This window comes from Ranitomeya variabilis, chromosome 3, assembly GCF_051348905.1.
Source record: "Ranitomeya variabilis isolate aRanVar5 chromosome 3, aRanVar5.hap1, whole genome shotgun sequence".
NCBI lineage: Eukaryota > Metazoa > Chordata > Amphibia > Anura > Dendrobatidae > Ranitomeya > Ranitomeya variabilis.
Genome location: NC_135234.1, coordinates 365,262,884 through 365,334,972, shown reverse-complemented (window position 1 = coordinate 365,334,972; position 72,089 = coordinate 365,262,884). Strand labels below are relative to the sequence as shown.

Genomic DNA, 72,089 nt, shown 5'->3' with positions numbered 1-72,089 from the left:
GCTCTGCAAGGGAAAGGAAGAAAAGTGAGTATAACCTTTTTTTGTTTGTGTGCACAAGAATAGGGGCAATGAATACCAGGATGATGATGGTGGCCACGGATATCAGAATGGGGATACGGTGGCCATGGATACCAGGATGGGTATATGGTGACCACGGATACCACGAAGAGGATATGGGAGCCATGGAAATCTGGATGGGGCTATGGGGGCCATGGATACCAGGATGGGGATATGGTAGCCATGGATACCAGGATGGGGATGAGAGGGCCATATCTACCAGAATGAAGATCATACATATAACAGGATGAGGATATTAGTACAGAATTAGGGGACATTACTCCTATAACAGTGTCAGCAGCAGATCATCCCCCCAAAAGAGTGCGTCATGTTGCTTCAATTTTTTTTTCCTCCTCTAAAAGCCAAGTGTATCTAATGGTCCGGTGTGTCTTACAGTCCAAAAATACAGCATGTTTCCTTGAAGATTTGCAGCAGATTAAAATCTGCATAATGTCAATTCTTGCAGCATATTTCAGCCGTACTAATGAGTGGGGAAAAATATGCAACAAAAGCATGTCAAAAAAGTGGAAAAAAAAATAATTTTACGCAGCATTCAACCAGCCAAAACTTTAGTATATGCGGCAACATTTTCTGCTGCAAATCCTGAACATGTGCACATAACCTTATAAGTCATTGATAGTGTCATAATGAATTTGGGTAAGGGAGAAGACGTTATCAGGTACTTAACATCTTCCGCCACCTCCCCATTCATTACAAGTGCTGGATAGCGTCTTCTCCCCATCTTTCAATTCATTATAAAGTGTCCTATGCACCTTAACCCCTCCTCTCAAATTCCCACAAAAATGTTAAGCCCCTCATAGTGTCACAATGAATTGTGGGATGGGGAGGACGCTATCAGGGACCTGGCACCCTCCTCCACCACCCAATTCATTTTACATCTATATCTAATATCCTCCTCCCCCTCCCCTGTTCATAAGTCCATTATACAGTGGCATGTACATGTTTCAGCATCCTTGGTCAAAATTACTGTTTGTTCTGAACAGTTTAGCAAACTCAAGATGTAACGATCTCTAAAAGAGCTAAAGATAAAGATGACTTTGTTTTAGGAAAAAAAAAAAATATATATATATATATATATATATATACAGTATATACATACTGTATATATATATGTGTGTGTGTGTCATTTTTTACATTTAAAAAATTAGAAAAAGGAAAATGGGACCATGCAAAAATTTGGGCACCTTTGGAGATGTGTGTGCTCAGATAAATTTGCCAAGGTTAGATTTATGTCTTGTTCGCCATCATCGTTAGGAAAGGCCAGGTGATGCAAATTTTCCAGCTTTATAAAAACTCAGCCTTTTCTAACCTTGTGCCAAAAAACAGCAGCCATAGGTACTTCTAAGCAGCTGCCTAGCACTCTGAAAATGAAAGTGGTGGAGGCAGGGATGGATTAAGGGTAGCCAGGGCCCCGGGCTGTTCAGACACTGTGGGCCCCCCCGGTCATGTGACGGGGGGTTATGTGACGGGGGGTCATGTGACGGGGGGGGGGGTCATATTATACCCGAACCAGATTATTCCAGAAAAATGGCCGGGCCCTACTCTACTGTAACCTATTAAATATTTGTTAAAATCTGCAATATAATTTAGGTATATTTTGACCAATAATATCACATACAAGGAACAAATACCACCGCGCCATGACCAGACCACAAATTACAAACACAGTGATCGAATAGTATCACATACAAGGAACAAATACCACCGCACCATGTCAAGACCACATATTACCACCACTTGGTGACCAAATAGCACATTCAAGGGACAAATACCACAACACCATTTCCAGACCACATATTACCACCACATAGTGACTGAATACTACAATACTGATCAGTAATAATAATAAAAAAAAACTCAATACTATCACCATAAGTGCCAGTATTCACAGGAGATCTATACTTAGTATGCAGTGTCTGTGTAGAGGTAATACAGAGATCACTGGTGACATTATATACAGTACCTCTGTATATAGTGTATAGGTAATACAGTGATCACTGGTGACATTGTACACAGGACCTCTGTATATAGTATAGTGTCAATGTATAGGTAACACTGACTCACCAATGACGTCTCTAGGTGAAGTCCTTCATCTTTCATCCAGCACAGACCGCCATCATTTCTTCCAGCCAGGACTCGTTTCTGCAGGAAATAACAGTTATCTCGAGCTCTGCTTGCAGAACACATTACTTAATTTTTCACAACTTCTACATTACACATGGAGAAAAAAAGGCGATATAGAGTCACTCTGCACAGTAACAGGACCGCCCCCCCCATTTAAAACAGTATACTCAAAAAATAAAATAAATACATCACTGCAGTAATAATATCCCTTAATTAGCCCCTATGGTAATAATATTCCCCACCCTGGCCCCGTGTGTCTCATTCCTGGCTCCTGCCATATGTTCTCCCATCCTGCACTCATGAGTATCCATTCTACCCCATGTGATCTCCCCATCCTGCCCCATCTGTCTCCATCGTATTCTCCTGCCCCATGATCCAATCCTGCCCCATGTCTTTCATTCTGCCCCGTGTCTATATTCTGCCCATGCCTCCAGTCCTGCCCCCAGTGTGTCTAGCAATCTGCCTCAGTGTGTCCAGCATATTACCCCCAGTGTGTCCAGCAATCTGCCCCAGTATGTCCAGCATATTGCCCCAGTAACCAGCAATCTGCCCCAGTGTGTCCAGCATTGCCCCCAGACAGTGTCTCCAGCAATCTGCCCCAGTGTCTGACTCCAGCATATTGCCCCCAGACAGTGTGTTCAACAATCTGCCCCAGTATGTCCAGCATATTGCCCCAGTGTGTCCAGCATATTACCTGTCATGATTCCCCAATGGCATGGGAACATCAGAAACACAAAAATAACAGACTAGCTCTCGGGTGATGGAAACTCAAGCTGACCGTGACCTAAAACTACCACACAACTAACAGTAGCCAGGAAGCATTCCTACGGCTGCCTAGATGCCACGCGCCAGCCGGAGAACTAACTACGCCTGGAAGAGGAAGGAACAGACCTGGCTTACCTCTAGAGAAATTCCCCAAAGATGATAGTAGCCCCCACGTATATTAACGGTGAGTTCAGAGGAAAAGACATACACAGTATGAAGGTAGATTTAGCAAAGCGAGGTCCACTTACTAGATAGAGGAAGGATACAAAAGAGGACTTCACGGTCAGCTGAAAAACCCTTTCAAAAACCCATCCTGAAATTACTTTAAGACTCCTGTGTCAACTCATGACACAGGAGTGGCAATTTCAGTCCACAAGAGCTTCCAGTAACAGGAAATGACAAAACTGTAAACTGGACAAGAAAAACAAAACAATAAGGACAAGAGTCCACTTAGCTGATCAGCAGACTAGTAGCAGGAACATGCAACTGAATGACTCAGGTTACAATGATGACCGGCAAGGAAGTGACTGGAGAGCAAGGCTAAATAGGGAACTCCCAAAACTGATGGAAGCAGGTGAGCTGAGGCAGAAAAGCACACACAAGTCTCCAGTACCACCAGCCACCACCAGGGGAGCATCAGAGGCAGTTACCCAAGAATTATCTTCCTGACCATAGCCCTTCCATTTAACCAGGTACTGGAGTCTCCGCCTGGAAATACGGGAGTCCAAGATCTTCTCTATAACGTACTCCAATTCACCCTCAACCAGCACAGGAGCAGGAGGCCCAGCAGAAGGAACCACCGGCACCTCGTATCTCCGCAACAACGACCGATGGAACACATTATGGATAGCGAAAGATGCCGGAAGGTCCAAACGAAAGGAAACAGGGTTAATAATCTCCAAAATCCTATAGGGACCGATGAACCGAGGCTTAAATTTAGGAGAAGAAACCCTCATTGGGACAAAACGGGAAGACAACCACACCAAGTCCCCAACACGAAGGCGAGGACCAACCTGACGCTGGCGGTTAGCAAACCGCTGAGTCCTCTCCTGGGACAAATTCAAATTGTCCACCACTTGTTCCCAAATCCGATACAACCGATCCACCACAGCATCTACTCCAGGACAATCCGAAGACTCCACCTGACCAGAAGAAAAACGGGGATGAAACCCCGAATTGCAAAAGAAAGGGGAAACCAAAGTGGCAGAACTGGCCCGATTATTAAGAGCAAACTCCGCCAACGGCAAAAAGGCAACCCAATCATCCTGATCCGCAGACACAAAACACCTCAAATACGTCTCCAAAGTTTGATTAGTTCGCTCCGTCTGGCCATTAGTCTGAGGATGGAAGGCAGACGAAAAAGACAAATCAATGCCCAACCTGGCACAGAATGCCCGCCAAAATCTAGAAACGAACTGGGTACCCCTATCAGAAACGATATTTTCAGGAATACCATGCAAGCGAACCACATTTTGAAAAAACAAAGGAACCAACTCAGACGAGGAAGGCAACTTCGGCAATGGCACCAAATGAACCATCTTAGAAAAACGGTCACACACCACCCAGATAACAGACATCCTCTGAGAGACAGGAAGATCAGAAATAAAGTCCATCGAGATGTGCGTCCAAGGCCTCTTCGGAATAGGCAAGGGCAACAACAACCCGCTAGCCCTAGAACAACAAGGCTTGGCCCGAGCACACACATCACAAGACTGCACAAAAACACGCACATCACGAGACCGAGATGGCCACCAGAAGGATCTAGCCACCAAATCCCTGGTACCAAAAATTCCAGGGTGACCCGCCAGCGTAGAAGAATGAACCTCCGAGATGACTCTACTGGTCCAATCATCAGGAACAAACAGTCTACCAGGTGGACAGCGATCAGGTCTATCCGCCTGAAACTCTTGCAAAGCACGTCGCAGATCTGGGGAAATAGCGGATAATATCACCCCATCCTTAAGGATACCTGTAGGTTCCGAATCACCAGGGGAATCAGGCTCAAAACTCCTAGAAAGGGCATCCGCCTTCACATTCTTAGAACCTGGTAGATATGAGACCACAAAATTAAACCGAGAGAAAAACAACGACCAGCGCGCCTGTCTAGGATTCAGGCGCCTGGCAGACTCAAGATAAATCAGATTCTTGTGATCAGTCAAAACCACCACCTGATGTCTAGCACCCTCAAGCCAATGACGCCACTCCTCAAATGCCCACTTCATGGCCAAAAGCTCCCGATTACCGACATCATAATTTCTTTCAGCGGCAGAAAATTTTCGAGAAAAGAACGCACAAGGTCTCATCACTGAGCAATCGGAACTTTTCTGCGACAAAACCGCCCCCGCTCCGATCTCGGAAGCATCGACCTCAACCTGAAAGGGGAGAGAGACATCGGGCTGGCGCAACACAGGGGCAGACGAAAAGCGGCGCTTAAGTTCCCGAAAGGCCTCCACAGCGGCAGAGGACCAATTGGCAACATCAGCACCCTTCTTAGTCAAATCCGTAAGAGGCTTAGCAACACCAGAAAAACCAGTTATAAATCGACGATAAAAATTAGCAAAGCCCAAGAACTTCTGAAGACCCTTTAGAGAAGTAGGCTGCGTCCAGTCACAAATAGCCCGAACCTTGACAGGGTCCATCTCAACAGAAGAAGGGGAAAAAATGTACCCCAAAAAGGAAATCTTTTGAACCCCAAAAACACACTTAGAACCCTTTACACACAGAGAATTCTCCCGCAAGACCTGAAAAACCCTCCTGACCTGCTGAACATGAGACTCCCAGTCCTCAGAAAAAATCAAAATATCGTCCAAATACACAATCATAAATTTATCCAGATATTCACGGAAAATATCATGCATAAAGGACTGAAAAACTGAAGGCGCATTAGAAAGGCCGAAAGGCATTACTAAATACTCAAAGTGGCCCTCAGGCGTATTAAATGCGGTTTTCCACTCATCCCCATGCTTAATTCGCACCAAATTATACGCCCCACGGAGATCAATCTTGGAGAACCACTTAGCCCCCCTTATGCGAGCAAACAAATCAGTAAGCAGCGGCAACGGATACTGATATTTGACAGTAATTTTATTCAGGAGTCGATAATCAATACAAGGCCTCAGCGAGCCATCCTTTTTAGAGACAAAGAAAAACCCAGCTCCTAAAGGTGATGAAGAAGGACGAATATGTCCCTTTTCCAGGGACTCCTTAACATATTCTCGCATGGCAGCATGCTCAGGTACAGATAGGTTAAACAAACGACCCTTTGGAAATTTACTGCCTGGAATCAGATCTATGGCGCAATCACACTCTCTGTGGGGAGGGAGAGAACCAATTTTAGGCTCTTCAAAAATATCCCCAAAATCCGACAAAAATGCAGGAATCTCAGAGGGAATAGATGACGAGATAGGAACCAAAGGTATGTCTCCATGAGCCCCCCGACATCCCCAGCTTAACACAGACATAGTTTTCCAGTCCAGTACTGGGTTATGAGATTGTAACCATGGTAATCCAAGCACTAAAACATCATGTAAATTATACAACACGAGGAAGCGAATCATCTCCTGATGGTCTGGAGTCATACGCATAGTCACTTGCGTCCAGAACTGTGGTCTATTACAAGCCAGAGGTGTAGAATCAATACCCTTCAGAGGTATAGGAACTTCCAGAGGCTCCAAATCAAACCCACAGCGCCTGGCGAAGGACCAATCCATGAGACTCAGAGCGGCGCCAGAGTCCACATAGGCATCCACGGTAATAACTGATAATGAACAAATCAGAGTTACAGACAGAAGAAATTTAGACTGTAAAGTGCCAATAGAAACAGACTTGTCAACCTTCCTAGTACGTTTAGAGCATGCTGATATAACATGCGCGGAATCACCACAGTAGAAGCACAAGCCATTTTTGCGCCTATAATTCTGCCGCTCGCTTCTTGACAGAATTCTGTCACATTGCATTTTCTCTGGCGTCCCTTCAGAAGATACCGCCAAATGGTGCACGGGTTTGCGCTCCCGCAAACGCCGATCAATCTGAATCGCCATTGTCATGGACTCATTCAGACCTGTGGGCGTAGGAAACCCCACCATGACATCCTTAACGGCATCAGAAAGGCCCTCTCTGAAATTTGCCGCTAGGGCACACTCATTCCACTGAGTAAGCACAGACCATTTACGAAATTTTTGGCAGTATATCTCAGCTTCATCTTGCCCTTGAGACAGGGCTATTAAAGCTTTTTCAGCTTGAATCTCCAAATTAGGTTCCTCATACAGCAACCCTAAAGCCAGAAAAAACGCATCCACATTGAGCAACGCAGGATCCCCTGGTGTCAGTGAAAATGCCCAATTTTGAGGGTCACCTCGCAGCAAAGAAATCACAATCTTAACCTGCTGAACAGGATCTCCAGAGGAGTGAGGTCTGAGAGAAAGGAATAATTTACAATTACATTTGAAATTCAGAAACCGAGATCTATCTCCGGAAAATACCTCTGGTGTAGGAATCTTAGGTTCAGAAATAGGAGTACGTATAACATAATCTTGTAAATTCTGAACCTTCGTAGCAAGATTATTTAAACCTGCAGCCAAACTCTGAGGGTCCATCCTTAAACCGGAGAGATCAGAGCCATTCAAGGATTAGAAGGAGAGAAAGGCAAGGCTGTAAATAGAGCAGAAATACAACTGAGCCAACTAAGTAGCAAACATGAGAGGAAAAAAAAAAAAATCTACAGACTTCTTTTACTCTCCTTTCTTCTGCCAATTACTTTAACAGCGGCCGGTCATACTGTCATGATTCCCCAATGGCATGGGAACATCAGAAACACAAAAATAACAGACTAGCTCTCGGGTGATGGAAACTCAAGCTGACCGTGACCTAAAACTACCACACAACTAACAGTAGCCAGGAAGCATTCCTACGGCTGCCTAGATGCCACGCGCCAGCCGGAGAACTAACTACGCCTGGAAGAGGAAGGAACAGACCTGGCTTACCTCTAGAGAAATTCCCCAAAGATGATAGTAGCCCCCACGTATATTAACGGTGAGTTCAGAGGAAAAGACATACACAGTATGAAGGTAGATTTAGCAAAGCGAGGTCCACTTACTAGATAGAGGAAGGATACAAAAGAGGACTTCACGGTCAGCTGAAAAACCCTTTCAAAAACCCATCCTGAAATTACTTTAAGACTCCTGTGTCAACTCATGACACAGGAGTGGCAATTTCAGTCCACAAGAGCTTCCAGTAACAGGAAATGACAAAACTGTAAACTGGACAAGAAAAACAAAACAATAAGGACAAGAGTCCACTTAGCTGATCAGCAGACTAGTAGCAGGAACATGCAACTGAATGACTCAGGTTACAATGATGACCGGCAAGGAAGTGACTGGAGAGCAAGGCTAAATAGGGAACTCCCAAAACTGATGGAAGCAGGTGAGCTGAGGCAGAAAAGCACACACAAGTCTCCAGTACCACCAGCCACCACCAGGGGAGCCAAAAAGCGGATCACAACAATTACCACCAGTGTGTCCTGCAATCTGCCCCAGTATGTCCAATTGTCCAGCATTGCCCCCAGTGTGTCCAGCAATCTGCCCCATTGTCTCCAGCATATTACCCCCAGTGTGTCCAGCAATCTGCCCCAGTATGTCCAGCAATCTGCCCCAGTGTCTCTAGCATTGCCCCAGTGTCTCTAGCATTGCCCCAGTGTCTCCAGCAATCTGCCCCAGTGTGTCCTCCAGCATTGCCCCAGTGTCTCCAGCAATCTGCCCCAGTGTGTCCTCCAGCATTGCCCCAGTGTGTCCAGCAATCTGCCCCAGCGTGTCCTCGAGCATTGCCCCAGTGTGTCCAGCAATCTGCCCCAGTGTCTCCAGCATTTCCCCAGTGTCTACAGCATTGCCCCAGTGTCTACAGCAATCTGCCCCAGTGTCTACAGCAATCTGCCCCAGTGTCTACAGCAATCTGCCCTAGTGTCTACAGCAATCTGCCCCAGTGTCTCCAGCAATCTGCCCCAGTGTCTCCAGCAATCTGCCCCAGTGTCTCCAGCAATCTGCCCCAGTGTCTCCAGCAATCTGCCCCAGTGTCTACAGCAATCTGCCCCAGTGTCTACAGCAATCTGCCCCAGTGTCTACAGCATTGCCCCAGTGTCTACAGCAATCTGCCCCAGTGTCTACAGCAATCTGCCCCAGTGTCTACAGCAATCTGCCCCAGTGTCTACAGCAATCTGCCCCAGTGTCTCCAGCATTGCCCCCAGTGTCTCCAGCAATCTGCCCCAGTGTTTACAGCAATCTGCCCTAGTGTCTACAGCAATCTGTCCTAGTGTCTACAGCATTGCCCCAGTGTCTCCAGCAATCTGCCCCAGTGTCTCCAGCAATCTGCCCCAGTGTCTCCAGCAATCTGCCCCAGTGTCTCCAGCATTGCCCCCAGTGTGTCCAGCAATCTGCCCCAGTGTTTACAGCAATCTGCCCCAGTGTCTCCAGCAATCTGCCCCAGTGTCTCCAGCAATCTGCCCCAGTGTCTCCAGCAATCTGCCCCAGTGTCTAAAGCAATCTGCCCCAGTGTCTCCAGCAATCTGCCCCAGTATCTCCAGCATTGCCCCAGTGTCTCAAGCATTGCCCCAATGTCTCCAGCAATCTGCCCCAGTGTCTCCAGCATTGCCCCCAGTGTCTCCAGCAATCTGCCCCAGTGTCTCCAGCAATCCGCCCCAGTGTCTCCAGCAATCTGCCCCAGTGTCTCCAGCATTGCCCCCAGTGTGTCCAGCAATCTGCCCCAGTGTCTAAAGCAATCTGCCCCAGTGTCTCCAGCAATCTGCCCCAGTGTCTCCAGCATTGCCCCAGTGTCTCCAGCATTGCCCCAGTGTCTCCAGAATTGCCCCAGTGTCTCCAGCATTGCCTCAGTGTCTCCAGCATTGCCCCAGTGTCTCCAGCAATCTGCCCCAGTGTCTCCAGCATTGCCCCCAGTGTGTCCAGCAATCTGCCCCAGTGTCTCCAGCATTGCCCCCAGTGTCTACAGCAATCTGGCCCAGTGTCTACAGCAATCTGCCCCAGTGTCTACAGCAATCTGCCCCAGTGTCTACAGCAATCTGCCCTAGTGTCTACAGCAATCTGCCCCAGTGTCTACAGCATTGCCCCAGTGTCTATAGCATTGCCCCAGTGTCTACAGCAATCTGCCCCAGTGTCTACAGCAATCTGCCCCAGTGTCTACAGCAATCTGCCCCAGTGTCTACAGCAATCTGCCCCAGTGTCTCCAGCATTGCCCCCAGTGTCTCCAGCAATCTGCCCCAGTGTTTACAGCAATCTGCCCCAGTGTCTACAGCAATCTGCTCCAGTGTCTACAGCAATCTGCCCCAGTGTCTACAGCAATCTGCCCTAGTGTCTACAGCAATCTGCCCCAGTATCTACAGCAATCTGCCCCAGTGTCTACAGCATTGCCCCAGTGTCTCCAGCAATCTGCCCCAGTGTCTCCAGCAATCTGCCCCAGTGTCTCCAGCAATCTGCCCCAGTGTCGCCAGCATTGCCCCCAGTGTGTCCAGCAATCTGCCCCAGTGTCTAAAGCAATCTGCCCCAGTGTCTCCAGCAATCTGCCCCAGTGTCTCCAGCAATCTGCCCCAGTGTCTCCAGCATTGCCCCAGTGTCTCCAGCATTGCCCCAGTGTCTCCAGCAATCTGCCCCAGTGTCTCCAGCAATCTGCCCCAGTGTCTCCAGCATTGCCCCCAGTGTGTCCAGCAATCTGCCCCAGTGTCTCCAGCAATCTGCCCCAGTGTCTCCAGCATTGCCCCAGTGTCTCCAGCATTGCCCCAGTGTCTCCAGCAATCTGCCCCAGTGTCTCCAGCATTGCCCCCAGTGTGTCCAGCAATCTGCCCCAGTGTCTCCAGCATTGCCCCCAGTGTGTCCAGCAATCTGCCCCAGTGTCTCCAGCATTGCCCCAGTGTCTCCAGCAATCTGCTCCAGTGTCTCCAGCATTGCCCTAGTGTCTCCAGCAATCTGCCCTAGTGTCTCCAGCAATCTGCCCCAGTGTCTCCAGCATTGCCCCAGTGTCTACAGCATTGCCCCCAATGTGTCCACAGTCCACCGTTAGCTTATAAAAAAACCGAAAAAAAAAACAAAAAACAGTCTCCTCACCTTACCAGCGCTCCACGCGGCGAGATCCCTCCAGCAGCACACACTCGCCGGCGACTGACAATGACGTCAGACGCCGGCGACGTGTGAGCTGCAGCCGACTTCAGCTGCCAGCCTCCAATTGGCTGGCTGGCGGCTGTTGTTAACTATTGAGGTGCGGGCACGCGCGCACGCACGTCAATAGGAAAGTGCCGCAGCGCCGGAAGGGGCCCGGTGAGCAGATGAGAAGGGGCCCGATGCGGCCCCCCTCTCTCTGCCCACCGGGTCCGGGGGGTGGGGCACATAAATGCCGGCGGGCCGGGCATTCAGTCACACTCTGGCGGATTATCAGAGGGTCAATCTGCGGTGGCCCAGGGCCCCCCCAAGCAACTGGGCCCTGGGCTACCGCCCATATTGACCCTCTGATAATCCGCCCCTGGGTGGAGGGCCACAAAGCAGGGGAAAAATATAAGAAGATGGCAAAGCTTTTTAATGTTGCCATTTCCACAGTTTGAAATGTAATTAAGAAATGGCAGTTAACAGGAACAGTGGAGGTCAAGATAAGGTCTGGAAGACCAAGCAAAATTTCAGTGAGAGCTGCTCGTAGGATTGCTAAAGAGGCAAATCAGAACCTCACATGACTGCAAAAGACCTTTAGAAAGATTTAGCAGATTCTGTAGTTGTGGTACATTGTTCTACTATTAAGAGACACCTGCACAAATATGCTGTCACAGGGTTGCTGCGACAGAGAGGAGCCAGAAGACCACGCTGTCTGATTTCTCCTAAGCCTGCACTGATTAGAAGCATTTCACTTTCATATTAAATGGTGCAGGTTTCTTCTAGCAATAGAGAGCTCTTGGAAGCTTACCTGCCCTATGGCTCTCAGCTGTTCAGTATTGGCCACTCCCTTCTCTTACATAAACTGGACTTTGGCAATGTCTTTCTCTGTTGTTTTGTGTGCATTTTTGTATGATTTGTATTTTCCTTTAACCCTGTTCTTGGACCTTGTTAGTCTCGTTGGTTTATAGCCATACACTACTACTGCCCTCTTCCCTTGGTGGGGGAAAGGGAACAGACTGATGGTGGATTCAGGAGCTCAGCAAGGTACGTGGCCCCGGCGTCTTTATCACTAGAAATAACCGGGGAACAGGGATAGCTATGGTGCCCTTAGTTAGGGACAGGAAAAGAGACCCAGGATACCCGACAACAGAGTCGTGTCATATGGCCTTCATGGAAGAATATGCCAGAAGGAAACAGTCTTATCAAAACCAGTCAGATCACAAATGTTGTTGTTTTGTTGGTTGGGTGTACTTGGTCGTCTGTCCTTGTGGGGTGCACTTATATAGTGCTGGGCAGCCAGCCCGATATAATATTATGGACATCATTAATTGGCTGTCAGCCAGACACTGTGTACATACCTGTGTGACTGGAATTCTACTCAAGCCTCATCTGTGTACATTTTTTTTACTAGGCAGCCACCCCCTCCATAATTTGGTAGCTTAGTGAGTGGCTGCTTTTATCAGTAGTTCGCACCTGTGCTGCCTCTGCCTTTATAATGGGGTCTGCTGCATCCTGCCTGTGCATTTGTGATCTGACTGGTTTTGGTAAGGTTGTTTCCTTCTGGTATACTTTTCTTAATTTTTCCTTCATAGAAGAGACATCAGAAGAAAACCTCTCCTGCGTCTTCATCATAAAATTCAGCATCAGAAGTATGCAAAAGAACATATAAACATGCCTGATGCATTTTGGAAACAAGTCCTGTGGACCGATTAGGTCAAAATAGAACTTTTTGGCCACAATGATCAAAAGTATGTGTGGAGAAAAAAGGGTACCAAATTTGGGAAAAGAATATCTCGCCAACCATTAAAGGGAATCTGTCCCATTAGTATCACAGTGCTCTGTGACTTGTAGTGGTAGCCCTGGAATCCCAAGCCAGTGCCCTGCAATAGCATGATTACATATGACGTTTCCGCTCTTCTTTGGGCATTGGATTCTTCTGTGCAGGTGCTGGCAAATCATTGTAAGTGGGCAATGGGGAGAGCACCTTATCAACACACACACTAGAGGTCACTGGAAATATCAGTGACTCGCCAGCACCTGTGTAGAAGAATAGAGAAGCCAATGCCCTTAGAAGGGAGGAAAAAGTGATATGTAATCGCGCTATTAGAGGCGCGAGATCCGAGGCTCCAACTACACGTCACAAGGCACTGACGCTGATGGGAGGGGGCTGATACAATAATGAAGACCTGAAGCAGAGTTTTCTTCCATGCTCCGCACCCCAGAGCCTGGAAGAACCCATAACAATAAAAGAATAAAAGAGGATTTGTTCACAAGAATTCTGCTAATATGAGGCATACAGTTGCCCCCTGCCGAAGGTGTTCCGAAACGCACGTTGGGGTGGGTACTGGGACCCTCTGCTTGCCTGCACTTGCCTGCGCCTCTAGGGTGATGTATTTATATGATATTCTCTATTTATACTCAGCATGATGTTAGCTTTTTTTATAAAATGTGATGGCACTGTCCGTTTTTTTGTTTAAGTATATAACCGCTTTCTATACTAACCTTTGGATACACCTATGGTGATTTGCTATTTATGTATAAATATTGTATGCTATATGTAAATTGTGGCATGTATGGTTCCCGGTGCCCCTTTTGTATTTTGTTGGGTGACTCTTCACTGTCACCATTGCTTCCTTGCCTTCCACAAATAGAGCAAGTTTTACTAAATAGACCCAAGGTTGTTCTTTTCGATTTTTTCCGTCCCCTTTCTATTGCATGTTTTTGACAACCGGTCTTCTTATTAGTCCATGGCAATTATTATTTCTGGGTAGTTATCATTATTATTTCTGAAATCCATCTAAATTTGATTATATTATTACCCATATGATGATTTATATTCATTTCTGTTTTTTCTCACATTTTCCTTTTTGTAATTGTTAAAATGTAAAAAACAACTTTTTTGCCTAAAATACAAGGAAATATGTCTTGTTTAAATTTAGGTGTTTTAGAGATCAGGGGTGCCCAAACCTTTACATGCCATTGTCTCTCACCCACTACCATCATTGTCCTCTCCCCTCATCCCTCATTGTTCTCTCCCCCACCCCCATCATTGTCATCTCCCCAACTGCCATCACTGTCCTCTCCCCCACTCCCATCATTGTCCTCTCCCCATCCCTCCCATTGTCCTTTCCCCAACAACCCTCAATGTCCTCTCCCCCACCCTCATCATTGTGCTCTTCACCACATCCCATCATTGTCCTCTCCCCACTCTCATTATTGTTCTCTCACCAGTGTATTAGGAGAAAAACACACACACGTCTCCATCAATCTCCCAGCAGCATCACTTCTTTCTTTTTGCAAGCAACTTTCCATATGACACAGGCGCGTGCTGCATGCTGACATAATCAAGCCACATGCGCCTGTGTCACTGACAAAGCGTCGGGCAGGAAGCTGGGAACAGGATCCTGCAATCTCGCCATGGGCCTCCAGGAGCCTCACACTCATAGAAACAGGCCCGGTGTGGACAGTTCTGTATGCAAAGTCCCCTGGTTCCGGTGTGGCTAGGCCTGAACCTTGTCTCCTGGTCCATGAACAGCCAGTGCCTAAGCATTGTCGCCCGGTCTATTTGCGGCCAAACCCTGAACCAATATCCTAGACCGGCATGTCTGAACTGAACCCGAATCCGTGTTAGTAACTGTTTTGTAAAGTTGACAGAACTTACTAGTCTCAAAGGAGACCTCAAACTATTTAGTGTCAACAGCTGCAGTACCGGGTTCTACCCAGGAGTGGTACCTGGCAGCTACCTGCAGCTCTGTTTCCCAACCATCAGGAGCTTAAGGGAACACCAGGTAGCCACTTAGCTATGCCCCTTCCTGGGCAGGACCGGCCCTGTGGCACAGTGGGTCCACAAACCTACATGTACCACCGTTGGGCGTAACGGTTTGGTCTATTGTGCTAATGTGGCTGCACAGTGATATACATACTGTACAAACATATCTCAGTCACCTCTATTCTATTATGTATTGAAACGCAGACTTGTGGAGCCAGTCTTGCATATTAACGTGAGTGTGAGTATTGAGGGGCTTGACCAAGCTATTTTTCATTAATATGAGCAGAGGTTGTGCAATATTGCATGTGGTTTTCTGAGGTTTGGGTACCAGGGCTGATATTTAGTCCCATTCTGACCCTGGTCTTGCCAACAGTATCATCCTGGGACCATTCATGTTTAGGAATGCTTTTTAATCTAGGGAGTGGGTTCACTCACAATTTTGCCTAAGAACGCTGCCATAAATAAAGACTGGTGTCTAAACATACTCCAAAAGTAACTTATTCAAATGATCCAGGAGCAATTTGGTGATGAAAAATGCTTTTTCCAGCATGATGGAGACCATGTCACAATGCAAAAATGATGACTAAGTGACTTGTTGAACAACAGTTTGAATTTTTGAGTCCATGGCCAGGAAACTCCCTAGATCTAAATCCCATTGAGAACCTGTGGTTAGTTCTCAAAAAGCGGATGGACAAACAAAAACACAGAAATTGTGATACCTTCGGGCACTAATTAGGCAAGAATGGGTTGTCATCAGACAGAATCTGGCCCAGAAGCTGATATCTTGCTGCCCCAATTACAGAAATCTTGAAAAATAAGGGTCTGCGCTGTAAATGGAGCGCCCCCCCCCAGACGCAGGGCCGCGGGGTACTTGGCACCGGGCTTCTCTGTCTCAGTTCTGGGGTTGTCACGGTGGCTAGACCCGGTCCGTGACCCTGCTAAGGGGCGTCCAATGAAAGTTGTAAGTGGTGGTGCGCGGTGCAGGTCGCGATGAATAACGAGGACACAGGGTTGCAGTCTCTTTACCTCTTTACTGAAGGCTTCAGGATCCTCAATCCAGAGCACTGTTAACCGGGCTGGCTGAGTCCGGCCGGTCCGAAGGCACATCCAGAGCTCCCTTTGCAGGTGGAAATCGGTGCCTACCAACTAGCGCTTGTGTGTTGTAGTCCTTTCCTTGCTGAGCACCACGGGATAGTCCTCACAACTGTTGTGTCTGTTCCTGATGTTCCCTCACAACTGATTCTGATGTTCTTCTCCGTCCCCCAGATGATATGGATAGGACGCACCCATATGACGGGAAGGCCTGGAGTTCTTCCGGGACCCTATCATCGCCTCTCTCCCACAGTTGCCCCCTATGTCTTCTTAGGTGATTTTGGTGAGACAGCCAACCTAAAATCAACTGTCCTGCCTCTGTTTGAAGTATTGCTTGGAGCCTAATACTTCCTCGGCGTTCTGGCCACCGGCTACGTGCCTCAATAGGATGTTGCCTCGATCTTACAGCACGACTCCTACTGGTGTTATCTCCTTTTTGCTTTGATCTCGTTTCTCACTCTCCACAATAAACCTAGCTTCTTGTCCTTTCTTGAGATACCGCCGCGATGTAGTGCAGGCACGGTTCCTTAACGTTCTTTCCTGTTCGCAAGGCCTCTGTCAGGATCCCACCCCTGACAGGGACCCCCCTGAATCTTCCCCTGCAACACCCTCTGCCACAGGATGTTGCTTGGTTCCAGCCCAGTCAGCTTTCTCTCTAACTTCCTATCCAACCCCCAGTTTTACCAGATTGTGAGGAGTGGCCTAATACATAGCACCCTTAGCTCCCCCTGGAGGCCAGACTATGAAGTGTATTGGTGTCTGTGATACCTGGTCAGGTGAACTCCTTCAGTGCCATCAGACGTACCATCACTCCCCATAGCGGCAGAGCGATGTTACTGCAACGACCAGGTCTCTGGGGCGCTGCACCTCCCCCCCCCCCCCGGTTAAATCCAGTACTCCTGGACTGGGAAGAAAACAACAATCCATGTCAGCAAAAAGACATACAATTTTTGAAATGCGGAAACAAGTAAATTTGAACAGAGCTTCCCTTTATGGGAGGTGAGGACACTTGAACGTTACAAACAGAACATGGTTAAATATGTTAAATAAAATCCTATAAATAACTTTTCTTACCCAGCCGGGTATTCTACTTAGTGCAAATTCTCAACAATAATTTAACTTTGCCTCTAAGGACGTATAAGCTGAATCCACTAAAGGCTTACTATAAAACTCCTATATGCAAATTGCCTCTGCTGAAAAAAAGAGGACTTAACTCTATAGCGCCACCAATTGGAAGTAGCGATCCTACAAGTCACAATCAACCCTTTAACGAGTCGTGCAATATGACTTAGGATAAAAGCCAAATCAGTATCTCAATTCGCAGACGCGGTGTTTCGGGCTGTTGGCCCTCATCAGTGCGAAGCATGAGAACTGATTTGGCTAGGTGAGAGGCTCTGGAGTGGGGTCTAAGGGGTAACGTTTCTCCTTATGGAGAGTGACATACCAGCTGGCTTGTCAAGGTAAGGAGGCTTATTCGCCGTGCAATGCTCCTCTGGGAATTTAAATATGCAAATTGCCTCTGCTGAAAATAAGAGGACTTAACTCTATAGCGCCACCTATTGGAAGTAGCGATCCTACAAGTCACAATCAACCCTTTAACGAGTCGTGCAATATGACTTAGGATAAAAGCCAAATCAGTATCTCAATTCGCAGACACGGTGTTTCGGGCTGTTGGCCCTCGTCAGTGCGAAGCATGAGAACTGATTTGGCTAGGTGAGAGGCTCTGGAGTGGGGTCTAAGGGGTAACATTTCTCCTTATGGAGAGTGACATACCAGCTGGCTTGTCAAGGTAAGGAGGCTTATTCGCCGTGCAATGCTCCTCTGGGAATTTAAATATGCAAATTGCCTCTGCTGAAAAAAAGAGAACTTAAATCTATAGCGCCACCTATTGGAAGTAGCGATCCTACAAGTCACAATCAACCCTTTAACGAGTCGTGCAATATGACTTAGGATAAAAGCCAAATCAGTATCCCAATTCGCAAAACTCCTAAAATATAAATTAACTTTTATCACTTCTCTCTTCTAAGTGCAACACTTTCTTCTTGATTTGTCTTATGCAGGACCGCCTGTCTATCTGCCCAGGCCTACTGCCTCTTTTCTTAGCACAGGAACACTGAACCATCTCTCTATGGCTCCTAGGAGGACTCACCATCTAACCCCGTACGGGTTCACTTCCCTGTCCTCAATCTCTAGCAACATTATCAAACATTTTCTTTTAACTAACTAACTAACTACATATTACTTCTACATATAAACATTATTGCTACTTCTCTTAAGGCAACATTATACTTTAAGTGCTATTGGTGAACGTTCCCTTTAAGAGGGAACCAAGTCTCTTGGAGGTAGCGCAACTTCTCAAGCTGCAAGTTCGTGTAAGGCAGGAACTCCTGTACTGTTTCCAGGAACAGTTTCTTCGCAAAGAGTTCTTTTTCTTATAAAACCAGTAGGGGGCACCTTTAATAAGGTGCAAACTATTTACAAAACAGTTTGTGAATCATTCACCGTCCATGATTCGGTAGTCTTTAAAACAGTGATGAACCAATCAAAAAGGCAAAATAGGGATCCCGGGTCAACTAAGGGATCCCTTTAAGAGATAACCGTGGTCGGGTTATAGCAGCAGAGAAACACAAAAAGACAACAGTTAACTATATACATTCTGTAAAGCATTTATGCTTACTCAGGTTCTGGTTGATCCGGAGGTGGCCTCCTTCTGGGCCTCACCTGGCAAACGGCCCGTGGTGGCATAGAAAGGCTCGGTCCTTGTCTAGGCAGCGGCAGTACTCCTCTTTGGGCCACCCTCCTCAACCGAGAGCGGCCCCGTCCCATGGATACATGGTGGGTCAGGATTTCCTGAGGTTCCGCGGGGACAGGTTCCGCTACCTTTTCCTCAGTGGGTCCGTCCTCTGATGTTCCGGCGGCAGCCTGGAGAGCGACACACCGATGAACGCTCCGAGCCATCCAGGCGACCTCCCTCCTCCACCGGGTATAGGTCACTGCGTCTCCGGGCTCCAAATCGTGGTCTTGGTCATATCTTCCACCGAAGGGCTCCACTTCCTTCCGATCAACATGGACCTGCAGCGGCTCTCCAATTTCTTGAATGACTCCCCTTCCTTCCCGAGGGTTAAAGAATACCACCACACCCCAGTGCGACGGTGGGACCGCCTCAGCACTCGTCAGGTCGATCTGGACCGCAGGTTGGGGTCTATTTCTCCACGCCGTCATCAGGCGCCGCAGGTGTTCTGCCTCCGGCAGGATCCTCAGGCCCTGTGCCTGCAGCTCACACTCTGCCAGGGCCGGGATGGAGGAAGCGGGGAACACCGGAGATAGGCGGACCTCTGTGGGCTGGCCCAGCCGAGAGAGCACACAACCGTCGGCCTCCCGGCGGTGCACTACCCGCCGGGCCTCAGCTGCAGCCACACACTCCTCAGATGGTGGCCAGTTGGGTCTGCCCAGCGGTAACTCCCTGTAACGATGGCGAATCTGGGGCTGTGACGGGTAATGCAGCCTCACGCTGGATATGGGTCGCCCCCATGCGGTGCTTCCGACATCGCCATCTTTGCCTCCTCCGTGAGGTCCTCTTCCCGCGCTCTCTTTCGTGGGTGGCCCCGTCTCCATGGTCTCCACCCTCCAAAGAGGATGAGAAGGCGGACCCCAGCCGCTGACGGACACGTCCTCAGGATACAGAAGTATTTAGATTGGGCGGCCATCGTCTTTCGCGCCCTTCAGCTGGTCTACGCCCACTTCCACGCCCTTCTTCTTCTCCTGCGCTCTCCTTAGCGCTGTAATGGCGGCGGTTTTGGCGGCAAGTGGCAATACACAGTCTTTGCAATAAATTACAGTTCAAGCACAGTAAATCACAGTTCCAAGGCACACATGACCTGATTCTTCAGGCTTAAGTAGATCCTGTTCATGACGCCAAGTTTGGAGCGCCCCCCCAGACGCAGGGCCGCGGGGTACTCAGCAATGGGCTTCTCTGTCTCAGTTCTGGGGTTGTCACGGTGGCTAGACCCGGTCCGTGACCCTGCTAAGGGGCGTCCAATGAAAGTTGTAAGTGGTGGTGCGCGGTGCAGGTCGCGATGAATAACGAGGACACAGGGCTGCAGTCTCTTTACCTCTTTACTGAAGGCTTCAGGATCCTCAATCCAGAGCACTGTTAACCGGGCTGGCTGAGTCCGGCCGGTCCGAAGGCACATCCAGAGTTCCCTTTGCAGGTGGAAATCGGTGCCTACCAACTAGCGCTTGTGTGTTGTAGTCCTTCCCTGCTGAGCACCACGGGATAGTCCTCACAACTGTTGTGTCTGTTCCTGATGTTCCCTCACAACTGATTCTGATGTTCTTCTCCGTCCCCCAGATGATATGGATAGGACGCACCCGTATGATGGGAAGGCCTGGAGTCGCCCCTCTCCCACAGTTGCCCCCTATGTCTTCTTAGGTGATTTTGGTGAGACAGCCAACCTAAAATCAACTGTCCTGCCTCTGTTTGAAGTATTGCTTGGAGCCTAATACTTCCTCCGCGTTCTGGCCACCGGCTACGCGCCTCAATAGGATGTTGCCTCGATCTTACAGCACGACTCCTACTGGTGTTATCTCCTTTTTGCTTTCATCTCGTTTCTCACTCTCCACAATAAACCTCGCTTCTTGTCCTTTCTTGAGATACCGCCGCGATGTAGTGCAGGCGCGGTTCCTTAACGTTCTTTCCTGTTCGCTAGGCCTCTGTCAGGATCCCACCCCTGACAGGGACCCCCCTGAATCTTCCCCTGCAACACCCTCTGCCACAGGATGTTGCTTGGTTCCAACCCAGTCAGCTTTCTCTCTAACTTCCTATCCAACCCCCAGTTTTACCAGATTGTGAGGAGTGGCCTAATACATAGCGCCCTTAGCTCCCCCTGGAGGCCAGACTATGAAGTGTATTGGTGTCTGTGATACCTGGTCAGGTGAACTCCTTCAGTGCCATCAGACGTACCATCACTCCCCTTAGCGGCGGAGCGATGTTACTGCAACGACCAGGTCTCTGGGGCGCTGCATAAATATTGAGTCTTTGCATAAACTTGATGCATACTCATGAATACTTCATACTTCATACTTCAGTAACTTTAGAAACATCTGACTAAAATATCTTAAACGTCTAAAAACACTGAAGGAGGAAAGGTTGTGAAAAACAAACTTTGTGTCAGTCTCAAAACTTTTGGCCCCAACTTTGTGGTATTTGCAGCTGTTTTAAGCTGAGAGTGGTAACCAGCACAAATGGTAAAACAGCTGACTTTCTCACAATCACTGCAAAAGGAAGCAGCTTCTTCATCTGACAGATGTCTTTGCTAATTATATCGTTGCAGAGAACCCCTCTCAGTAATAAAAACCTTGCTGACAAACACATTTCATAACCTGGGACCTATTTGACATGATAAATGGATGTCTTCACGTAATGAAATGATACCTCAGTTTATTTTTATCACCTGTTACACACCATACATGGAGGAAAACATTTTTCAGAGTTTTACTTCCTTTTCTTCACATTACCAGCATATTCCAGTGGCCGGCACACAGGTTGTCACATCAGTCCCAAGTGAGGCTTGCAATCCAATCTCTCCAGCTCAAATATACACACGCTAGAGGCAAGTTCATAAGAGAGACATGTACAGATATAGCATTTCTTAAAATTACAAAGATATCACGGTTCAGAAACGTATAACTCAACCCCCAGCATTATACAATCCATGGCTTTTGTTGTAGTAAAGCCAGCCCATACACATTAGACTAATATCAACCAAACATGCCAATAATGGTGGGTTCAGCCATCAGTCTAATTTGTTTGGAAGACTTGACATTTTGTTTTATTGTCATGGGGTAAATATCCAGTCCCAAAATGTAGTAGGTGTCATAATAATAATATTAGCATTCATTATGTCTCTTGCCCCTTGTGCAGGCATTGTAGTAGCTTAGGATGCTTTCACACTAGCGTCGTACGACGCACGTCGCAATGCGTCGTTTTGGAGAAAAAACGCATCCTGCAAAATTGCCTGCAGGATGCGTTTTTTCTCCATACACTTGCATTAGCGACGCATTGCGACGGATTGCCACACGTTGCATCCGTTGTGCGACGGATGCTTCGTGTTGTGGCAGACCGTCGACACAATACAACGTTTCATGTAACTTTTTTTGTGCGTCGTGTCCGCCATTTCCAACCGCGCATGCGCGGCCGGAACTCCGCCCCCGCCTCCCCGGACATTACAATGGGGCAGCGGATGCATTGTAAAACTGCATCCGCTGCCCCCGTTGTGTTTTTTTTCACAGTATGCGTCGGTACGTTGGCACGTCGCATTGCGACATGCGTCGTACAACGCTAGTGTGAAAGTAGCCTTAGGTTTCCACAGTTATGGCCACTAACAGCTAACTAGGCAGGAAAGAGGGATAGGGAGCCTCCACCTGAATAGTTTCCAGCTGTAATCCAAGCGAGTTTGCTATCATGTATCTGGTGGTTGCCGATCCTTTGCTGCATTCAGCAACGTACTAAAAGGAAAGGATATGTTCAGTTAAAATGGAAAAAAGTTTATTTGGACATGATTAAAAATAAAACAATAAAAACAACCTGACGCGTTTCTAGCGTAACGGTGCGCCCTTAGTAGGATATAGGGCAAACATGCAGACAGATATAAATAAGGAACAAGCACCAGTCAGAGCAAGGAAACATAATTGATTAAAGAAATGTAGCAGCTGTAGCACAAAACAAATGAGAACTGGACGTTGAATGGTTAATAGAATCAATAGATATAGAACAAATCGTTTTTATAATTTATTCCTTGGGGAATTTTGTATCTAAACGCAATATCCAGTAAGCTTCCCTCATCAATAAATGTTTATGCCAGTCCCCTCCTAGTCTGGGATAACTGACCTTATCTATGGTAAACAGAGTGTAAAAATCGGACAGCACTCGCATGGTCAGAGTGCTGTGTGATTTTTCTCTCTCACCCATTGACTTCTATTGTGGGATGCGATCCGATTTCCGATTACAATCGCAGCATGCTGCAATTTTTTTTTCCAGTCATATCGTGATCCGATCCGAGCTGGAAAAAATAACGCAGATGAACACACAATGATAGAATAACATTGGTCCGAATGCAATCCAATTTTTTATCGGATTGCAATCGTCCGATTTCATCACAAGTGGGAATGAGCCCTTACTGTTGTTGATGTATAAAAAATAATTTGTTTTTCTTACTTACTAAAGACGCCAGTATTGCGTTGAAATGTGTTGTAAATTAACAACCTTTTTATCATTGTTGAAGAATTGATTTACTGCAGCAGCACAGTCTAACTTATTTATTTTACTCACTTATATAGCACCATTAATTCCACATTACTTTACCTATCTGCACTGTCCCTATTGGAGCTCACAATCCAGATTCCCTATAAGACTTTGGAGTGTGGGCAGGTCCAGTTTTAGACAAAATGGGGCCCTGGGCAAAAGTATAAAGTGGGGCTCCAAATGCTAAGATATTGTACCATCACACAGAAATATTTTGGTTGTATTTACATGTGCTGTGTTCAGGTGGTTAAACGAGCGTGATCGACAATATTGAAGTCATTCGACGCTTGTTCCTGAGTTTCATTACACCGGCTGAGGAAGAATGATGGGGACATATAGTCTTCGATACACTATAATGCAAGTCCCATATAGTATAATGTACTCCACATGGTCCTTGATAGAGTATAATGCAGCCCCCTCAGAGTATACTGCAGCCCCCCTCAGAGTATACTGCAACCCCCCTCAGAGTATAATGCAGCCCCCCTCATAGAGTATAATTGCAGCCCCGTCAGAGTATAATGCAGCCCATCTCAGAGTATAATGCAGCCCCCCTCAGAGTATACTGCAGTCTCCCCTCAAGTTATATTGCAGCCCCCCACAGAGTATACTGCAGCCCTCTCTCAGAGTATACTGCAGCCCAACCTTAGAGTATAATGCAGCCCCCCTCATAGAGTATAATGCAGCCCCCATCAGAGTATACTGCAGCCCCCTCAGAGTATGCTGCAGCCCCCTTTCAGAGTATAATGCAACCCCCATCAGAGTATACTGCAGTCTCCCCTCAGAGTATACTGCAGCCCCCCTCAGAGTATACTGCAGCCCCATCTCAGAGTATACTGCAGCCCCTCTCAGAGTATACTGCAGCCCAACCTTAGAGTATAATGCAGCCTCCCTCATAGAGTATACTGCAGCTCCCCTCGGAGTATAATGCAGCCCCCTTAGAGTATACCGCAGCCCATCTAAAAGAACACAGCAGCCCACCTCAGAGTATACTGCAGCCCACCAGAGTATAATGCAGCCCCTCTTAGAGTATACTGCAGCCCCCTCATAGAGTATAATGCAGCACCACACACACAGTATAATGTAGTCCCCTCATAGAGTATAATGTAGTTTCCTCATAGATTACAATGCAGCCCCCTCAGAATATAATGCACCCCCCACACACACATTATAATGCAGCCCCCTACACACACAGTATAATGCAGCCCCCCACACACAGTATAGTGCATGCACATATATACCCATACACACACAGTAGAATACATATATACACACAGTATAATACAGCCCCCCACACATGCAGTATAGTGCATACACATACACACACACAATACTTACCTCTACCAGTTGCTCCACTGCTCTGACTTCTGCAGCGTGTCTCATCAACTCCACTACTGGCACATGCTGAGTCAGTAGCAGAGGGGGAGTGATGGGAGAGGGGGCATCACCTGATGCTCTCTCCTCCATCACTGCTTCCAACTGAATAAATTGAATGCGGGGATGGGGGCGCGGCGCGGCGCCAGGCTCCTCTTAATCATGGGCCCCATAGTAGGACCCAGGATGAGCGCAGGCCCTACGCAGATGCCTGGTCTGCCAGCCCCTAATACTGCCAGCTTTGAGTGTGGGAGGAAACCAGAAAACACAGAGGAAACCCACGCAAATATGGGGAGAAGATACAAACTCCTTGCAGATGTTGTCCTTGGTGGGATTTGAGCCCAGGAACCCAGTGCTACAATGCTAATCACTGAGCCACCATGCTGCCCATAACTTATGTGTTTTGTCCAACTGAATCTAAAAACTGGACGGAGTACAGATGACAATACATATGAAGATCCTACATTTTTTTTTCTGGTTGAAAATTGAACAATATTTTTTATACTCTCACCTGAACTAACTGAATCTTTGACAAATCCTTAACAAAACCAGGTCATCTTTAGATATCTTCACATGTGTCAGAAATTCTGCAGATTTAGGGTGCTTAAATCAATAACAGTTTGCAGTAATGTACATGTGAATGGTGTTTTTAAAGTCTTGGTCATACATAGTTAAAAAAAAAAATTCAGCATAGACATATGAGCATGCTTCAAATTTTCAATACTACACAGCATGCTGCAGAAATGTTGGAAATTTTCAAAATGGATTCCAACTTTTTCAAGGTATAAGGTGTAAGTTGATGCAAATTTGCAACACAATGCTATTTCTTTTAAATCACAGTGCATTTGTTATTGGATGTAAGGCAAAATCGGATCCAGTAAACATCAACTGTCGGGTAAGAGTTGGAGACATCAGGTAGTTGACTGGCCTGCTAAATTGGATGGTAAGATTTGAAATGATTTATATTATTAATCTTATTTTCCAGTAGCATACACATTTTTATGTAGTTTCTATTTTGTGGACATTCATTGTATTGCTTTTTATAATATAAACCTGAAAATATTCTACCAAATCCTGAATCTTAAAATAAATGCTATTTTTGAGAACCCATGTTTGTGTATATCTCAAAGTTCACCGCCCTTCCTTCCTCAGAACAATACAAAAATGCTTCCTTCCTAGCTCCTAAGGATGATATTATCTAAGATTCAAATGAAATTAATTCATGGTGGGCTAGCAGGGGTTAAAGAATGAGAAAGGGACATTATGAGCAGCTGATATACAGGTGCAGGCTCGGACTGGCCCATAGGGGAACAGGGGAATCCCCTGGTCAGCCCCTGTGCAGATCTGGGACCCAATCCCAATGTATGGGCAGTACTCGGCATAATTCAGAAAAAAAAGCAGTGTCTCATGCATTAACCAAACTACCCAGTTTATTATTATGTACAGATATAGGTAGATTTGTGAATGGGGGTCGTGTAGTTTTTGTATGCAGGTGAAAAGTGGGCCCCACAAAGTCAATGTTACTGGTGGGCCCTTGACACCCCAGTCCGACACTGCAGGTGTTCCTCACAAAATTAGACTATCAACAAAAAGTACTGACCAAATACTGAACATGTGCACATGGCCTTTGGCCTTAGTTTTACAATCCAACAGTAATTGGATGAGAGTATGAGATGATCTAATACACCATAGGAAGTAGCTTTTAGAGTCTTCTCACATACATGGTCCTCTGTAGCTACCTAGTTGGCACATATACACTGTGTGCAGAATTATTCGTCAAGTTGTATTTTAGAGGATTATTTTTATTATTAATCAACAACTATGTTCTCAATCAACCCACAAGACTCATAAATATCAAACTTAATATTTTTGGAAGTTGGAGTGGTTTTTTTTTTAGATTTGGCTTTCTTAGGAGGATATCTGTTTGTGCAGGTAACTATTACAGTGCAGAATTATTAGGCAACTTAATAAAAACCAAATATATTCCCATCTCACTTGTTTATTTTCACCAGGTAAGCCAATATAACTGCACAAAATGAAGAAATAAACATTTCTGACATGCAAAAACAAAACCCCAAAAAATTAGTGGCCAATATAGCCACCTTTCTTTATGATGACACTCAACAGCCTTCCATCCATAGATTCTGTCAGTTGCTTGATCTGTTTACGATCAACATTGCTTGCAGCAGCTACCACAGCCTCCCAGACACTATTTCGAGAGGTGTATGGTGTATTGTTTTCCCTCCCTGTAGATCTCACATTTTATGAGGGACCACAGGTTCTCTATGGGGTTCAGATCAGGTGAACAAGGGGGCCATGTCATTATTTTTTCTTCTTTGAGACCTTTACAGGCCAGCCACACTGTGGAGTAGTTGGAGGCATGTGATGGAGCATTGTCCTGCATGAAAATCATGTTTTTCTTGAACGATACCGACTTCTTCCTGTACCACTGCTTGAAGAAGTTGTCTTCCAGAAACTGGCAGTAGGTCTGGGAGTTGAGCTTCACTCCATCCTCAACCCGAAAAGGTCCCACAAGTTCATCTTTGATGATACCAGCCCATACCAGTACCCCACCTCCACCTTGTTGGCTTCTGAGTCGGAGTGGAGCTCTCTGCCCTTTACTGATCCAGCCTCTGGCCCATCCATCTGGCCCATCAAGAGTCAATCTTATTTCATCAGTCCATAAAACCTTTGAAAAGTCAGTCTTAAGATATTTCTTGGCCCAGTCTTGACGTTTTATCTTATGTTTCTTGTTCAAAGGTGGTCGTTTTTCCGCCTTCCTTACCTTGGCCATGTCCCTGAGTATTGCACACCTTGTGCTTTTTGTTACTCCAGTAACGTTGCAGCTCTGAAATATGGCAAAACTGGTGGCAAATGGCATCTTGGCAGCTTCACGCTTGATTTTCCTCAGCTCATGGGCAGTTATTTTGTGCCTTTTTTTCCCAACACGCTTCTTGCGACCCTGTTGGTTATTTGCCATGAAACGCTTGATTGTTCGGTGAAGATAAAGATCACAGCTGCAAAAAATGTGCAAAAATTGCTGTGAATGTCTGGAAAATCATTTTCTCTTGGGCAAACTTTCCCTCTTACTAAATTGGTACCGAATGATGCATACACAGCTCTCATGTCAATTTAGCGTGAGATGGTTGAAAGATGATGTATTCTGTTTTGTCCATGTCCACTTTTGAAAGCGAGCAGAAAAGAAGGATAAAATAGCGGGAAGACGTGTGATTTTGATCAGTAAGGAGGTACTGTCAGGTACAGATAGGTAGATTTGCGTGTCATTGGCATACTGATGATATTGCAAACCGTGCCATTACATCAGCTGTCCCAGGCCGAAGGTGTAGATGGAGAAGAGTAGGGGGTCCTAGAACTGAGCCTTGGGGAACACCGAAAGACAGGGGTGGAGGTGTGTGGGAGAGGGAGACACTGAATGTCCCTGTAACAGTCTGGTTGTTTTTTAAAGACTCTGTCGATAACCCCAAAAAGGCCATTTGCACCAACGGCCATGCCTGCATCAGCAGGGGTAGCAAAACTACCAGCCTAACCACCACTAGCATGATCAGGCACATGGTAGCAAAGCACCCGACTTTGTTGGTTGAACACAAGGCTTCATGAACAGTGTCTGCGGGTGATACCACTGCTTCTTCCGATGTTGTGCATGAAAGCCAATCCCCTGTCCATGGTGCATGCAAAGATGCCTCCTGCCCTGCATCTGTAGTTGCATACAAACTCAACTAGCACCATCAACAAGCACGTCCACGTCCTTGTCCCAGTGCAGCGTTCAGTTGTCCATACTCCAGTCCTTGGAACGCAAGCGGAAATACGCAGTCAACACCACAGTACTAAATTCACACATTTCTCGTCTGCTTGCGCTCGAAATGTTGCATTTTAGGCTCATGGGAGAAGCTTTATGCAACATGATAGCGGTGATTGTCACAAGGTACTCAGTCCCCAGCCACCATAATTTCTCCCGGTCTGCCGTCACGACATTACACAAGCAAGCACGTGTCCCACAACATTACCCAGGTCCTCAACAATGCTGTTACAGGGAAAGTGCACCTAACCATGGACATGTGGACAAGTGCTTGAGGGCAAGGACGGTACATCTTGCTGATAGCACACTGAATTAGCGTAGAGGAAACCATGACCCAGTCGGACATTGGGAGACCATGTCATAGATGTATAGAGACAGGTTGTGGAAGGCTTTATATGTCATAGTTAGGGTTTTGAATTGTAGCCTCTGGGCAATAGGAAGGCAGTGAAGTGAGTGGCAGAGAGGAGAGGCTGGGGAATAACAGACGGACAGTTGGATTACTCGGGCAGCAGAGTTTAGGATAGATTGGAGTTGTGAAAAAGTGCTAGAGGGGAGGCCAGAGAGTAGAAGGTTGCAATAGTTGAGGCGGGAGATCATGAGGGCGTGCACAAACATTTTTGCAGTTTCTTGGAATGTACTGATCCTGGAAATATTTTTGAATTGTAGTGGGAAGGAGGAGGCAAGGGCTTGGAAATGTAGCTTGAAAGAGAGGGCAGAGTCGAGGATCACCCCAAGGCCCCGAACATGCAGGACTATTTGTCCCGCTGTGCTGTCCTGGCATTACACAGGCACGTGTCCCACAACATTACCCATGCCCTCCACAATGCTGTTACTGGGAAAGCCCACCTAACCACAGACACGTGGACAAGTGATTGTAGTCAGGGACGGTACATCTCACTGATGGCACACTGGGTTAACATAGTGGTAGCCAGGACCCAGTCCGACCTTGGGATGGTGCACGTCCTCCCAACCCCGAGTATTGCGGGCCCTACGTCGGTCTGGGTTGTCCCCACAGTCTACAGTTCCTGCACCTCCTCCTCCTTCGCATCCTCTTCAGCCTCCATCTCCGAAAGTAGGACATCAGTCACAAGCTGGAAGCACTGCAGCACTGCCTCATCCAATCGGCAACAGGCTGTGCTGAAGCTAATATGCTTAGGTGACAAACCGCACAATGATGAAGAGTTGTGGACAGCTCTGAAAGAGCAGGCAGATCTGTGGCTGACACTGCTGAACCTACTGCCAGGCATGGTCCTGTGTGACAATGGCTGGAACCTGGTGGCTGCTTTGTGGCGAGGCGAGCTCAAACATGTGCCATGATTGGCCCATGTGCTTAACCTCATTGTTCAATGTTTTCTGAAAAGCAACACGGAGGTGCCAGATCTGCTAGGAAAAGTACGAGACTCTGTGGACCCATTTTAGAAAGTCAGCTAGAGCTTCATCCGCGCTTGCAGCTTCTGGCTCACCGACTGGTGTGTCATGTTCCCACGTGTTGGAACTCTACACTGCAGATGTTGGAAAGGATTTGTGAGCAGAAGAGGGCAGTTGGTGACTACCAGCATCAACAAGGCCGTCGGTATTCAGTTCTGACTTCACACATAAGATCTCAGGAGTGGACATGAATGTCAGACACATGTACCATCCTCCAAAACTTTGAGGAATCCACCAAGATGGTGAGTGGCAATGATGGCATAATTATCATCTCCATCCTGCTTCTCTGTGTTCTAATATTAATATTTATAGTTATTTATATAGCTCCAACATATTTACAGTTTAACAGTTTCAAACACAACAGTCCTAAGTAACAACGATAGCAATAATACAATAATTAAACAGAAATAAAACTACCCTGCTTGTGACAGCTTACAATCTACACTAAGTAACAATGATAGCAATAATACAATAATCAAATAGAAATAAAACTACCCTGCTAGTGACAGCTTACAATCTACACAAAGTAACAATAACAATAATTAAACCCAAACAAAAGATCCTGCTCGTGACAACTTACAATCTACAATGAGGTGGGGGAGATAAAAGCTACAGAGGTGTATTTACAATAATGTATTTACAATGATGTATTTACAATGATATAACTGAGGTTTGTCGAAAGTCGTGGAGGCCTGAGGACAAGGAGGAGGAGGAGAGCATGGTCAGTCATCCTCTTGGTGAGGACACGGAAGTATTGACTGTTAGCAGCCTTGCACACATGGCTGAGTTTATGTTATGCTGCCTTTCCCGTCACGCTCGCGTTCTCAAAATTTTGGGTGAGAGGCAGTACTGATTGGTGACACTTCCAGACCCACACTACAAGGAGAACTTTATATCTCTTATTCCAGAGGCAGACAGATGTACTAAAATGTTTGAGGACCAGAGAGTCCTTCTTGCGGAATTATTAAAAAAATTCCCATCTAAAAATGCTAGCAGCAGAGGTCACAGTTCGTTGGCCAAGCAACGAGTACATGTGAGAGAGACACAACTCAAATCCATAGAATGTAAGTCTGCAAGGACAGGGTCCTCTCCCCTCTGTACCAGTCTGTCACTGTAATCTTGTTTACTGTAAACAATATTTATAACCCTGTATGTAACCCCTTTCTCATGTACAGCACCATGGAATTAATGGTGCTATATAAATAATAATAATAATAATAATAATAATAATCCAGCTGAGGCAGTGGAACACTGGCAAAGTTCAGGGAGAGTTTTCTTAGACACTCCCATCGCCCTGGCCCTGGCCCTGGCCCTGGCCCTGAGGCGGGGGGACTCTCACAAGGAGTGCAAAGTTTGGGAAAACGCTGAAGGAGTACCTTGCTAACCGTACCAACATCCTCTGTCATTCCTCTGAGCCTTATTGGTTAGCACAGCTGAACATGTTATATAAGAGAAAAAGATAGGCCTAACAAAATGGGAGTCACCACCATAGAACTATAGAATATCAAGATAACAACTTTATTTCACACTGATGCAAAAGACAGAACATTTAAAAACATTTAAAAAACAAAGGGATGACACATATCCCTATATCAACACAAAGCCTATAATAAGGCCTAAGCACCGCACCCCCAGCACAAGGGTTAAATACACATGCCCAGTATTGTGAACAAAAATGCCCTAAAGAATTTTAATCAAATGGCTAACAATAACCAGTCCCCCCGGTCCATGCAGTGGTTCCAATATAGGGAGACAGGTATAAGCCTGATAGCTAATATACCAGCACCCTGTAATGACATAAAAACCTGCAAAACAACAATAAAAACAATATTATGTGTAATAGTCTGTCCAGCAAAAGAAAATGGCTGTAGACAGACAAGGAAACCATACCAACCAGAGGGAACAGGAGCCGGTGATGTAAGATATCCGGGCAGAAAATGACCCATAAAGACCAATAGTGAGGGCATGTGTACCCTATAAGAGGTGAGTGCGGGCAGCAGACACCCAACGCGTGTCGCCACGCAGCGGTGGCTTCGTCAGGGGTAAGGTCTGCATGCCCTGTCCTCTGCTTAAATATAGAAAATATGCGGTAACATACCAATCAGCAGCTGTGTGGGCGGAAGAGCCGCATGGAATAGTAGAAATGTCACTTACGTTTGCCGGGCCCGGCATAAGTGTACTGCGCATGCGCCGGCATCCCAGAGCGGAAGTGTAAGCTCCGCTCATGGTTGCCGTAGCAGCGCGCACACAAAATAGAGAACGCTTGCGCAACAGAGGGGAGATGAAAACAGAGTGAGTCTGAAATCCAGCAGTGGAATACATAGGGCTAATAACACAGAGCACAATAATAGTGCCATAGTAGCCCAAACATATCACATGAGGAAGTTAGAGGAAGTTAGCCCTAACTACACTTATAAAAAGCAAACATACCACAGGGGCAATGATGCTGAAAGGGGAAGAAGAATATATTATGAGATATCATTATAAGCAACATGTCATGGAATAAGCAAAACATTCAATAGCTGGAAAAAAAACCAAAATGAATATACTGTTCAACAACTATACATATACTGGGAACCGGATAAAAGGCTGCACACAGAGTATGTAATCATAATCATAATAATCATAATCATAATAATGTACTCATATACTACAAGGCAGGCCTGTGCGCACATCCAATTGTATAGTTCATTGTTTATAAAAACCAGTAAACAAAAGATCTTCATTAATGCCGAAAGGAATGACACAGTTCAGGTCAAAAATCCACTTGGATTCCCGCTTGAGAAGCTCAAGGGTGACATTTCCACCCCTCATGTTCATATTGACTGCTTCAAGTCCTAAAATCTTCGTGCCAGCCCACTGTGAGTTATGTTCCACCAAGTAGTGCGCAGCCACAGATGTGAGGGTTTTCCCCTTGGCCTTGTCCCTTTGTGCTGTGGTGATGTTGGAGAGATGTTGTTGTATACGTCTCCTAAGCTCCTGTGTGGTTTGGCCCACATAGATTTTTGGGCATGAGCACACCAATGCATAGATCAAATTCCGGGACCTGCAATTGAAATAGGACTTGGTAGGCGTCTGTGAAGACAAAAAAGGCATCATAATTTTCTCATCACGACTGGTAAAGGGGCAGATACTGCAGTTGCCACATGGGAAGGTACCCTTGAGTCTGACCCCTCTACCAAGCCTGGTAACTGGTCGCTGAAAGTGACTATGGCTCAGTTGGTCCCTAAGACTCCTGGCCCTCCTAGCCACTAAATTTGGTTGGGGGGCAATATGGGGGAGGAGTTTCGACTCACTCTGTAAAATACCCCAGTATTTTGACAGGATCCCTCGCAAGTCTTGCCACTGATTATTAAAAGCTGTGATTATACCAAGCGGCTTCTCTTTGGTCCTGTGTCTACCCTGTAGCAAATCATCCCTATTACTATTGTTAGCCACCGTAAAGGCCCGGGAAATGACCCGCTTGGGGTAACCCCTCTCTCGGAAACGTGCGGTGAGCTCGCGGGAGTGTCTAGTGAAATCCCCGCGCTCACTGCAATTTCTTCTGACTCTTAAAAATTGACCCTTGGGAATACCAGCTTTTAAATGCAGGGGATGGAAACTATCGAAATGAAGAAGGCTATTCGTAGCCGTTGGCTTCCGATAAAGGGTAGTCTGAATTCGCCGACCCCTCACCTGCAATTTCAAATCCAAGAAGTCAATTTCCGTCTGAGAGTAGTGAGATGTAAGACGAATATTCCAGGGGTTATTGTTTAGGGTATCCACAAAATCCTTACAGAGTTCCTGAGTACCTGTCCAGATGAAGACAACATCGTCAATATAGCGAAACCACTTACTGACATGTTCTACAAAGTATTCCGAGCAGTATACCCTAGTGGCCTCCCACCAGCCCAAAGCGAGGTTAGCATATGCAGGGGCACAACGTGCCCCCATTGCAGTGCCCCTTACTTGCCTGTAGTAGACCCGATCAAAGATAAAGTAATTTTGGTCCAAAACAAAAAGCAACAAGTCCAAGATGAACGAGTCGTGTCCTCTATCTCCTGTGGTCTTAAGGTCCAGAAAGTACGACACAGCACCAATGCCCCACTCATGTCCAATACACGTGTACAATGATTCCACGTCGAGTGTAACGAGCCATGCCCCCGGTGGAATCTCAAGATCCTGAAGTTGTAGAATAAGGGATGTAGAGTCCCTAACATAGGACTTGAGGGACAAAACTATAGGTTGAAGAAAAAAGTCAATGTAAACACATGGCTTTTCAAGTAAACTACCAATCCCGGAGACAATCGGCCTACCGGGAGAGGTCCGTATAGATTTGTGCACCTTCGGCAGCATGTAGAAGGTGGGAGTCCTGGGATCTCCACAGATAGGTTGTGTATGTTCTGACTTATGTTACATCATTTGGGTGATAATTATTCATACCTATTTTCCTCACAATATATTCATTTTTTTCTTCAAGGCTTCGGAATATAATGTTGTAAAAGTGAAAGCAAGTTGGTGAAGTGTGTTTTAACTCAAATGTGAAAGTAATTGTCATCCTTACTATTTCTCCATTCCGTGTGCGGCTAACCACCTCATTGATCTTATTGACTTTCTTTGGCAAGAAAACTACAGATCCATCAATGCCACATGCTTTTCCTATTAATTCATCATGCTGGTAAAGTAGAGGTGAGATTAGGGATCTAGATAACATCTGTGGACTGTAGTCAACTTGACACTGTGACAAAACCCACTGGGGTCTAGCTACCAATTTGACATATTTTGTGCACAGCTGAACAGAGTTGTCATAAAAACAAGATTTTTATTTCATAACATGTTGGATGGATTGTCTAGTGGAAACATCCATATAGTATTATTATTATTATTTATTTATATAGCGCCATTAACTCCATGGTGCTGTACACGAGAAGGGGTTACATGTAAAGTAACAGATATCGTTTACATTAAAAAAATTTACTATGACAGACTGGTACAGAGGGGAGAGGACCCTGTCCTTGCGGACTTAAATTTTGCGGGATAATGGGGAAGAGACAGAAGGTCAGGGGTGTGGCAGCTAAGGTGGTGGTGAGGCGGCAGCTCGGGTGGTGGTGTAGAAGTCACATCTACGACCACCATGCTCTCCAATTGACAGATCTTGAAATACAGCCAATATGTCAAAATATCTAGCTTCTCTTATAGAAAATGCAGGGGTTCCTTTTTGATGTCCTCGTCCAACCAGTTCAGTATTAGTAGGTGATGGATTGTCAGAATCCGGCCCATGAACACCAGACTTCAGTAGTTGCGAGTCCTGGCCCTGTGCTTTTCCACTTGCTCTTGCTCTGGCTCTTTCAGTCATGATTTAATCTTGAAGATTTTGCCTTCGTAATACAGAGACAGAGTACAACACCACCCAAGCGTTCACTCTCTGCTCCTCAGACTTTCTATAAGCGCAGTTACTGCATCTAGGCAGAAGATGATGATGGTGGTAGTAGTTGGAGCAGTTAAGACAGTCACGAAGAAGCCATGATAACTTGAAACAGAAGTATTTTTACCGAGATACCACACTGTTCAATATGTGGCCTGTATTTTTTAATTTTTAAAACTTAAATAGTGTACTGAACTAGGGCAACAAAGAGCACATACGGTGGAATGTAAGCCTGAATTGCCACAATTTGTAGGCCACAAATACATCAGACATCTGACAGCGATACCACACTGCCAAATATGTGGCCTGTATTTTTTTAAATGCAAAATAGTGCTGTATATAAGTGGAGTAACAGACAGGAAAAAAACTGGAATAATGGCCTAAAATGCCCAAACCTGGAGCACGCAGATATATGAGGCCTGTCATGGAAATACCACACTGCCAAATATGTGGCCTGTATTTTTTTAAATGCAAAATAGTGCTGTATATAAGTGGAGTAGCAGACAGGAAAAAAAACTGGAATAACAGCCTAAAATGCCCAAACTTGGAGCACGCAGATATATAAGGCCTGTCATGGAAATACCACACTGCCAAATATGTGGCCTGTATTTTTTCTTTATTTAAATTCAAAATAGTGCTGTATATAAGTAGAGTAACAGACAGAAAAAAAACTGGAATGACAGCCTAAAATGCCCAAACTTGGAGCACGCAGATTTATGAGGCCTGTCACGGAAATACCATACTGCCAAATACGAGGCCTATTTTTTTTGAGGTTTGCTAAATAGTGCTGTATATAAGTTGAGTAACAGATGGGAAAAAACTGTAATAATTGCCTAAAATGCCCAAACTTGGAGCACGCAGATATATGAGGCCTGTCACGGAAAGACCACACTGCCAAATCTGTGGCCTGTATATTTTTTTTGAGGTTTGCTAAATAATGCTGTAAATAAGTAGAGTAACAGACAGGAAAAAAACTGGAATAATGGCCTAAAATGCCCAAACTTGGAGCACGCAGATATATGAGGCCTGTCACGGAAATACCACACTGCCAAATATGTGGCCTGTATTTTTTTGGAGGTTTGCTAAATAGTGCTGTATATAAGTAGAGTAACAGACAGGGAAAAAACTGTAATAATTGCCTAAAATACCCACACTTGGAGCACGCTGATATATGAGGCCTGTCACGGAAAGACCACACTGCCAAATCTGTGGCCTGTCACAACAACAACACACTGCCAAATATGTGGCCTGTATTTTTTATCTTTTTAAATGCAAAATAGTGCTGTATATAAGTAAACAGATAGGAAAAAAACTGGAATAACGGCCTAAAATGCCCAAACTTGGAGCATGCAGATATATGAGTCCTGTCACAGAAATACCACACTGCCAAATATGAGGACGATATTTTTTTTGAGGTTGGCTAAATAGTGCTGTATATAAGTAGAGTAACAGACAGGGAAAAAACTGTAATAATTGCCTAAAATACCCAAACTTGGAGCACGCTGATATATGAGGCCTGTCACGGAAAGACCACACTGCCAAATCTGTGGCCTGTATATTTTTTTGAGGTTTGCTAAATAGTGCTGTATATAAGTAGAGTAACAGACAGGAAAAAAACTGTAATAATGGCCTAAAATGCCCAAACTTGGAGCATGCAGATATATGAGGCCTTTCATGGAAAGACCACACTGCCAAATATGTGGCCTGTATTTTTATTGGGGTCTGCAAAATAGTGCTGTATATAACTAGATTAACAGACAGCAAAAAAATGGAATACCTCATACATATATCTGTGACACGGATGTATGAGGTGTGTCACAGATATACCACAAAATATGTGGCCTGTATGTATTTTTTGGGGGGTTCAGCAAAATGGTGTCAAGAAATAGTGTAAGACACTCAAAAAAAATTCTACTCTACCGTACCACAAAAAAATTTAAGATTTTTCTGCGCACTCTTAAGTGATTTTTGTGACCCATTTAAAAATGCTGGATTTTCACGCTGTGCTAGAAAAAGGATCTGGCTGTATTGTGCAGTGTCAAAAAGCAAATGGAGACAAAAAAGGGCTCTGGATTGCTTTGCAATACAATACTCTCTATTAACTTGGCAAAAAGAAATTTCCTAGCCACTTATACCTGGGGCTAGGTATATACGGTCAATATAGGCTATAGGTAGCAGCAGCAGACAGTAATGGAATGGACCCTCTTGATGTATGCAATGATATCTATATACCCACATACAGTGCCTGCAGGCCTTGCACTGATATGTATAGAGCGACGTACACTCCCCTGCCTACCTAACACTGCAACCTATCTACTCCGGAATTAGTCATTAGAAGGACTGTTGGTTTAGCTGGAATTGTGGATTCTATGTTGGTAGATCCACACTAACTAATAAATTCCCAAATCTGACCCTATCTCAGCAGCAGCTCTCCCTACACTGTCTGATTCCAGAATGCGCCGAGCAGGGCAGCGTCCGGTCTCTTATACCACTGATGAGGCTGTGCGGCCCAGCCAATCACTGCAAAGCCACAACAAAGATGGCTGCGGCGTTACAGTGCCTGGCAGACTATCCCTGCATGTTCATTGGATCTCTAAAGTCCGCCAAAAATGCAGGGTGGAGACCCGAGTTCCCCCCAAGTAATCCCAGAAATGCTCAGTGCTCGCCGAATACACCGAGTACAGTGATACTCGGGTGAGCCGGCTTCACTGTCTCCGCCTTCGGACATATTGAACATCAACAGGAAGTCAGGGCCGTGGCAGAACACTCACTTCCTTATAATATTCAATTTGCCCAAAGGCAGGGACAGTGACGCGAGTGCTGATTGGGTGCAGGGCTCACGTGACATAACAAACTCACATGAGCCCTGGGAACACAAGTGGCAACACTGCTGGAACGACTTCAGCATTGGAGGTGAGTATAGGTGTTTTTATTTAAATGGGCCAAACATAAGGAATGAGAAGAGGTTTTCCAAGTTGTGGAAACCCCTTTAAGATGATGCTGATCTACACTTATCAGCAGTGGTCGCTACACAATAAATGGAGCTGTGCTTTATAGCTCTGCACATTGTTTATATCCAGCTGCCACCAAAGCCAAAAACAGCTGATAGGTAGGGTGGTAGTGAACATAAATTCCCTTAAAAGACAAATTTTATTTATCAATATCTAAAAATAACACCACCCCAGTGCTCTCCCGGCAGAAAAAAAGATCTGCCAAAAATAGCTAAAAGTGACCAAGATCTAGCGCATACCCTGCAATATCCTAATCTGTCACTTGCCTTGCTGTGGAGGTTGGCACCCTTGATAACGATTTTTTGGCGCCCCAAGTCAACGTGGACTAACCCTCACTGCCCTTTCTCACCCTATTATAAAGGTGAGAAAACCATTATATAAGAACAGAGATGAAAAAAAGCAAAAAAATGGTCACAAAAAAATTAAAAATAACAAATATAATCAAAATTAGCAAAAAGACCAAAGCAGGACAACTAGTGCAGTAATTTATGGTTCCAGTCCTTGCACTACCATAATTGCCAATTGCTGCTCAATAACAATGGGTATGCTGCCAAATTCACCATATATGAATGCCAATACGGCATCAAGCAATATCAATAAACAAAAGAAAAAAGTGCCCACAACACCTCATACTATACTATACAGCATCTACTGTAGCTGACTTGTATATTCTCCGTCAGTCTAGACTGTGCCCATAAATGGGGCCTGCAACATCAGTCATCAATACAAGATGTGCCCTTATTAAAAATAATAGTAATGATAGAAGACACTTATCAAGATGTTCTGTGCCTCAATGCGTTTCCCCATGGTGCAGTTCATCAGGAGGCCCGTCATATGTGCCAGATACCAGATGCCATAGATGAAAAGCATAACCGGCGGTCCACAACGGGTGGAGCTATATACCCCCGTCAATACGATTGCTCCAATCAGCGCCATCGCTAATCAATGATGGCAGAGAAAACTGGGTAGTTAAATGTTTACTTGCCATGTCCCAAGCATATTCCTAATTACAACGTGGGTCCCAGAGTACTGCGCATGCCCGGAAGTATTCCCCCGTCCAATACAACTCACTTTAACGTTCCATGCTGCAGCGTGCGTTCCAATCTAATGCACAAGACCGGAAGTGATAACTCCTCTCCATCTGCCTGCGACGCAACACGTGGGTCCTAGGGTACTGCGCATGCCCGGAAGTATTCCCCCGTCTAATATGAATCACTATAGCATTACTCCTTGCAGCGTGCGTCCCAATATAATACGCAGGATCGGAAGTGACGTCTCCTGTTACGATCTGGTGGCTTAAGAGCAGCATGGGACGTACTCTGGAGAAGGTGGTACATGTACTGACCGCAGACCCTGAACCTAACACCGCAACTAGAAGTAGCCGTGGAATGTACCTAAACAAATCCTTATACAGACCAAGCTGGACAAGACAAAACATGGAACATAACTGAACAATAAGACCACAGCATGTGGACAGCAAAATCAAGGCCAGAACTTATCTTTGTTGAAAAGAACTGTAAAGCAGAAGAGACCAGGCAGGGATGTGAATCCTCCAGGAACAATGGACAACTGGCACTGACTAAAGGGTGAAGCAAGACTAAATAGCCCTGTCCAAATTGCAAAAAGTGAAAACACCTGATAAATGCTGTGATTCAGAGACAGCAGCGCTACCACTTACAACCACCGGAGGGAGCCCAAGAGCAGAATTCACAACAGTACCCCCCCCTTGAGGAGGGGTCACCGAACCCTCACCAGAGCCCCCAGGCCGATCCGGACGAGCCAAATGAAAAGCACGAACAAAATCCTCAGCATGAACATCGGAGGCAACAACCCAAGAATTATCCTCCTGGCCATAACCCTTCCATTTGACAAGATACTGAAGCCTCCGCCTCGAAAAATGAGAATCCAAAATCTTCTCAACCACATACTCCAACTCCCCATCAATCAACACCGGGGCAGGAGGATCAACAGAGGGAACAACGGGCACCACATATTTCCGCAACAAAGATCTATGAAAAACATTATGGATGGAAAAAGAGGCTGGAAGGGCCAAACGAAAAGACACTGGATTGATAATCTCAGAAATCCTATAAGGGCCAATAAACCGAGGCTTAAACTTAGGGGAAGAAACCTTCATAGGGACATTACGGGAAGACAACCAGACCAAATCCCCAACCCGAAGCCGGGAACCAACACAGCGATGACGGTTAGCAAAACGCTGAGCCCCTTCCTGAGACAACACCAAATTGTCAACAACATGAGCCCAAATTTGCTGCAACCTATCAACCACAGAGTCCACCCCAGGACAATCAGAAGGCTCAACCTGCCCTGAAGAAAAACGAGGATGAAAACCAGAGTTACAAAAGAAGGGTGAAACCAAGGTAGCAGAACTAGCCCGATTATTAAGGGCAAACTCGGCCAATGGCAAGAAAGCCACCCAATCATCCTGATCAGCAGACACAAAGCATCTCAAATAAGTTTCCAAAGTCTGATTAGTTCGCTCGGTTTGGCCATTTGTCTGAGGATGAAATGCGGAAGAAAAAGACAAATCAATGCCCAGCCTAGCACAAAAGGCCCGCCAAAACCTAGAAACAAACTGGGAACCTCTATCGGACACAATGTTCTCCGGAATGCCATGCAAACGAACCACATGCTGAAAAAACAACGGAACCAAATCAGAAGAGGAAGGCAACTTAGGCAAAGATACCAAATGAACCATCTTAGAAAACCGGTCACAAACCACCCAGATAACTGACATCCTCTGGGAAACCGGAAGATCCGAAATAAAATCCATAGAAATATGCGTCCAAGGCCTCTCAGGGACTGGCAAAGGCAAAAGCAACCCACTAGCGCGGGAACAGCAAGGCTTGGCCCGCGCACAAGTTCCACAGGACTGCACAAAAGAACGCACATCCTGTGACAAAGAAGACCACCAAAAGGACCTACCAACCAAATCTCTGGTACCAAAAATCCCAGGATGACCGGCCAACACAGAACAATGAACCTCCGAAATCACTTTACTAGTCCATCTGTCAGGAACAAACAATTTCCCCACTGGACAGCGGTCAGGTTTAACAGCCTGAAATTTCTGAAGAACCCGTCGTAAATCAGGGGAGATGGCAGAAAGAATCACTCCTTCCTTCAGAATACCGACCGGCTCAAGGACCCCAGGAGAATCAGGCAAAAAGCTCCTAGAGAGGGCATCAGCCTTAACATTCCTAGAACCCGGAAGATACGAGACCACAAAATCAAAACGGGAGAAAAACAGGGACCATCGGGCCTGTCCAGGATTCAGCCGTTTGGCAGACTCGAGATAAATCAGATTCTTATGATCGGTCAAGACCACAATACGGTGCTTGGCCCCCTCAAGCCAATGTCGCCACTCCTCAAATGCCCACTTCATAGTCAACAACTCACGATTGCCGACATCATAATTGCGTTCCGCAGGCGAAAACGTTTGAGAAAAGAAGGCACACGGTTTCATCAAGGAACCATCAGAATTCCTCTGAGACAAAACGGCCCCTGCCCCAATCTCAGAAGCGTCAACCTCAACCTGAAAAGGAAGAGAAACATCCGTCTGACGCAACACAGGGGCAGAAGTAAATCGGCGTTTAAGCTCCTGAAAGGCAGAAGCGCCTTTCTTCGTCAAATCGGTCAGGGGTTTAACCACACTGGAGAAGTTGGCAATGAATCGGCGATAAAAATTAGCAAAGCCCAAAAATTTCTGAAGGCTCTTCACGGATGTGGGCTGGATCCAATCATGAATGGCCTGAACCTTAACCGGATCCATTTCTATAGATGAGGGAGAAAAAATGAAGCCCAAAAAAGAAATCTTCTGTACTCCAAAGAGGCACTTAGACCCCTTCACAAACAAGGCATTATCACGAGGGATCTGAAATACCATCCTGACTTGTTTCACATAAGACTCCCAATCATGTGAAAAAATCAAAATATCCAAATATACAATCATGAATTTATCAAGATAATTCCAAAATATATCATGCATGAAGGACTGAAACACAGATGGAGCATTAGAGAGTCCGAATGGCATCACAAGGTATTCAAAATGGCCTTCGGGCGTATTGAACGCAGTTTTCCATTCGTCCCCCTGCTTAATACGAACCAGATTGTATGCCCCTCGAAGGTCAATCTTAGTAAACCAACTAGCCCCCTTAATCCTAGCAAACAGATCAGAAAGCAAAGGCAAAGGGTATTGGAATTTGACTGTGATCTTATTCAAGAGGCGATAATCAATACAGGGTCTCAAGTAGCCATCTTTTTTGGCAACAAAGAAAAAACCTGCTCCCAATGGTGAAGAAGATGGCCGAATATGCCCCTTCTCCAAGGACTCCTTCACATAGCTCCGCATGGCGGTATGTTCTGGCACAGACAGGTTGAAAAGTCGGCCCTTAGGGAACTTACAGCCTGGAATCAAGTCAATAGCACAATCACAGTCCCTATGCGGTGGAAGGGAACTGGACTTGGGCTCATCGAACACATCCTGGAAATCTGACAAAAACTCAGGAATTTCAGAAGAGGGGGAGGAGGCAATCGACATCACAGGAACGTCACCACGAACCCCCTGACAACCCCAACTAGTCACAGACATAGATTTCCAATCTAATACCGGATTATGCACCTGTAACCATGGGAAACCCAGCACAATAGCATCATGCAAATTATGCAACACCAGAAAACGACAATCTTCCTGATGGGCTGGCGCCATGCACATGGTCAGCTGTGTCCAAAACGGAGGTTTATTTTTAGCCAACGGTATAGCATCAATGCCCCTCAAAGGAATAGGACTCTGCAAAGGCTGCAAGGGGAAACCACAACGTCTGGCAAATTCTAAGTCCATTAAATTTAGATCGGAGCCTGAATCCACAAATGCCATGACAGAAAATGACAATAATGAGCAGATCAGGGTCACAGATAACAGAAATTTAGGTTGTACAGTACTGATGGTAACAGAACCAGCGATTCTCTTGGTACGCTTAGGGCAATCAAAAATAACATGAGCAGAATCGCCGCAGTAAAAACACAACCTATTCTGACGTCTGAATCCTTGTCGTTCAGCTCTAAACACAATCCTATCACATTGCATAGGCTCAGGACTGTGCTCGGAAGACAATGCCATAGTGTGCACAACTCTGCGCTCGCGCAAGCGCCGATCAATCTGAATGGCCAGAGACATAGAATCACTCAGACCAGCAGGCGTGGGGAACCCCACCATAACATCTTTAATGGATTCAGAAAGACCCTTTCTGAAGATTGCCGCCAAGGCATCCTCATTCCATTTAGTCAGTACAGACCATTTTCTAAACTTCTGGCAATATGATTCTGCCGCTTCTTGACCCTGAGACAGGGCCAACAAGGTCTTCTCAGCATGATCCACTGAATTAGGTTCGTCATACAATAACCCAAGCACCTGAAAAAAGGTGTCTACATTAAGCAACGCCGGATTCCCAGGTTCCAGGGCAAATGCCCAATCCTGGGGGTCACCACGCAGCAGAGATATAATAATTTCAACCTGCTGGATGGGATCACCAGAGGAACGGGGTTTCAGAGAAAAAAACAGTTTACAGTTATTTTTAAAGCTCAGAAATTTGGACCTATCCCCAAAAAACAAATCAGGAGTTGGAATTCTAGGCTCTAAAACTGGAGTCTGAACGATATAATCGGAAATACCCTGTACTCTAGCAGCAAGTTGATCCACACGAGAAGCCAATCCCTGAACATCCATACCAGCGCCGAACTCCTGAGCCACCCAGAGGCAAAGAGGGAAGAGAAAAAAAAAACACAACAGACTACAGAAAAAAAAATGGCTCAGCACTTTCCTTCCCTTCTTCTGAGATGCGGTTAACTCATTGTTGGCCAGTTGTACTGTTATGATCTGGTGGCTTAAGAGCAGCATGGGACGTACTCTGGAGAAGGTGGTACCTGTACTGACCGCAGACCCTGAACCTAACACCGCAACTAGAAGTAGCCGTGGAATGTACCTAGCGCTCCCTAGACATCTCGACACAGCCGGAGGACTAACTACCCCTAGAGATAGAAAAGGGAAAACTATCTTGCCTCAGAGAAAATCCCCAAAGAACAGGCAGCCCCCCACAAATATTGACTGTGAGAGGAGAGGGAAAAAACATACACAGACTGAAATGAGAATTTAGCAAAGGAGGCCACTTCTAGCTAAATAGAAAGGACAGGACAGAGTACTATGCGGTCAGTATTAAAACACTAGAAAATATCCACCACAGAAAATACAAAAACTCCACAGCTAACTAAAGACATGGAGGGTATATCTGCATCTCCAGAGATACCAGCTTGGCTAAACAAATCCTTATACAGACCAAGCTGGACAAGACAAAACATGGAACATAACTGAACAATAAGACCACAGCATGTGGACAGCAAAATCAAGGCCAGAACTTATCTTTGTTGAAAAGAACTGCAAAGCAGAAGAGACCAGGCAGGGATGTGAATCCTCCAGGAACAATGGACAACTGGCACTGACTAAAGGGTGAAGCAAGACTAAATAGCCCTGTCCAAATTGCAAAAAGTGAAAACACCTGATAAATGCTGTGATTCAGAGACAGCAGCGCTACCACTTACAACCACCGGAGGGAGCCCAAGAGCAGAATTCACAACAGTCTCCTCCCCGTCTGCCTGCGATGCACTGGGCAATTTAACACTGAAACCCACCTATTATTTTCTTAATTCCAGTACGTACAGTTCCATAAGGTCCCCGGACAATCTAATAATAATGCAAGATACCGATACCAGGCATATATCAATCATTACACACTTACTTAACCCTGTCAATGCTGGATTAAATTATACAACAAATGTTCAAAGCAGGGGATGTCTTTTTCAAGAAAATAAAGTTAATATCAAGGGACAATGGCAATATCAATAATAAAGATATGTAACCGATACAGACATCTAGATTCTAATAAACATACCCTCCAATTTGGTGCATGTACAAACATGCTATAACATGCAGTTTTAGTTCAAACGTATACCCCCCAAAAAAAAACTTTTAGAGAGCACATAAGTGGACCTCCCCATTACCATCAGAGATAGGGAACTATCAGGTAAAGCAGGTATACGAAAGATATTCATTAAGCCCCTTCGGGGATAATGATTGCAGTCTATACATCCATTCCGTTTCCTTCCGTTGGATGGCTCTATCCAGGTTACCACCCCTTATTTTAGGTTTGATCAATTCCACCATATTAAAAGTAATTTCTTTCAAGTTGCCCCCATGTATCTCATTCATGTGACGGGCAACCGGGGTGTCCCTTTTATTCTTTATATCGCACACGTGCTCTCCTACCCTTACCCTTAGTTCCCTAATTGTCTTACCAATATAATCTTTTGGGCAGGTGCACGTGGCTTTGTATACCACACCGGTTGATTTACAGTTACCAAAATCTCTGATGTAATACATTCTACCATTCGCCGCACTGCAAAAGGTCTTACATTGCGTCATCATTGCGCATCTAGAGCAGTTTCCACATTTGAAAAAACCATTTGGTTTTCTGTCAAGCCATGTACCTTCCTTTTTGGGCTTCTCATACAAACTGTGGACCAAGGTGTCCCCAATGGTCCTCCCTCTCCTGTACGTGATGCTCGGTTTAGGGGATACCTAATTACTTAAATTAGGGTCTGCAAGCAGGATTCCCCAGTGCTTCCGAAAAACCTGAAACACTCTTTCAGACTGCCCGTCATATGTACCGATCATTCTGACTATATTTTCTGTTGTTTCCCGATCCCTTTTTATCAATAGGGATTGTCTATTAGCCGTTAGCGCCTCTCTGAATGGACCATCCAGCACATTTTTTGGGTAACCTCTTGCTCTGAACCTCCCATATATAGGTCCTCTGCCTGTTTCCTAAAAACCCAGAACAATTCCTCCTAATACGTAGGAACTGCCCTTTTGGTATTCCTCTTTTTAGGGGCACAGGGTGATGACTAGTCCACCTTAACAAATTATTGGCCGCAGTTGGTTTCCGAAAAGTACATGTATCAATCCCTCCATCCTGTTTTTTTGAAATGGTCAAATCAAGAAAATTTATACTATGCTCATGATACTCGGATGTAAACCTCAAGCCAATCATATTGATGTTAATGCTCTCAACAAATCTACAGAACTCACTTGCAGAGCCCGACCAGAATATCAGAATGTCATCGATATATCTGGCCCATAGACTAATAAACAGGCTCCACCATGCTTCCTCATCCCCAAAAATCAGGGTTTCCTCCCACCAGCCCAGGAAGATATTAGCATATGTGGGGGCACAGGGGCTCCCCATCGCTGTACCCCTGAGCTGGTGGAAGTACTTCCCACTAAACAGGAAGTAGTTGTGGGTCAGGACAAACGACAATAACTTCAGAACAAAATCATTATGCTCACCACATTCCACCGCCCTCGTTCTTAAGAAATGTGTAACAGCCTTCCTCCCATATTCATGTGGGATACTACTGTACAACGCCTCTACGTCTATTGACGCTATCAGTGTATCATTCCCCAGAGTAATCCCATCAAGCATAGATAATAGATGGGACATGTCTCTCACATGAGATGGAAGCAATGTGACAAATGGTCTCAGTACCCTATCCAGATATACCCCACTATTCTGTGTCAGTGAGTCAATCCCGGATACTATGGGACAACCTTTCAAGGGCACTAGACCCTTGTGCATCTTGGGCAAGGCGTAAAAGGTTGGAACCATGGATTTCTCAGGTAGCATGAATTTGTATTCACTATCAGATATTAAGCTTCCTTCTTTTGCCTGGTCCAAAATATCCTCCAATTCCTTCCTATATTCGTTTGTGGGATCTTTCACCAAGACCTCATACGTATCATGTTCATACAACAGGGCATGGCACATATTCAAATATACCGAGTGGTCCATAATGACGAGGTTTCCCCCTTTATCTGAGGCCTTTATAATAATATCTTTGTTTTTCTCTAGCCTTTTTAAGGATGCTCTCTCACCATAGGTTAAATTACATGCCCATTCATGACTCTCACTTTTGATCTTAGACAGATCAGCCCCCACCAGTTTCATAAAAATATCTATGCTGGTGACATCATTAATGGGTGGCATCCTAGTGCTCTTATTTTTCAGATTCGTAAAAGGGCCCCTTCCCCGTACCTGATCATTCTCATTTAGCAGATCCGTCAGAGTACGCCAGCTTTCAATATCATCCTCCGATATACCCAGCCTCTTGCAATGCTCAATGTCATTTTGCTGAAAAAGCAGTTTCCATTTCAAGCTCCGTCCGAATAAATTTAGATCCTTCACGCATCTAAAACAGTCATATGAACCCGTAGGAACAAAATTCAAACCTCATCCCAATAGAGAGTAGTCCTCCCCTGTCAGTACATAGGATGAAAGATTGATAATTTCCCCTTGTCCTAGACCGCTTTTCTCTTGAGGTCGTATCCCCCTGTTGGACCCCTGTTTAAAAAAGATGATTGAGGTACTAATGAGGAAGTAGATAATGAAGGTGTACCCTGATTTAATCTGGGCTCTTTGCCACCCCCCTTTGTCTGTGTTGATATCTTGGCATACGCCATCTTCCTCGTGATTGTCTACCTCTACATCTAGACGCAGTGAAATTCTCTGTTATTTCTGTATCCAATGTGTCTTTATCTGATGACGACACTTCAGATGGAACGTTACTCTGGTAATCATACGCTCTATTTTCTTTAAATTCACTTAAGTCCCGTGTAAACTGCGTATGTTTCCGGTCCTTTAGGTTAGACTGAAATCTTTCTACAGAGGTTTGCAGCGTGTTCTCACACCTAATGAAATCTGGGTCTGATTTGTGCTTCTGAACTTTCTCAATCAAACTGTTCAGTCTTTTAGTTGATTCCTCAAATAATCTTTTCTCCTCTATGAGAAGGAGTTGCATAAATCTCACCGACGCCTCCACTGACTCCCTTGTCCACGCTGCCAAAAGCTGAGGGTTAGCTGTCCTAGGTGAAGGTTGTATATCTATACGGAGGCCCTTAGGGACAATTTAGTTTTTTATATAGTTCTCCAACCTCTTTGTTTCCCACCAAGATTTTTTATTTTCTTTGTAGGCTATATACAATTCTTTGAAGAGTGTTTTAAGGGACGGATTCTCTGAATTCTCAGCTGCCTCGGAATTAGTAGAAAATACTTGGTTAGCGTCCTGTGCCCATAAATCAGTGTTAATGGGGTTAGACAAAAAACTGGCCATCTTATAAAATTCAGAACTTTTTATACTGCAAATAAATCATAATGGGAACTATAAAGACTAGTAGTGAACATAAATTCCCTTAAAAGACACATTTTATTTATCAATATCTAAAAATAACACCACCCCAGTGCTCTCCCGGCAGAAAAAAAGGTCTGCCAAAAATAGCTAAAAGTGACCAAGATCTAGCGCATACCCTGCAATATCCTAATCTGTTGAGTGGGGGCGCCAAACAATCGTTATCAAGGGTGCCAACCTCCACAGCAAGGCAGGTGACAGATTAGGATATTGCAGGGAATGCGCTAGATCTTGGTCACTTTTAGCTATTTTTGGCAGATCTGGTGGAGGCTGATCTGTCTAAGATCAAAAGTGAGAGTCATGAATGGGCATGTAATTTAACCTATGGTGAGAGAGCATCCTTATAAAGGCTAGAGAAAAACAAAGATATTATTATAAAGGCCTCAGATAAAGGGGGAAACCTCGTCATTATGGACCACTCGGTATATTTGAATATGTGCCATGCCCTGTGGTATGAACATGATACGTATGAGGTCTTGGTGAAAGATCCCACAAACGAATATAGGAAGGAATTGGAGGATATTTTGGACCAGGCAAAAGAAGGAGGCTTAATATCTGATCGTGAATATAAATTCATGCTACCTGAGAAATCCATGGTTCCAACCTTTTACGCCTTGCCCAAGGTGCACAAGGGTCTAGTGCCCTTGAAAGGGCGTCCCATAGTATCCGGGATTGACTCACTCACACAGAATAGTGGGGTATACCTGGATAGGGTACTGAGACCGTTTGTCACATTGCTTCTATCTCATGTGAGAGACACATCCCATCTATTATCTATGCTTGATGGGATTACTCTGGGGAATGATACACTGATAGCATCAATAGACGTAGAGGCGTTGTACAGTAGTATCCCACATGAATATGGGAGGAAGGCTGTTACACATTTCTTAAGAACGAGGGCGGTGGAATGTGGTGAGCATAATGATTTTGTTCTGAAGTTATTGTCGTTTGTCCTGACCCACAACTACTTCCTGTTTAGTGGGAAGTACTTCCACCAGCTCAAGGGTACAGCGATGGGGAGCCCCTGTGCCCCCACATATGCTAATATATTCCTGGGCTGGTGGGAGGAAACCCTGATTTTTGGGGATGAGGAAGCATGGTGGAGCCCGTTTATTAGTCTATGGGCCAGATATAGCGATGACATTCTGATATTCTGGTCGGGCTCTGCAAGTGAGTTCTGTAGATTTGTTGAGAGCATTAACATCAATATGATTGGCTTGAGGTTAACATCCGAGTATCATGAGCATAGTATACATTTTCTTGATTTGACCATTTCAAAAAAACAGGATGGAGGGATTGATACATGCACTTTTCGGAAACCAACTGCGGCCAATAATTTGTTAAGGTGGACTAGTCATCACCCTGTGCCCCTAAAAAGAGGAATACCAAAAGGGCAGTTCCTACGTATTAGGAGGAATTGTTCGGATGTGGGGGTTTTTAGGAAACAGGCAGAGAACCTATATGGGAGGTTCAGAGCAAGAGGTTACCCAAAAAATGTGCTGGATGGTCCGTTCAGAAAGGCACTAACGACTAATAGACAATCCCTATTGGTAAAAAGGGATCGGGAAACAACAGAAAATATAGTCAGAATGATCGGTACATATGACGGGCAGTCTGAAAGAGTATTTCAGGTTTTTTGGAAGCACTGGGGAATCCTGCTTGCAGACCCTAATTTAAGTAATTTGGTATCCCCTAAACCGAGCATCACGTACAGAAGAGGGAGGACCATTGGGGACACCTTGGTCCACAGTTTGTATGAGAAGCCCAAAAAGGAAGGTACATGGCTTGACAGAAAACCAAATGTTTTTTTCAAATGTGGAAACTGCTCTACATGCGCAATGATGACGCAATGTAAGACATTTTGCAGTGCGGTGAATGGTAGAATGTATTACATCAGAGATTTTGATAACTGTAAATCAACCGGTGTGGTATACAAAGCCACGTGCACCTGCCCAAAAGATTATATTGGTAAGACAATTAGGGAACTAAGGGTAAGGGTAGGAGAGCACGTGTGCGATATAAAGAATAAAAGGGACACCCCGGTTGCCCGTCACATGAATGAGATACATGGGGGCAACTTGAAAGAAATTACTTTTAATATGGTGGAATTGATCAAACCTAAAATAAGGGGTGGTAACCTGGATAGAGCCATCCAACGGAAGGAAACGGAATGGATGTATAGACTGCAATCATTATCCCCGAAGGGGCTTAATGAATATCTTTCGTATACCTGCTTTATCTGATAGTTCCCTATCTCTGATGGTAATGGGGAGGTCCACTTAAGTGCTCTCTAAAAGGGTTGTTTTGGGGGGTATACGTTTGAACTAAAACTGCATGTTATAGCATGTTTGTACATGCGCCACATTGGAGGGTATGTTTATTAGAATCTAGATGTCTGTATCGGTTACATATCTTTATTATTGATATTGCCTTTGTCCCTTGATATTAACTTTATTTTCTTGAAAAAGACATCCCCTGCTTTGAACATTTGTTGTATAATTTAATCCAGCATTGACAGGGTTAAGTAAGTGTGTAATGATTGATATATGCCTGGTATCGGTATCTTGCATTATTATTAGATTGTCCGGGGACCTTATGGAACTGTACGTACTGGAATTAAGAAAATAATAGGTGGGTTTCAGTGTTAAATTGCCCAGTGCATCGCAGGCAGACGGAGAGGAGACATCACTTCCGGTCCTGCGTATTATATTGGGATGCACGCTGCAAGGAGTAATGCTATAGTATTTCGTATTAGACGGGGGAATACTTCCGGGCATGCACAGTACCCTAGGACCCACGTGTTGCGTCGCAGGCAGATGGAGAGGAGTTATCACTTCCGGTCTTGCGCATTAGATTGGAACACACGCTGCAGCATGGAACGTTAAAGTGAGTTGTATTGGACGGGGGAATACTTCCGGGCATGCGCAGTACTCTGGGACCCACGTTGTAATTAGGAATCTGCTTGGGACATGGTAAGTAAACATTTAACTACCCAGTTTTCTCTGCCATCATTGATTAGCGATGGCGCTGATTGGAGCAATCGTATTGACAGGGATATATAGCTCCGCCTGTTGTGGACCGCCGGTTATGCTTTTCATCTATGGCATCTGGTATCTGGCACATATGACGGGCCTCCCGATGAACCGCACCACGGGGAAACGCATTGAGGCACAGAACATCTATCATTACTATTATTTTTAATAAGGGCATATCTTGCATTGATGACTGATGTTGCAGGCCCCATTTATGGGCACAGTCTAGACTGACGGAGAATATACAAGTCAGCTAGATGCTGTATAGTATAGTATGAGGTGTTGTGGGCACTTTTTTCTTTTGTTTATTGATATTGCTTGATGCCGTATTGGCATTCATATATGGTGAATTTGGCAGCATACCCATTGTTATTGAGCAGCAATTGGCAATTATGGTAGTTCAAGGACTGGAACCATAAATGACTGCACTAGTTGTCCTGCTTTGGTCTTTTTGCTAATTTTGATTATATTTGTTTTTTTTTATTTTTTTGTGACCATTTTTTTGCTTTTTTTCATCTCTGTTCTTATATAATTGTTTTCTCACCTTTATAATAGGGTGAGAAAGGGCAGTGAGGGTTAGTCCACGTTGAGTGGGGGCACCAAAAAATTGTTATCAAGGGTGCCAACCTCCACAGCAAGGCAAGAGACAGATTAGGATATTGCAGGGTATGCGCTAGATCTTGGTCACTTTTAGCTATTTTTGGCAGATCTTTTTTTCTGCCGGGAGAGCACTGGGGTGGTGTTATTTTTAGATATTGATAAATAAAATTTGTTTTTTAAGGGAATTTATGTTCACTACTAGTCTTTATAGTTCCCATTATGATTTATTTGCAGTATAAAATGATAGGTAGGGTGCCAGGTGTCAGACCCCTACCAATTTGATTTTGATGACCTGTACTAAGGTCACTAAGTAAAATCCATCCATGTTAAAAGTATGTATTATTAATTATTACGAGTGACTGTGCCCTTCGGGCGCACATTGTGATTACGAACCACGCAATGGGGTGTAACCACGCAACAGACTGACCTCGCAATGGGGTGTACCCATGCACCAGACTTGCGTATGTGCAGATAATAGCAAACATAAATACCTGGTGTACCTCTCCTGCCACTCCTACCTTATGTATGAAAAAGCTCTGTAGTTAATAGTGTTCGGGTAGAGCTATCCGATAGCACTATCCATGAAGAAAGTGAACGGGTAGAGCTATCCCATAGCCCTATTCCTAAAGGAAATGAACGGGTAGAGCTATCCAATAGTGCTATTCCTCAATGTTCCTGAGCGTAACTATTTCACATCGTTGAGCGCTCTTGGGATCTGCCCCCAAGGCCCTGCCCATGCCCAATGTTTGGTCCATAGACCGCGGCTAGGAGATAGTCCCGCTTTTGTGTACAAAATTTTTTGGCTTTTACAATTGTTAAAAAGCTTAATAAAAGACTTCTTTGTACACGCAGTTGACAGTAAACCATTTGTCACCATTAGGAATAAGTTTACATTGCTTCTGTGTCTCAAATATTTGGACCCTTATTTGTTGGCTTTTCCTTCCCCTGGAGAAACCCACATACAACTGCCCATGTGAAAACACTGGGAGAGGCAAATAAATTCCTACAGTATCCAAGGACTGTTCCTGAAATTTATTGATGGTCATGGCAAAAGCCAACATGACAGGAAACTGACACCGTCGCATCTGGACTGGCAAGTTTTTATATTTGGAAATCAGGTCAATTCTTGGAATAAGAACTGTCTGACCCTTTGCTTTTCACATAAAGTCTTGTGCCATTACAAAGGCCACGCTTTCTGTTAAGATTATGCAGGAGCATACCGTATTTTTCGGACTACAAGACGCACTTTTTCCCCCCCAAAAAAGGGGGGAAAATGGGAGGTGCGTCTAATAGTCGAAATGCAGGCTTACCCGTGGCGGCAGAGGTGCGGTGGCAGAGGTGCGGCGGCAGAGGTGCGGCGGCAGACGTGCGGAGATGAGGAGGCGCAGTGAGCGGGGTCCCTTTCCCCGGTGAGGTGATGCAGCAGCCCGGTAAGCAGCAGAGCCGGGTGAATCCTGTTGTCATCGGTGGTGGCGGCCATCTTCCGGGGGCCGCGTGTGCGCAGATGAAGCGCTCTGTTTCCCGGGGCTTCAGGAAAATGGCCGCGGGATGCCGCGCGTGCGCAGATGGGGATCGCGGCGGCCATTTTTCTGAAGTTCTTAGCTTCAGGAAAATGGCCGCGCGATCTCCATCTGCGCACGCGCGGCCTCCCGCGGCCATTTTCCTGAAGCCCCGGGAAGCAGAGTGCTTCATCTGCGCACGCGCGGCCCCCGGAAGATGGCCGCCACCACCGATAACAACAGCATTCACCCGGCTCTGCTGCTTACCGGGCTGCTGCATCACCTCACCGGGGAAAGGGACCCTCTCACACCATACCTGTCACTGCGCCTCCTGATCCCAGCACCTCCTGATCCCAGCACCTCCTGATCCCTGAACCTCCTGATCGCAGCACCTCCTGATCGCAGCACCTCCTGATCCCAGCACCTCCTCATCCCAGCACCTCCTCATCCCAGCACCTCCTCATCCCAGCACCTCTGCCGGTAACCAGTGCTGCAACCCTCCCATGGACACCAGACCGTGGCGTCGCCCACCTAAGCAGGAAGGGACCCTGCTCAGGTGCACGCTGTACCGCATCACCCCACCTCTGCCGACACCATGCCTCCTGTGACCATGCTCTGCCACCGCCAGCCTTCAGGTAAGATACTGTAAATTCGGACAATAAGACGGACCCCCATCTTATAAAAAATCTTTTTTTCTGCAATTTTCACCCCAAATTTGGGGTGCGCCTTATGGTCCGGTGCGTCTTATAGTCCGCGAAATACGGTAATTACAGCTCCTGGTTTCAGCTTTAGTTCATGAGAAGGCATCCCAGTGGGATTCAAAGAGTTAAGAAACTCTACAGGGTAATCTGTGAGAATCACACCCTCCTCTTCCGCAATTGTGTCGACGGAGCTATACGTTGAGTGTTCACCTTGAACTTGACTAAGAATTTTGCCGTTCAAGGCATGAACGTCATCATTCAATGGCGTAAGAATTGCTTTATTGGCAATTGCTTCTACCGTTGCATCGGTAATCTCAATTGAGTCGCCAAAAATAGCTGTAATTAAATCACGCTCTTCATTAAAAGAATTTGGGATTTCAATTGTGTCTTCTGGTAGACCATATACATTTGACATCTCTCCATTGCCAAGTTTCAGTAACCATGAGTTGTACTCAACTTCCTCCTGAGACGTTCTCATATTGGCAATTGTATTTGAGTAATAAATAGGGGTTATATGGAACTACCTATCTATTGTCGATTTCTCATGTTCCTCATCTGGTTTTCCCAGTATTGCGTCAACGGTACTGTGGGTAACTATCAACATTGAGGTTTGTCTCTGTATTAAATTCCTTTGGAGATTGTTTTGCGCATTGCCCATCTGTCATGCATATAGCACCAGGTTGATCTTCGCCACATGGGCCATGAATCATGTGCTTCATCACTGCCTCCTGCAGTTTTGGATTTGCTGTCTCAATTGGGATTTTAGCAGAAACCAATTTGCCAATTATTTCTTTGTCCCTCGGATTATCTTCCTCTCCGAGGATTAAGAGCATGTGAGCGTGTGGTAGTCCACGCTTTTGAAATTCTATTACATGCACATAGACAACTACACAGCCAAAAATGTGTTTTTTCAAAATCTCGTTAAGCACGGCTTGGAGTTTGATTCTAAATACTCGTGCAACCAAATCTGGTCTGAACTCTGGCCTTTGCCATGGTTCTAAGTTTTCAGTAATTTCTTTCCACTTTGGGTTACAGGTCATCCTAACAAAAAGATCTGGCTTTCTGAATTTTCGGACAATTGTCATGGCATCTTGGTAATTTTGCTGCATAGCTCTTGGGCTTCCAATGAAAGTGGATGGTAAAATTACTTATGTCCCAGCTTTTAGCCCTTGGTGTAACGCAGCATTATGGATGTGATCCATAACGCCGGCGTAACTGTCGACGCGTAATGACTTTTGATTTTGTTTTATATATTTGATCCTGTTGGATTCAATTTTGACATAACTGTCAGCGATAAATTGTTGCTTCAACTTCCCAGCATTTAAAAGGGGATTGAATTCATCACGAATGGCAAGCCTGTATGCATAGTACTGCAACAGCGTGATTATTTCTTGTCGATCTTGATCCACTGGTATGGATGGTAGATGAATGTCACCAATTCCATGATGTTGCACACTTAGGGCAATTGGAGTTGTCACATTTATTGTCCATCCACTGTCCCCATATGGGAATAGAAGTGAATATCTCATTGCATCACACTTTCTGTGAAGAAAGCCGATTTGAACAGTTTGGTTTTCACTTTTGAGGTGAACTCCGATGTCCCTATTAAATAGGGGTTCACCCATTGCATTTTGATAAATTATAGCTTTGTCATTGCACCTTGGTGCATTGTACACAGCTCCTCTGGTCATCATTGTAATAATTTATAATTGACATTGTTATTTCGAGTGGATCGTGATTTTCTAATTCAGCAATCCTCTCTTCCTCTATTTCAAATTGTGAAGGCTCTTGCGAGTGGGTTGATTGCTTTCATTTTCTCTCCAAGAGATGATAGCAGTGCTGGGAGTCACTTTTTATTTGCTTGACTTGTCGTACTTAATGCTTCTCCACTGTCCAAGACATAAATCTGGTCAAACTTGGGAGTACTACCCACAGCCGGATTGGCAGTTCTATGGTAAATTTGTCCATGAAAAGACGTATGCCTTAACTCATCACCACCAAGGAGAGCTCCTCTCCTTAGGTATCCATAGTTACACCCAGGCAGTTAGCTGCTAGTGGTAGTAACTATGGATACCTAAGTTACTGTTGAGCTGTGGATGACTCATTGTGCACAGACACACTGACACGTACAAATTAGGTATATTGATTATTAGTATATTAAAATAAAGATTAGATTCCATTTTACAAATCTTTTCTACAGACATGATGAAAGTTTTAAAGGATTTGCAATTTTTGCTTTTAGCTGAATGTACAGATAATGAAGGAAATACTCAAAAGGTGCAGACACGATCAACAGAGAGTCAATGGGCAAAGACAATGTATGAGCTGATTGATTTTCTATAGCATACGTTATTCACCTTTGATATCAATCCACTAGTACAGAAATTGTGACAAATGGATAAGAATGAGGATAGCCCTATTCTAGTTACAAAAGAAATAGAAATCTTATAAAAACTTGTCCCCAAAGGTGGACAGCCCCTTTATTTTGTCACTGAAAGCAATTTTCCTGGCCTGATTTGTAATGTTGTAGAAACATCCCACATTGGAACCAATTGTGATGTCACTGTGGTTATCCTGACTGAAATAGTCATAGTAGCTTAACTAACTGAAAACCTCTTGTGATGTTGCAGCAAAATATGCCAGGTAAACCTGCAGACATAAATATATTTGTGATTTTACAGCAGTTTGTCTGACTCAGCTTTTTCTGGCCTTCGGCCATACATTTTCGGTTGTTTTAATGACATCAACTGTCTGGGAAACATCTCAAACGGTTGAAATCCCTGCTGTTCTGTCAAGGCCTGCAGCATAGCAACAGAAAATCCTTGTTTTCCGTGAAATAAAGTAACAATTATTAAGATCCGTTAGTAACTTGCAACATGACATCTAGACTTGAACAAAAGGCCCTTATGTAGGTGGAATCTGCCGCCATCTTTGGTATACAGATAAGCAGCTGTACGAGGAGTCTGGCTTTGGCTTTCTCTCTTCTCTTCCCATTGAAAATACATGAACACTTGACCAAGCGATGTGTATGGTGAAGTCGCTAGTAATAGCTGTCAGACAACAGATATCTAAGATGTATGGGCAGCATAAATGCAGCACAATGAGGTGTCAGGTTACAAAACATATTGATGTTTATGGAAAGGGAATGTGGTGAGGAAGAAAGGGGAGCACTCAGCATAGTGAGAGACAAGGAGAGTGGTGGTCGTGGGGGATTCCCTATTGAGAGGAACAGAAGCCACTTTCTGTAGACCGGACTTTACCTCAAAAGCAGTCTGCTGTCTTCCAGGTGCCCAAATCAAAGATGTATCTGATAGGGTATGAAGATTCTTCAGTGCTACAGACGACTACCTCTGTTGACTAATACATGTTGGAACAAATGACACAACAAAAAAGGACCTGGAGACTATATGCAGAGGCTTTGAAGACCTACGCTGGAAAGTAAAGGAACTGAGAGCTCAGGTCGTCTTCTCATCCATCCTCTCAGTGGTTGGACGTGGACCAAAGAGATTGAACAGGATTCTACAGGTGAACAACTGGCTATGTCGATGGTACTGTGAGCAACGTTTTGTGTTTCTTGAGCATGGAGTAAAATACCCGTATAATGGACTCCTTGCTACAGATGGGTTGCATCTTACAAAAGCAGAAAAAACACTAATTTGGTAGGTGGCTTACTACACTCATCAGGAGAGCTTTAAACTAGAGCAATATGGGATGGGAATTATATGGCCAGAAAAAAATATGCAGCTAATAAATTCTTTTGAGAACACTGCAATTAGAAGTGGAAATAAAGAACAAAACCAACACATTCTGAATGAAAATAGAAGAGTGAGAGAAACCGACTACAAACCAAAAGGTGTCTATACAAATGCACAGAGCATGGGGAACAAACAAGAATTAGACCTACTAACACAGGAAGTATAGATATGATGATAGGCATCACTGAAACGTGGAGGGATGGTACACATGATTGGAATACAAACCTTGAAGGCTACAACGTATTAGAAACAAGACTTAAAAGAGGTGGGAGGTGTTACATTGTATGTTAGGAAAATATTTAGCTCCACAGAGATCCAAGGTTCAGAGAATGGTAGCTCTGCAGAAACCTTAGGTGTCATGATTCTCAATGGCGAGAGAACATAGCCCAGCATATATGAGAACTAGCTCTTGGAAGATGGAAACTATACTGACCATGAACTAAACCTGCCGCACAACTAGAAGTGGCCGGGTAGCATGCCTACGTTTTTTAACCCTAGATGCCCAGCGCCAGCCGGAGAACTACCTAATCCTAGCAGAGGAAAAGACAGTCCTGGCTCACCTCTAGAGAAATTTTCCCAAAAGGCAGACAGAGGCCCCCACATATATTGGCGGTGATTTTAGATGAAATGACAAACGTAGTATGAAAATAGGTTTAGCAAAATCGAGGTCCGCTTTCTAGATAGCAGGAAGACAGAAAGGACACTTTCATGGTCAGCAGAAAACCCTATCAAAACACCATCCAGAAATTCCTTTAAGACTCTAGCATTAACTCATAACACCAGAGTGGCAATTTCCGATCACAAGAGCTTTCCAGACACAGTAACGAAACAGCAGCTGTGAACAGGAACAAAATGCAAAAACACACAAGGACAAAAGTCCAACTTAGCTGGGAGTTGTCTAGTAGCAGGAACAAGCACAGAAGGCTTCTGATTACATTGTTGACCGGCAAGAAACTGACAGAGGAGCAAGGTTATATAGCGACTCCCACATCCTGATAGGAGCAGGTGAACAGAGGGGATGATGCACACAAGTTCAATTCCACAAGTGGCCACCGGGGGAGCCCAGAATCCAATTTCACAACAGTACCCCCCCCTCAAGGAGGGGGCACCGAACCCTCACCAGAACCACCAGGGCGATCAGGATGAGCCCTATGAAAGGCACGGACAAGATCGGAGGCATGAACATCAGAGGCAGTGACCCAAGAATTATCCTCCTGACCGTATCCCTTCCATTTGACCAGATACTGGAGTCTCCGTCTGGAAACACGAGAGTCTAAGATCTTTTCCACAACGTACTCCAACTCACCCTCAACCAACACCGGAGCAGGAGGCTCAACGGAAGGCACAACCGGTACCTCATACCTGCGCAACAATGACCGATGAAAAACATTATGAATCGAAAAGGATGCAGGGAGGTCCAAACGGAAGGACACAGGGTTAAGAATCTCCAATATCTTGTACGGGCCGATGAACCGAGGCTTAAACTTAGGAGAAGAAACCCTCATAGGGACAAAACGAGAAGACAACCACACCAAGTCCCCAACACAAAGCCGAGGACCAACACGACGACGGCGGTTGGCAAAAAGCTGAGTCTTCTCCTGGGACAACTTCAAATTGTCCACCACCTGCCCCCAAATCTGATGCAACCTCTCCACCACAGCATCCACTCCAGGACAATCCGAAGATTCCACTTGACCGGAGGAAAATCGAGGATGAAACCCCAAATTACAGAAAAACGGGGACACCAAGGTGGCAGAGCTGGCCCGATTATTGAGGGCGAACTCCGCCAAAGGCAAAAAAGCAACCCAATCATCCTGATCCGCAGACACAAAACACCTCAAATATGTCTCCAAGGTCTGATTAGTCCGCTCGGTCTGGCCATTAGTCTGAGGATGGAAAGCAGACGAAAAAGACAAATCTATGCCCATCCTAGCACAGAATGCCCGCCAAAATCTAGACACGAATTGGGTCCCTCTGTCAGAAACGATATTCTCAGGAATACCATGCAAACGAACAACATTTTGAAAAAACAGAGGAACCAACTCGGAAGAAGAAGGCAACTTAGGCAAGGGAACCAGATGGACCATCTTAGAGAAACGGTCACACACCACCCAGATGACAGACATCTTCTGAGAAACAGGCAGATCCGAAATAAAATCCATCGAGATGTGCGTCCAAGGCCTCTTCGGGATAGGCAAGGGCAACAACAATCCACTAGCCCGAGAACAACAAGGCTTGGCCCGAGCACAAACGTCACAAGACTGCACAAAGCCTCGCACATCTCGTGACAGGGAAGGCCACCAGAAGGACCTTGCCACCAAATCCCTGGTACCAAAGATTCCAGGATGACCTGCCAACGCAGAAGAATGAACCTCAGAGATGACTCTACTGGTCCAATCATCAGGAACAAACAGTCTACCAGGTGGGCAACGATCAGGTCTATCCGCCTGAAACTCCCGCAAGGCCCGCCGCAGGTCTGGAGAAACGGCAGACAATATCACTCCATCTTTAAGGATACCTGTGGGCTCAGAATTACCAGGGGAGTCAGGCTCAAAACTCCTAGAAAGGGCATCCGCCTTAACATTCTTAGAACCCGGTAGGTACGACACCACAAAATTAAACCGAGAGAAAAACAACGACCAGCGCGCCTGTCTAGGATTCAGGCGCCTGGCAGACTCAAGGTAAATTAAATTTTTGTGGTCAGTCAATACCACCACCTGATGTCTGGCCCCCTCAAGCCAGTGACGCCACTCCTCAAAAGCCCACTTCATGGCCAAAAGCTCCCGATTCCCAATATCATAATTCCGCTCGGCGGGCGAAAATTTACGGGAAAAAAAAGCACAAGGTCTCATCACGGAGCAGTCGGAACTTCTCTGCGACAACACCGCCCCAGCTCCGATTTCAGAAGCGTCGACCTCAACCTGAAAAGGAAGAGCAACATCAGGCTGACGCAACACTGGGGCGGAAGAAAAGCGGCGCTTGAGCTCCCGAAAGGCCTCCACAGCATCAGGGGACCAATCAGCAACATCAGCACCCTTCTTAGTCAAATCAGTCAATGGTTTTACAACATCAGAAAAACCAGCAATAAATCGACGATAAAAGTTAGCAAAGCCCAAAAATTTCTGAAGACTCTTAAGAGAAGAGGGTTGCGTCCAATCACCAATAGCCTGAACCTTGACAGGATCCATCTCGATGGAAGAGGGGGAAAAAATGTATCCCAAGAAAGAAATCTTTTGAACCCCAAAAACACACTTAGAACCCTTCACACACAAGGAATTAGACCGCAAAACCTGAAAAACCCTCCTGACCTGCTGGACATGAGAGTCCCAGTCATCCGAAAAAATCAGAATATCATCCAGATACACAATCATAAATTTATCCAAATAATCGCGGAAAATGTCATGCATAAAGGACTGGAAGACTGAAGGGGCATTAGAAAGACCAAAAGGCATCACCAAATACTCAAAATGGCCCTCGGGCGTATTAAATGCGGTTTTCCACTCATCCCCCTGCTTGATTCGCACCAAATTATACGCCCCACGGAGATCAATCTTAGAGAACCACTTGGCCCCCTTTATACGAGCAAACAAATCAGTAAGCAGTGGTAACGGATATTGATATTTAACCGTGATTTTATTCAAAAGTCGATAATCAATACACGGCCTCAAAGAGCCGTCTTTCTTAGACACAAAGAAAAAAACGGCTCCTAAGGGAGATGACGAAGGACGAATATGTCCCTTTTCCAAGGACTCCTTTATATATTCTCGCATAGCAGCGTGTTCAGGCACAGACAGATTAAATAAACGACCCTTAGGGTATTTACTACCCGGAATCAAGTCTATGGCACAATCGCACTCCCGGTGCGGAGGTAGTGAACCAACCTTGGGTTCTTCAAAAACGTCACGAAAGTCAGACAAGAATTCAGGAATCTCAGAGGGAATAGATGATGAAATGGAAACCAAAGGTACGTCCCCATGAGTTCCTTTACATCCCCAGCTTAACACAGACATAGCTCTCCAGTCGAGGACTGGGTTATGAGATTGCAGCCATGGCAATCCCAGCACCAAAACATCATGTAGATTATACAGCACCAGAAAGCGAATAACCTCCTGGTGATCCGGATTAATACGCATAGTCACTTGTGTCCAGTATTGTGGTTTATTACTAGCCAATGGGGTGGAGTCAATCCCTTTCAGAGGTATCGGAGCCTCCAGTGGCTCCAAATCATACCCACAGCGTTTGGCAAAGGACCAATCCATAAGACTCAAAGCAGCGCCAGAGTCGACATAGGCGTCCGCGGTAATAGATGACAAAGAACAAATCAGGGTCACAGATAGAATAAACTTAGACTGTAAAGTGCTAATTGAAACAGACTTGTCAGGCTTCTTAGTACGCTTAAAGCATGCTGATATAACATGAGTTGAATCACCACAATAGAAGCGCAACCCATTTTTTCGTCTAAAATTCTGCCGCTCGCTTCTGGACAGAATTCTATCACATTGCATATTTTCTGGCGTTTTCTCAGTAGACACCGCCAAATGGTGCACAGGTTTGCGCTCCCGCAGACGCCTATCGATCTGAATAGCCATCGTCATGGACTCATTCAGACTCGCAGGCACAGGGAACCCCACCATAACATCCTTAATGGCATCAGAGAGACCTTCTCTGAAAATCGCCGCCAGGGCGCACTCATTCCACTGAGTAAGCACAGACCATTTGCGGAATTTTTGGCAGTATATTTCAGCTTCATCTTGCCCCTGAGACAAGAACATCAAGGCCTTTTCCGCCTGAAGCTCTAAATGAGGTTCCTCATAAAGCAACCCCAAGGCCAGAAAAAACGCATCCACATTGAGCAACGCAGGATCCCCTGGTGCCAATGCAAAAGCCCAGTCTTGAGGGTCGCCCCGGAGCAAGGAAATTACAATCCTGACCTGCTGTGCAGGGTCTCCGGCAGAGCGAGACTTCAGGGACAAAAACAATTTGCAATTATTTTTAAAATTTTGAAAGTGAGATCTATTCCCCGAGAAGAATTCAGGCAAAGGAATTCTAGGCTCAGACATAGGTGCATGAACAACAAAATCTTGCAAATTTTGTACCTTTGTGGCGAGATTATTCAAACCTGTAGCTACACTCTGAAGATCCATTTGAAACAGGTGAACACAGAGCCATTCAAGGATTAGAAGGAGAGAAATAGAGGAAGGCTGCAGTATAGGCAGACTAGCAAGTGATTCAATTAAGAGCACACTCAGAACTAGAGGAAAAAAAAAAAAAAAAAAAATTGTAGCAGACTTCTTTTTTCTCTCCTTTCTCAGCCAGTAATTTAACCCTTTTTTGGGCCGGTCAAACTGTCATGATTCTCAATGGCGAGAGAACATAGCCCAGCATATATGAGAACTAGCTCTTGGAAGATGGAAACTATACTGACCATGAACTAAACCTGCCGCACAACTAGAAGTGGCCGGGTAGCATGCCTACGTTTTTTAACCCTAGATGCCCAGCGCCAGCCGGAGAACTACCTAATCCTAGCAGAGGAAAAGACAGTCCTGGCTCACCTCTAGAGAAATTTTCCCAAAAGGCAGACAGAGGCCCCCACATATATTGGCGGTGATTTTAGATGAAATGACAAACGTAGTATGAAAATAGGTTTAGCAAAATCGAGGTCCGCTTTCTAGATAGCAGGAAGACAGAAAGGACACTTTCATGGTCAGCAGAAAACCCTATCAAAACACCATCCAGAAATTCCTTTAAGACTCTAGCATTAACTCATAACACCAGAGTGGCAATTTCCGATCACAAGAGCTTTCCAGACACAGTAACGAAACAGCAGCTGTGAACAGGAACAAAATGCAAAAACACACAAGGACAAAAGTCCAACTTAGCTGGGAGTTGTCTAGTAGCAGGAACAAGCACAGAAGGCTTCTGATTACATTGTTGACCGGCAAGAAACTGACAGAGGAGCAAGGTTATATAGCGACTCCCACATCCTGATAGGAGCAGGTGAACAGAGGGGATGATGCACACAAGTTCAATTCCACAAGTGGCCACCGGGGGAGCCCAGAATCCAATTTCACAACACTTAGGTAAGAATACAAGGAGAGAAGAACAGAAAGGACACTATTGTAGGTGTTTACTATAGGCCACCTGGACAGACTGAACATACGGATCAACTCTTTTTACATCAGATGTCTCTGTTCTCTAAAAAGTACAACCAAGTGATCATGGGAGATTTTAACAATTTAGATATTTGTTGCAATTCTATCTCAGGCAAATGTAATGTGTCCAGAGAATTCTTATCTTCTCTTGCTGGCAACTTTAAGTTTTCAAAAGGTAGAAGAGGGAACAATAGTGTCAGGACTCTGAACATTTTTTACCTTTTGTGCATTACTGCCCTTTTTCAAGATGGCGTCTTTGGTCTCATGTGCACTGTGTCTCCTGCTATAAAACTCCACCCCAGCCTTCAGTCTGTGCTAGAGTATTCTGCCTTGCATCCAGCTCCTGACCTCTGATTACTCCCTGGCTATACACCTGCTCCTGTGAACCTGTGTGGTGATCCTGCTACTCTGCTCTGAGTTCCTGCTGCATACACAAGTTTCCAGTAATCCTCCTTCATCTGCTGTTCGTGTTTACTTCCATCTGCATTTGCTGTTTTGCAAAGTTTCAATGTGCAAGTTTCCTATAGACTGCTAAGCGGCGTTTATTATTTGCACCAAGTGTTGTGGGCTTGAGTTTCTCTCTGCTCCTGTTTGAATCACCGTGTGATAATATAGACTTTACCACTTATAAAACTGTGTCCTGTAGCTGTCTTGTTCCACGCAAAGAGTCTCCTGAGTTATCCCCTATAATTATTACAGGATACTCTAGCCTAAAAAAAAAGGAGACTGCTGGAACAATGACTGCAGAAAGCAAATTAGAGCAGGTGTTTTCCATAATTAGATCACTGCAGAAAGATGTAGAAGGTCTGCAAAAGAAGTTTGGAAGCTTTGAACACAATCAACAAGTGTTTGGACAAACTTTGCAGGACTTGAGCAACCGCATGGCAGCCCAGGAAAACAAACTTGCTGGCATAGAGTCCCAGTATGGACGGGCTTTTCAGGACATAAGCACACAAATAGCTGCACAAGTGACTTTACCCTCTGGGCAACCGCCACCAGCTGGCCCACCTAAGTTGCCCCCATTCAGATTTAATGGTGATCGCGACAAATTTCGTGGCTTTGTGAATCAATGTATGCTACATTTTGATGTGCATGCTGACCATTTTCCTACTGATAGATCCAAAGTATTGTGTGTAATAATGCTACTGACCTCACGAGCGCTCGCCTGGGCGAATCCGATGATTGAGTCTCGTGACCCACGGTTAAATGACTTGGATGATTTCTTGGCCGCTATGGCATTAATGTTTGATGACCCTAATCGCCGTGCAACCGCTGAATCTGCTTTGTTGTCTTTACGCCAGGCTAAACGTTCTGTTATTGAGTATGCCACTGAATTCAGGAGATTGGCGGTAGATACCAATTGGGACAGTTATGCACAATTGCCTATTTTTAAAAGGGGTCTGTCTAGTATTGTAAAAGATGAACTAGCCTGCTCTGAGTCACCACAAGAGCTAGAGACATTTTTTACAGCATTGTGTGCGCATAGACATTCGCCTTACTGAGCGTAGGCAGGAGAAATTTGCTGCATATAACCGTGTTTCCAACTTTTCCCTTCCTTCCAAAGAGCCTGCAGGTAAAACCTCTCGGGAGGTGGAGGAGGTACCCATGCAAATTGATTCCGTTCAGAGGCGCGAGATCAATGAGCGCCGGGAGCATCGCCTGCGTGAAAGTCTATGTTTCTACTGCGGCCAGTCTGACCACTTCTTGATCAATTGTCCTAAGTGTCCTAGACTGTTGTGAATTCTGTTCTCGAACTCCCTCCGGTGGTTATGAACGGTACTTCGGCGAGTTCTGTCCATGGACTCCCTCTGGTGGCTGTGAGTGGAGCTGCTGGTTCTGAGGTTCCGTCCTCAGCTGACCTCGTTTAGTCCTAGGCTGGCTGCTCTATTTAACTCCACTTAGATCTTTACTTGATGCCAGCTGTCAATGTCCTAGTACTGGTTCAGTTTGCTCTTGGATCTTTCAGATGACCTGTCTACTCCAGCAAAAGCTAAGTCCCTGCTAGTTTATTTGTTTACCACTGTTTTCTTGTCCAGCTTGCTATCATGATTCTGCCTTGCTAGCTGGAAGCTCTGGGATGCAGAGTGGCACCTCCACGCCGTGAGTCGGTGCGGGGTCTCTTTTGCACACTCTGCGTGGTTTTTGGTAGTTTTTTATGCTGACCGCAAAGATACCTTTTCTATCCTCAAGTCTGTTTAGTTAAGTCTGGCCTCCTTTGCTGAAACCTATTTCATTCCTGTGTTTGTGACTTCCATCTTAACTCACAGTCAATACGTGTGGGGGGCTGCCTATTTCTTTGGGGAATTTCTCTGAGGCAAGTTAGGCCTTATTTTCTATCTTTAGGGGTAGTTAGCTCTTAGGCTGTGAAGAGGCGTCTAGGCAGAGTCAGGTACGCTCCACGGCTAATTCTAGTTGTTGCGATAGGATTAGGGGTTGCGGTCAGCAGAGCTCCCACTTCCCAGAGCTTGTCCTGTATTACTAGTTTGCTCATCAGGTCATTCCTAGTGCTCCTAACCACCAGGTCATCATAACACTAGACGGCCTAACAAGGTGATAGCAGCAATAGGGGAGTATGACAACTGTGATGATGAATCTGACATCTCTGAATGTAGCCTGTCTTTAAACGCTGTATTCCATTCACTTTCTATGACTTCACCCCCCAAGGAGCTGAAGGAAAAAACTCTCACTGTTCTCTCCCTATTAAGATCCTGTGTTCAGGACAGTGGATTTCCAGTGCAGCTATGATTGACTCTGGTGCAGGTGGCAATTTCATGGATATTGCATTTGCCAAGGAACATGGTATTAGAATTCAGCAAAGATCCTCTCCAATTACCATGGAAACAGTGGATGGGTCACCTTTAATCTCTGGGCCTGTGGATCAGGAGACCGTACCCCTTGAAATTTTGTTGGAGCCTAATCATCAGGAGCAACTTTCTTTCTTGCTAATTTCTTCTCATTTTCCTATGATTTTAGGCATTCCTTGGTTGCGTTCTCAGAACCCAATTACCAACTGGGAGACCAAGGAGATTATCTTCCCAACAAGGAGCAACTCAGCATTAACAGAAGCTGTCCCTGAGTCCACGGCTACGGAGCCACATGTACAGGTATTTTCTTTACCTCCAGCTTATAAAGAGTTCTCTGACATCTGTGACAAGAAGAATGCAGATCAGCTTCCACCACACAGGCATTATGACTGTCCCATTGAGCTGCTTCCCGGGGCAGCTATTCCTTTTGGTAACGTATACCCTTTGGCGGCACCTGAGCTTCAAGCCATAAAAGAGTATATTGATGAAAATCTGGCCAAAGGCTTTATACGTCCTTCTTCCTCACCATCAGGGGCACCTATCTTTTTTCTAAAGAAGAAGGATGGGACCCTGAGTCCCTGTGTTGACTATCGAGAACTCAATAAGGTAACCGTACGAAACCGTTACCATTTTCCTCTGATTCCCGAATTACTGGAAAGAGTCCGCCATGCTAAGGTGTTCTCTAAACTGGATCTTTGTGTGGCTTATAATTTAGTGCGTATGCGTCCAGGGGATGAGTGGAAGACAGCATTCAGATGCCGGTATGGACACTTTGAATCTCTTGTGATGCCCTTCAGGCTTTGTAACGCCCCTGCAGCATTTCAACACCTTGCTAATGACATTTTCAGAGATTTGTTGGACCAGTTTGTAGTGATCTATTTGGACGATATACTAATCTTTTCTGACTCTCTACAGGAACATGAAGAACATGTCAAAACTGTTTTAAGACATCTGAAAGAGAACCATCTGTATATTTAGCCAGAGAAATGCGAGTTCCATCGTTCTGAGATCCAGTTCTTAGGTTATATCATCTCTCCCCAGGGGCTGAACATGGAATCTGGTAAGATTCAGGCTATCCTTGACTGGCCGATACCCAAGAATGTTAAGGAGGTCCAACGTGTTATTGGTTTTGCAAATTTCTACAGACGCTTCATTCGAAATTTTTCTGATATTGTCCGTCCCATAACTTCCTTGACAAAGAAGGAAAAGCCCTTTAAGTGGTCATCACAGGCTCAAGAAGCTTTTGATCGGCCTAAAGTCTGTTTCACATCAGCACCGCTGTTGATACACCAAGATCCAACACTTCCTTTCATTGTGGAGGTGGACGCTTCTGATAATGCTTTGGGGGCTATTCTCTCCCAAAGAACTGGAGAGAAGGGTCTGCTACATCCTTGTGCTTTCTTTTGCCATAGACTAACCTCAGCAGAGAAGAATTATGATGTGGTAGACAAGGAATTGCTGGCTATTATTGCGGCTTTCAAAGAATGGAGGCATCATCTGCAAGGAGCTGCACAACAGATCATAGTGCTAACTGACCATCGCAATCTAGAGTTCCTTAGATCCGCTAGATGTCTTTCTCCTCGTCAGGCTCGTTGGAATTTATTTTTAAATCAATTTATCTTTGTTATCTCGTACCGTCCAGGTTCTCGTAATGGGAAGGCTGATGCTTTATCCCAAATCCATGCTGCGGATTCCGTACCTGGAGCCCCGTCCAAGACCATTCTACCTGATGCCAATTTCATCGGAGTTATCCACTATCAGGACTTGTGGAAGGAGTGCAGGGAGGCCTATGAAGGTGATGTATTTCTGGCCAACCCACCTGTAGATATTAATCTTGTCTTTAAGGGTGGCATGTGGTTCAGAGATCGACGTATCTACGTCCCGGAGGTCATTCGTCTGCAGATCCTCAAGTTGGTACATGACTCCAAGTTGGCTGGTCACAGGGGGGTACAGAAGACACAAGAGTTCCTGAGCCGATTCTTCTGGTGGCCAACTTGCCTGAAGGATACCAAGGACTATGTTCTCTCTTGCGAGGTATGTGCCCGTTACAAGACTCCTCATGTGGCACCTACGGGTCTTCTACAACCATTACCTGTTCCGTCCCGCCCTTGGGGGTCTATATCAATGGACTTTATTGTGGAGCTGCCTACATCGGGGGGCATGAATACAATCATGGTGGTAGTTGATCGCCTGACTAAAGCTGCTCATTTTGTTCCGTGCACCGGCCTCCCCTCAGCTAAAGATACAGTGAACTTGGTTATACAGAATGTCTTTCGGTTGCACGGGATTCCAGATGAGATCATCTCTGACCGTGGAGTACAGTTCACTTCAAGATTCTGGAAGGGGTTTTGCTCTGCACTCAATATTAATGTCTGTCTCTCTTCTGCTTACCATCCCCAGACAAATGGTCAGACTGAGCGTACCAACCAGATGCTGGAACAATATCTAAGATGTTATGTCAGCCATCTCCAGGATGATTGGTTGGAGTTGTTGCCGTTAGCCGAATTTTCATATAATAATTCTCAGAGCGCCTCCACTAAATTTACACCTTTCTTTGCCAATCTGGGTTATCATCCGTGTATTTTACCTAGGTCTCCAATTAATTATCTGGTTCCGGCAGTGGAGGAAAGGCTGACTGCGATGAGACAGAATCTGGAGGTTCTGAAGGAATCCCTGACCACAGCTCAAGAACGTTATAAGAGATCGGCTGATAGATTCCGTAAACCTGCACCCATGTTCAAGGTAGGAGATTCCGTGTGGTTAGCAATTAAGAATCTGAAGTTAAACGTTCCTTCACAAAAACTTGGACAGAAATTCATTGGCCCTTTCAAGATCAACGGTATTGTGAGCTCTGTGGCCTGGCGGCTGAAGCTGCCTAGGACAATGAATGTACAGCCAGTTTTTCATGTATCTTTACTAAAGCCTGTATCTCCTAATACCTTCCAGGGACGTGTTGTGCCACCTCCACAGCCTGTGGTGATTGATGGGCAAGAACAATTCGTGGAGGAGGAAATTATTGATTCCAGGATTCGCAGGAATCGGCTCCAATATCTGATAAGATGGCAGGGATATCCCCCCTGAGGAAGACTCTTGGGAACCTGTGGAAAACATCAATGCCCAACAGAAGATTTCTAGTTTTCATCAGAGATTCCCTGAGAAACCAGGTCCAGGATCGTCCTGAGGCTGCTTCTAAGGAGGGAGTAATGTCAGGACTCTGAAAATTTTTTACCTTTTGTGCATTACTGTCCTTTTTCAAGATGGCGTCTTTGGTCTCATGTGCACTGTGTCTCCTGCTATAAAACTCCACCCCAGCCTTCAGTCTGTGCTAGAGTATTCTGCCTTGCATCCAGCTCCTGACCTCTGATTACTCCCTGGCTATACACCTGCTCCTGTGAACCTGTGTGGTGATCCTGCTACTCTGCTCTGAGTTCCTGCTGCATACACAAGTTTCCAGTAATCCTCCTTCATCTGCTGTTCGTGTTTACTTCCATCTGCATTTGCTGGTCATGTAAGCTGTTGCTGCTTTGCAATAACCTGAGACTATTAACCAGGCCTCCCTGGTTGAGCTAAGATATGATTTGAACTGCCTCAAGTATCCTCAAGAATAACTGTGCTTCAAAGACTTTCTGCTTGATTGCATTTTCCTCTGAAGTTTCCTATAGGCTGCTAAGCTGCGTTTATTATTTGCACCGTGTTGTGGACTTGAGTTTCTCTCTGCATCTGTTTGAATCACCGTGTGATAATATAGACTTTACCACTTATAAAACTGTGTCCTGTAGTTGTCTTGTTCCACGCAAAGAGTCTCCTGAGTTATCCCCTATAATTATTACAAATAGGTTCTGCAGTCTTGGACCTAACTCTTACCAACAGGGAAGAAATAGTTGAGGAAGTAAAAGTGGACAGTAATTTAGGAGGCAGCAATCATGTGATCCTCGAATTTTGGATTGCAGGAGGAGGATGATCAGCTATCACGCTCAGACACGGGTAACTCCGGGGGATGGCACAGCATATAAACAAAATGGGATGGAAAAAGGTGAGGAAGGCCCTATTGTTAGGGAGCAGGGAATGATACATCTCCTGATGCCAACCTGTGCCTGTCCCTAAGCTTCCCTTATGCCATTTGCAGGTCCTTATCTCCGCTGCCTTCACCTGCCTAGTCCCTGACTATCACCTCTATAAACCTTGGTTAGACGCTAGTCTCGCCACTGCAGATGGTAACACACAGGGGAAGATACGCACAGGGGACAGACAAAAAAGGAACTACTCAGCTCAGACTCTGCTACTAGGCTATACAACAACATAACACCTTCATAAGACACATGCCCACCTAAATTTCATAGAGTAGAAAATATTATATTGTATTGTGGACCATATCATTGGATGTTGGGGGGTAATCGCAACTTAATGAACCAAAAAAACGCAGCAAACACACGATCAAAAAAACCCCAAAGGCAATATTATATTATAAATATAAGAAATACTTTATTTAGGGAAAAATTGACAAGGTAGGAGACATAGGAAAAAACAAGGCTGGTGTCGTTTTGCACATGTCTGGAAACGCTGAAGTGCACACCATGCAATGGGAATGCAATCACCAGAGGAATAACAATAATTGCAGGCAGTCAAGATAAATACATAATGTAAACCTCTGAGCTGGCTAAACGCAGGCGACTATACTAATGTGAAAACCCATTGACAAACAATATGGTATATAATTTACCTGAGAAGCACAGAAAGCAGTCCCACCACACTTCAGCGTTTCCAGACATGTGCAAAACGACACCAGCCTTGTTTTTTAAGTGCCACGTATTTAAGTGCCACGTATTTAAGTGCCACGTATATAAGTGCCACGTATTTAAGTGCCAAGTATTTCACGTAAATGCCATGATATTTCAGTGCCACGTATTTCAGTGGCCACGTATATAAGTGCCA

General features: G+C 45.3%; 1 long non-coding RNA gene across 1 annotated transcript; it reads left to right on the top strand.

Annotated features, from left to right (window-relative positions):
* Positions 1 to 25,535: 25,535 nt before the first annotated feature.
* LOC143818240 (uncharacterized) lies at positions 25,536 to 70,909 on the top strand. The gene is made up of 3 exons (XR_013224409.1): positions 25,536 to 25,586; positions 69,749 to 69,899; positions 70,104 to 70,909. It is a non-coding gene; the product is annotated as an uncharacterized LOC143818240 (long non-coding RNA).
* The last annotated feature ends 1,180 nt before the right edge of the window (positions 70,910 to 72,089 follow it).